Source organism: Lactuca sativa, chromosome 8, assembly GCF_002870075.4.
Source record: "Lactuca sativa cultivar Salinas chromosome 8, Lsat_Salinas_v11, whole genome shotgun sequence".
NCBI lineage: Eukaryota > Viridiplantae > Streptophyta > Magnoliopsida > Asterales > Asteraceae > Lactuca > Lactuca sativa.
This window is the reverse complement of record NC_056630.2, coordinates 85769908-85841996: the sequence shown is the minus strand read 5'-3', so window position 1 is coordinate 85841996 and position 72089 is coordinate 85769908. Positions and strand designations below refer to the sequence as shown.

The window sequence follows — 72089 nt, the reverse complement described above, 5'->3', positions numbered from 1 at the left end:
TAAACAACACACAACTCTCATTTCCCTTGAGATTCATGATCATACATGTATGAGTGGCAGCAGGTGTGAGGGTTCTCACGAGGTTTTGCTTTAAAGGGTTAGACAATATCATTTTTAATATGTGCATAGTTACAGCTCCAGAGCCTTTTTTTTCTATGACAAGTTGGATTTTCTTAAAATATGTATTTATCATTATCCATGTATATGCAAACCATTTTTAAGGAGAGGAGTGAAATAAAGTTGAAACAAAGGAGAAAAAAATAATGATTTTCCATTTTTTATTGGAAGGAAATGGAAAGAAGAGAAAATATTATTATTGGTATTTTTTTCTCCTGATTATCCTCCCAATGGACAGGTTTAGAGAGAAAGTAAGCATGTCCCAAATAGAATCTCAACTACAAATATGTATCGATGTCATTAAAACCACCAACATCCTCAACTCTTTGGACGAGAGACATATTTTTCAACTCTTGACATCATTGCACTATAGGTATTCAGACTTTGGTAAATAAGTTGGTAGATTTTGGGTCTAAGGATATTAATAGTAACTTGGATAGTGTTAGGATATTGTTTTGTATATATATTTTTCAAAATCTGTGATTTCGACCCTATTAGGGTATCACGAAATCTGATTTGGATAATCCAAGAATAATCAATTTGAAATTCATATTTCTTTCAAATATGAAACACAAAATGTCAGAATGTACATGTTGTATTGTGTTTTAAGATAGACACTTTGCATGCAAAGAGAAGAATATGAATTCTAATTATAAACTTGGTAACATTTGCATGCAAATACTGTAACGCTCTAAAAATCCAAGCCAATTTAAACTTTTCAAAAACCACCCAGTTTTATTAAGTTATTACAAAAAGGTTTTCAATACATTTATTATTAAAGTATTCCTAGAACAATATCATAAAACAAGAACATGAGGAGCGGTACGATCACGCCTTCGCCTTGCCACGGTCTCCTGAAGTACCTGAAAAACATCGAACCACAACTGTAAGCCCGGAAGCTTAGTGAGATACCCCCAAAATACTAACCACATATACCACGCATAACATATCATAACCGAACAGAACAGCCATGCACTTCGGGTCTACTGTGTGACTGGTCTGCCGCATCGGGCCTTCAGTCCACCTGGTCCACCCTCCGAGTCTAGCCATATCCATCGAGTCTGCAGTGTGGTTGGTCCGCCCGCACTGGGACTTCAACCCACCTGGTCCACTCTCTGAGTCTACAGTATGACTGGTCCGCCCGCACCGGGCCTTCAGTCGGCCTGGTCCACTCTCCGAGCCTCGGCACGTCTGGTCCGCCCTCGTGGGGCCTACAGCTTATCCGGACCGCTCGCTGGGACTTCGGGATAACCGATCCGCCCTGGGTATGTTGGCCTACAGCACAAAGCAGGACCCGCCTCAACCCAACCCCAGTCCAACAACCATGTACACATAAACATACAATCATATAACAATCAGCATCCAATCAAACCGATCTAGCAGATCACATAACATAACATCATCCTAACCAGGATACCAACCTAACCGGTCACTAGCATAGCATCATCCTATATACTAGGATACCGACCTTAACCAGGTCTCTAACATATACCATCCTAACTACCAGGATGCAAACATAGCAAAGCAATAACATAACAACGATACCCGGATTACAATCCGATAAAGGGTCGGCCTTGGTGCCTTAGACCCTGTTGATATAGTGAGGATAACTCACCTCGCCACAGATGACTGAAAATATAAAATCACGCTGCTCCAACCTCCGACACGAACTCCACCACTGATTAATACCAAAAGACCGAGCTCAATAAGTACCAATATTTACCAAAATACCCCCAGAGGTCAACTGGTCAACTCTTGGTCAAAGTCAACCTTCCAGACCGACTTTACTCGCCGAGTCAACCCGCTGACTCGTCGAGTCCCTGTACTCAGAACTCCCAGACCACGACTCAACTCGCCGAGTCCAACAAACTCTGAGTCCTTTCTCGCTCAGCTCACCGAGTCGTCCCTCGACTCACCGATTCACAGCTCAACCAAAAAAGTTAAGACTCCAAGACCAGAATCGCCGAGTCCAAGAACAGACTCGTCGAGTCCAAGGCAACATTCAACATACTCGCCGAGTTGTCTTTAAACTCGTCGAGTTCCTGTCTATCTTCATCCAACTCGCCGAGTTCATCCATGTGACTCACCGAGTACCTCTAGTTCTTAATCCATACAGTGGCTTTCCAAGCCATACAGGGGCTCCAAACCATAGATTCACTCCCCTACAACCCATCCATCACGTAAAGTGGTAAACTTTACGTGAATCCTAATTGATATAGACTTTATGGCTCCTTGGGTCATTACAAGCCTAGATCTGAGGTAGCAACCTCAGATCTTACACCAAACTCGATATGGACCTCATTTATGCCCCCAAAACCCCACAATTGATATATCTAGATGCACAAAAGCTCAAGAACAGATCTATTACCTCCAATGCAAGCTCCCACTGAAGTAGACCTCGAATCTATACCACTCCCTTGATGTAATCCCTTAGTCTTCAAGCTCCCTTTTCAAGATTTCCTTTCCTAAAGCTCCAAATTCACTATCAATGGAGTTCCACTCGATTTCTAGGGTTTTCAGGCTCTCAAGGGTGGTAAGGAGGCTGAAGAAGGAATGATATGTTCTTTATATAGGGCACAACCCCCGGGATTAGGGTTTTCTCCTTTTAGCATCAACTCGTCGAGTCCCAGCTACTGACTCGGCAAGTTGGTCACTTAACCAGTGACCAAATCCCGCTCCAACTCGGCGTGTCGGAATACCTACTCGTCGAGTCCCCTCCTTAATTTACACTTTAGCCCTTGAACAATACTTCTGAATTTTCGGGATGTTACAACTCTCCCCCACTTAAATTAGGCTTCGTCCTCGAAGCCTACTGCTGCATACACTTCAGAACAAACCCTAGCACTGCAGACTCCGATTTCTCAATCAACTCAGGTTCTTCCAAACACTACCATCAAACCCCTATAAAGACCAACTCTTTCTCACAGAGTCAAGACAACTGCTTCAAGCCGGCCACCGACTTCTTTCTCTGCTAACAACCCTTATTAGCCAATGATCACCCGATGGTACTTCCATCGTTCTAAATCACATAATCACTTGGTGAACCTACTCTAACATCCTCGGGCTGGAAAAACCCGACACGCTGACGATACCTCCAAACATCCCCAGGATGAATTACCGCTACATACATAACCTCCTGATCACAACCATACTGAAAATCCAAGGCTCCATCCTCGCTTCCATTCCGAACTCCTCAGGTTCTATACCACCGGAAATTCTTCCACAACCTCAACAGACACCCAATCCGGATGTGCTTCCATACCACTGGTATTATCACAATGCTTCCACAACCATAATTGAAATACTCTCAATCATCCATTCTCACTACTGCTTCCACTTCCGTGAACCAACACTCCCTCCCGGAGTTACATATCTTTCCCTTTCCTTATCCAAGGAAATCTACTTGCCAACCTTGCCACTTCAGACAAGTGCCACGGTGTACACACCCCACTCTACACTATCCCTTATAGAGTAACCGCTACTCCGTGCATCGCACATGACCTAAATCTGCTCGTAAGGACTCTCGAGTCCATGCACTGCTTTCGACTAACTTGATCAACACTTAGGGCCAGACCATATCAGTCATCATTCCCTGGCGACGTATTTCCTCATTCTCCTCATACCGATCCACTAACACGTACAGAGTCTTCAGCATGGCTGGACCGCCCCTCCAGGCCTTCAACTTATCTGGACCACTCTCAGAACCTTCAACATGTCTGGACCACCCTCTTGGGCCTTCAGCCTGTATGGACCGTCCTCCCAAGCCTTCGATCGGACTGGTACGCCTTTCGGCCTTCAGTCTTCCCGGTCTGCTCAACTATCATACATCATTCCAACTACCCCTTAGGGATTCCGAACTCTTGTTCCGATCCTGGAATCCTTTCCATGGCCTAAACCCAGGCCTAACATCAAACACTATCTACCCTAAATCCATGGTCTGCTCCCTTTCCCTACTAGTCTGCCACTTACTCATACCAACCCATATTCTTGGCTGACTGAAACACCGCTGACTTCCAAACAACTAATCAACCTCAAATACTTGTCAATCCTCCTGAGAATTTTCCAATTCTCCCCACTTAGAGCACTGACTACCAACCATTGGTGACCCAACCGACATCACTTAAACATTCTTACTCAACGAATTCTCTTTTACTTGAAATAAATCAAAACGAGCAACCTCCACAAAATCACTTCTCCGACATCGCACATCTCGAACTCTAAGGGAGTTCGACTCATCGCTGAACACTTCTCAAATCACAATTGCTATACCCAACAACAAGATCAATCAACCAAAATCTGACCATTAATCCCTTGGATGCTAACTGATTTCAACCCCTAACTACCGACCCCCATATAATACCATAAATTATGCGAACAAGACTAGCAGATATAATACTCTATAACAACCATAAGATAACAAGATATCAAGAAGGAAACGTACCCGCAGTTGCATCCGTCTCTGCCCTAACCTCCTCTGCTATAAGCTGAAAAGCACGCCCCTGAGCCCTCGGGGGCTCTGCTCCACCCTGACCTCCACCTTTAATCCTCAAAGTGGCCGGTGCTGGAGCCTGCACCGGTCCTGCAGCAAGCTGTGGACAGTTGACCCTCAAGTATCCAACCTGATAGCAGTGATAGCATATCCTCAAATCCTGAACCGGGGCTGTCTGCCGACAATCCGTCGCATAATGCCCCTCCTTTCCGCACTTGCGACATGCACCACCAGACCTACAAACTCCGGTGTGACCCTTCCTACACTTCCCACAAGTGCGTCTGCTATGATCTCCCAATCTAGAATCAACGGTCTTGGACAGTTTCGGTGCTGGCTGTGACTGCACCGGAGCCTGCCTCTGCTCTCGCAACTGCAACTCAATCTCCAACTCACGCCGCTCGGCGGCCTCCTGCAACTCTAACAAGGTCTCGCACCTCTGCGTAGACACAAACTGCTTGATATCCCACTTGAGCATACTCAAATATCGGGACATCTGAGCCTGCTCCGAAGCAAACTCAGGACAAAATATCGCCCTCTCAGTGAACATCCTTGTGATCTCCGTCACCGACTCTGAATCCTGCTTCAGCTCCAGGAACTCCTAAGCTAATCTCTCCCTCTCAACTCGCGGAACATATCGAGTACTGAACATCCCTCTGAACTGATCCCAAGAAACCACAGCTCGCTGCGCATCAGAATACGATCCCGTGGTCAACCTCCACCAATCCTTCGCCCCGAGCCTCAAAAGGTTCAGAGCACACCTCACCCTCTGATCACCAGGGCATGAACACGTGAAGAAACACCCCTCCACGTCTGACAACCATCTCATAGCAACAATCGGGTCCTGAAGTCCATCGAAGGTAGGGGCTTCGTATTATCGAATTCCCGATACTAGAAACCTCTACCGGCTCCTCCCTCTACCGCTGCTACAGCAGTTGTAGCTGCCGCGTTAGCTATCTCTGTAAGAGCTGCATAACGCACATCAAAATACTCAACCATAGCGGTCTTGATCGACCCAAACAGTTCCGGCAACTCAGCCCGGAACATCGCAGCAACCTCATCATGCAGGATCTCACGAATCCTAGCATCCAACTCGTCTATGCTCATCTGACCAATAACCTCGGGCGGCACTGACCCACCCTGACTGCCCTCTCCTACTCCCGATCCTGATCCGGATCTGCTCCCAGCATACCTCGTAACCACCATACTGAAAATACCGCAAAACATCAAATACCTCCCACTAACCCGGGAACCGACTCTCAACCCAGACCTAGGGGTTGTGACTTCCTTGATACGCTTATGGGTCCTGTTCTTTCAGTAGTACGGGCCCATACTACCTTCCACACCTGCCCATATTTATATCAAGTATCACCACAACACCCTAGTGAAGAACAGGCATAACAAGCACTCAACCCTCACTCCTAGAGGAACACTGAAAATCTCAAACAGAAAGAAACCCTAGGCTAGCAGGCATCATAAATCAAGCAACTCTATCATGCAATTCCTGAAGATCCCTAGCCTAGTACTAGCATGCTATTCTATCATATCTCAAAACAATGATCTTGTATGGTATTTTGGGGTTACTTACTGGCTCCGGCTGATCGTACCTCTGTGTCCTCCTTTACTCATTTTGAAAACCATTTTAAATTCTCTTTCTGAAAACTCTCCTTGATTTGAGACTGGATTCACACGAATGTTCCTCCAATTCACTCAAACCAAGGCTCTGATACCAACTTGTAACGCTTTAAAAATCCAAGCCAATTTAAACTTTTCAAAAACCACCCAGTTTCATTAAGTTATTACAAAAAGGTTTTCAATACATTTATTATCAGAGTATTCCCACAACCATATCATAAAACAAGAACATGAGGAGCGGTACGATCATGCCTTCGCCTTGCCACGGTCTCCTGAAGTACCTGAAAAACATTAAACCACAACTATAAGCCCGAAAGCTAGGGGTGTAAGTGAGCCGAGCTACTCGTGAGCTACTCGGGATCGACTCGTTAAAAACTCGACTCGAGATCGAATTAAACGAGCCTGAGCCGAGCTCGAGCCTAAATATGAGGCTCGTTTATTAAACGAGCTCGAGCCGAGCTTTAGTTAGTGGGCTCGCGAGCCTAAACGAGCCTATATATATATACACACACACATACATTCATACACACACAAACACACACACACACACACACACACACACACACATATATATATATATATATATATATATATATATATATATATATATGTATTTACATGGACGCTCGTTTAGGCTCGATTAGGCTCGCGAGCCCACTAAATTGTTCATGAGCCGAGCCCGAGCTTCATTTTAAGGCTCGAATCGAGCTCGAGCTTCCTTAAAATTAAACGAGCCGAGCTTGAGCTTGGTCAGGCTCGGGCTCGACTCAGATCGTTTACACCCCTACCGAAAGCTTAGTGAGATACCCCCAAAATACCAACCACATATACCACGCATAACATATCATAACCGAACAGAACAGCCATGCACTTCGGGTCTACTGTGTGACTGGTCTGCCGCATCGGGCCTTCAGTCCACTTGGTCCACCCTCCGAGTCTAGCCATATCCATCGAGTCTGCAGTGTGGTTGGTCCGCTCGCACTGGGACTTCAACCCACCTGGTCCACTCTCTGAGTCTACAGTATGACTAGTCCACCCGCACCGAGCCTTCAGTCGGCCTGGTCCACTCTCCGAGCCTCGGCACGTCTGGTCCGCCCTCGTGGGGCGTACAGCCTATCCGGACCGCTCGCTGGGAATTCGGGATAATCGGTCCGCCCTGGGTATGTTGGCCTACAGCAAAAAGTAGGACCCGCCTCAACCCAACCCCAGTCCAACAACCATGTGCACATAAACATACAATCATATAACAATACGTATCCAATCAAACCGATCTAGCAGATCACATAACATAACATCATCCTAACCAGGATACCAACCTAACCGGTCACTAGCATAGCATCATCCTATATACTAGGATACCGACCTTAACCAGGTCTCTAACATATACCATCCTAACTACCAGGATGCAAACATAGCAAAGCAATAACATAACAACGATACCCGGATTACAATCCGATAAAGGGCCGACCTTGGTGCCTTAGACCCTGTTGATATAGTGAGGATAACTCACCTCGCCACTAATGACTGAAAATATAAGATCACGCTGCTCCAACCTCCGATACGAACTCCACCACTGATTAATACCAAAAGACTGAGCTCAATAAGTACCAATATTTACCAAAATACCCCCAGAGGTCAACTGGTCAACTATTGATCAAAGTCAACCTTCCGGACTGACTCTACTCGTCGAGTCAACCCGCTGACTCGTCGAGTCCCTATACTCAGAACTCCCAGATCACGACTCAACTCGCCGAGTCGCCCCAAGACTCGTCGAGTCTAACAAACTCTGAGTCCTTTCTCGCTCAGCTCACCGAGTCGTCCCTCGACTCACCGATTCACAGTTCAACCAAAAAGGTTAAGACTCCAAGACCAGACTCGCCGAGTCCAAGAACAGACTCGTCGAGTCCAAGGCAACATTCAACATACTCGCCGAGTTGTTCTTCCAACTCGTCAAGTTCCTGTCTATCTTCATCCAACTCGCCGAGTTCACCCATGTGACTCGCCGAGTACCTCAAGTTCTTAATCCATACAGTGGCTTTCCAAGCCATGCAGGGGCTCCAAACCATAGATCCACTCCCCTACAACCCATCCATCACGTAAAGTGGCAAACTTTACGTGAATCCTAAGAGATCTAAGCATAATACACTCTTGGGCTAAATTTTGGGACAAAAGAACTTCACCTACATCTCTTGAACATAGACTTTATGGCTCCTTGGGTCATTACAAGCCTAGATCTGAGGTAGCAACCTCAGATCTTACACCAAACTCGAGATGGACCTCATTTATGCCCCCAAAACCCCACAATTGATATATCTAGATGCACAAAAGCTCAAGAACAGATCTATTACATCCAATGCAAGCTCCCACTGAAGTAGACCTCGAATCTATACCACTCCCTTGCTGCAATCCCTTAGTCTTCAAGTTCCCTTTTCAAGATTTCCTTTCCCAAAGCTCCAAATTCACTATCAATGGAGTTCCACTCGATTTCTAGGGTTTTCAGGCTCTCAAGGGTGGTAAGGAGGCTGAAGAAGGGATGATATGTTCTTTATATAGGGCACAACCCTTGGGATTAGGGTTTTCTCCTTTCAGCATCAACTCGTCGAGTCCCAGCTACTGACTCGGCGAGTTGGTTACTTAACCAGCAACCAAATCCCGCTCCGACTCGACGAGTCGGAATACCTACTCGTCGAGTCCCCTCCTTAATTTACACTTTAGCCCTTGAACAATACTTCTTATTTTTCGGGATGTTACAAATACCATCTTCTATTTTATACTTGGAAGTTGGTGTTTTTCATAAGTGATTATAGGGCAAAATGGTGGTTAATAGTAGGGATGAGTAGTTTGTCCCAAATTCCGATCTCGTACCGGTACCGGTACCGAACCGTACCGAATGTAAAAATGTGAGACGATACTCGGTACTCCAAATACATGAAATTCAGGAATCAGTACCGCTGGTACCGGTACCATTCCCGATACCGGTACCGATGATGTTAATTCGGTTCGATACTCAGGATTGACTTTTGACCAAATTTGGTTTTCGGAAAATCAGGAACGATACGGGTCGGTACCGATTCCGTCTCACGCTCATCCCTAGTTAATAGTAGTAAGTAAGAGAAAAACTATGGTTAGGGGATCTGCCTCTTGGAACCCTATACATAGAGGCGTTGTCATTGGACTCTCGTATTCCCGAATCTATATTTATCATTTTGAGTGTGTATCATGCACATTCAGTCTCAAATAATAAACCGAACTCAGTCTGTCTCTTTAGTAATAATAACTACACTAAAATATGTTAATAACATTAAAATCACCGACATAAAAATTAAATGATCAATTAACTATAAATATTACAAATATTATATATGTTCGTTGCAAACCTATTTTGTAATACAAAGATATGAATTTTATTTAAGTTTATGGTAAATCTTGAAACACGTTTAATTACACTTTTTAGAATTACATTATCACAAACAAGAAAAAAATAATAATAAAAAAAAAAAAAAAAAAAAGAGAAGAAGTAAGTTCCTTATCATAGTTTGATTCAATGATTACGTTGATATTTTAAAGTGGCACATTAGTGTTATTGGACACTCAAATCTAAAGTTTAGGTCTCGTTCCATAATCATCATTGGGAAGGACCCATACGGTTTAACAGTATCAATAATAAAAATTATATTGCCTTCTAATATTTGTTTTAATAAATTTATTTATTTATTTAAATGATAATATTTGTAATATTTAATGTTTATTTAATGAAATTTTAGTATATTAATATAAACATATTGTAAACTAAAATAAATCGATTAATGCAAGATAATTTTGCATTAGTTTTCAATAGTGTTTCTTATAAAATAATTATTATTATATTATTACATATAATAAAGTTGTACATGTCAATAATGAGATCTTGATTTTGTGAAATATTTACTCTTACATCCTTTTGATAATGAATAGTGAATACCCTTTCGCTAAATAGATGTTTTTTTTCATCCACCTTTTTTTTAAATATTTTTTTTATGATTGTTCACTTTATTCACTTAATAGAAAAGGTATTTTGAGTATCTATTTAAGGATCATTTTTATTATTATTTAGAGTTAAAGAGAATAATACTCTTTTGGAAAGTAATTGCTTATTATAGGGTCATATTATTATCAAGACAAAGATTCTCATCATTATTGTTGAAACTTCTATTAATAATTATATAATCTAAAACAATTAAAAACAATAAAAAGTTATTTCTATATGATAATTTTGTCAAAAAAATTGCATATATTTTGAAAGTTACGAAATTCTTATCGTTGGGAAGAATACAACAGAGTTATAAGGTGAAAATATATGTTTGTCAAGAAACTAGTTACATGGTCGAAATGCATTTTAATATATGTATTATTAGACTATATCCAACCATATTTTACAGCACTGAAATGATATAATAATCTTTTCAAATTAACTGTATACCCAGATTTGTGTTTTAAACTTTTAGTGCAAAAAAAAAAAAAAAACTAATTTATTACAATGGATTTTTTTTCTTAAGAAACCACTTTAACAAGAACTACTAAATTAATGTATGGTATGAGTTAGATAAGTTCTTAATTTCTTATCCATATTGTAGTATATTTCTCTAAAAAAAATTACAAAAAGATAAAGAATTTAGATTTTATTTTTATTTATCCGTTTAAAAAGGGTGACTAAAAAGCCCTACCCTCGGAGGCGGAGCGGCCGCTTTTGATTATATTTAATCACCCTCATCATTTTCTTAATCAACTTCTTGTACCCAAATCATCACCTTCTTACAATACTAGATTCCCTATAGAACTTGATGGATTCGATAATTTTGATCTTTTTATCAGCTGGATAAGGTGCTTTTATATTTAATTGATTACATTAGTACAAAAAAAAAACTGTCAAATGGCTTGTAGGAGTTGATGTTGGTCCAAAGTGTTCACAACATCTAAAATTGTGTTATGGAAATTTATATTATTATCTTAATAGTATACTGGAACAATAATTTTTAAAATATACTAATCGTCTATGAATTTTAAAACAGAAGTAAAATTATAATCGAATTGAGCAACGTGAATTAATTTCATATCCTTTTTTATTAGTGACGGAGCTTGAAGTTTTGATTTAGGGGCCGAAAATAGAATACGTATAAAAATTGAAGAACACGAGGGCCAAAGTCAAATTTTATAATTTTGGGCATAACATATAATCTTTTATATACTTATGGACTAATTATTAAAAAAATAATAATAAAAAAAATGAGGGGGCCACAGCCCCCCGGCCCTATATAAGCTTCGTCAATGTTTATTATGGAAGTCTGGCAATTAAGGCACGAAATTACACACAAGAGATTGAAAGTTCAAACTCCGATACACCCATAATATTGTTAGTGTTCTTAGAGATTTAATTCGGGTCGAAACCGACCTTGACCGTACCGTACCTGAATAACTCGAAACTCGAATTGGAAGAAAAGTTGGAACCGAAATCCGGACCGATCATACTAATGTGGGACCAGTTTGGTTCGAGTAATACGAGTTTTAGTTCGGTTATTAACTCGAAAGGACCGAAAAAATACGTACACTATGCTTTTGAACTTAAATGATCCGAATAACCCAAAGAAACCGAAAAACCCATATAATTACTCTCTTGAACCGAAATGACCTGAATAACCAAATTAAACCAAAAAACTCAATCATAAACTATAAGGAAATACTATATCTAGTTCAAGAAAAAAAATATTATATTGTTTGTTTAAAACATGAACGATTTCAAAAATGTCGAACATCATTTATTAAACATTGATAATTCATATTCCAAAAATTCATAATTTATATTTAAACATTAAACAGTAAATAGTAAACATCTAAATTAAAATATAAATCTTAAGTTTTTTCCAAAATAACAATGACCAAATATAAATTAACTCTTTTACGGCATCATCATCTTTCAAAACTTCATCAATGTTGTCTACAATTTGTTTTTTGATTTCCTTATCTAATCTTGGGTGCAAATCAAAGTCTCTACCACTTTTACGAACAAATTTCTTCTATATGGATCTAATATATGTTCGCTTGTACTAAAAGCCGTCTCGGACGTCATGGTAGAAATTTGTAGTCCAAAAATATCTATCAACACAAACAAACAAAGTGTTAAAATATAATTATAAAAAAAGTATAAAATAAATAAGGTTATAATTTCCATCATACGAGATAGAATAGGGTCAAGAGATGCATTTTTTTTCCACCAGAGTAGAAGATCAAAATCGTTATTGTATTTAGGCGACCACTCGTTTAGGTATCATGTTCACTCTATTTCAATTGATGTTGATGGGTAATCCGTTTGTACCTCTCATGAATTCATTCACGTCATCAAGCATAACTACATCTTCATGAGCACATATTTGACTTTGAGAAGACTCGGTATTGTCGAACTTTGCTTTGTAGAAAATAAAAAAAATTCTCAAATCTTTTTTCAATATCCTGTATTAAGGCTTTAGCCTTCAAAGTGACTTCCGAGTTGAAGATGAGAGTTTTTTCGGTATTCTTCAACTTAATCCACTTCTCAAAGGCTTGTTAAAGAAAAATAAACTTCAACTGTGGATCTAATACGACCGCAAAGTACAAAATTTCGTTTAATTTTTCAAGGTCACCCCAATACTTATCGTATTTCTCAATGATATCCTTCCCGGTCAAACAAAATTGGGGACTTGCCACCCTATTTGTTACGTGTTTGTACACATCGCATATTTTTGTAAAAAAACGATGTGTCATTGGTTTTGTTGACGTCGATATTATGTCGGTTTTCACCTTGAATTTCTCGAGAAATCCAACCATAACTCTACAAATTTTGAAATCTTCTTCTATGGGGGACACAACATCTCGAACATATGTAGGATCTATTACAATAAAGTAATGTTAGTTCAAAAAAACACAACTTCAATACCTCCTATTTAGGAGAATGTATCTCATCAAATATACAACCAAAAAAAACATATAAATAGTGTAAAAAGTAGGTTAAATTATGAACTGCATGCTAAGAAAAATTAGGCAAATCGTACAAATAATGAAAAAGCTATGATAGTTCAAAGTTGGCATAATCAGAAAGCACAACTTCAACATCCCCTGTTTAGAGGTTTGTATCTTATTGAATATAAAACAAAAAATAGCATATGAATAGTGTAAACAGTAGGCTAAAGTGTGAACTACATGCTGGAAAAAAAATCAGACAAATCGGACAAATAACGAATACGGTATGTCAGTTCAAAGTATGCATAATATATATATATATATATATATATATATATATATATATATATATATATATATATATATATATATATATATATATATAACAATAGAATGGAATATATAATTACCTTTAGCTTCAAAACATTTCAAAAACCTTTTCTAACTCTACCACAATCTTAAATAACTTGTATGTAGAGTTCCATCGAGTTGAGCTATCATTACACAAAAACTTCTTGGATTCAACATTTAGTTCTTTCATGCATTATTTGAACCTTTGTATCCGTTAAGTGGAGTTCCTAATATACCTAACGACCTTTTGCATGCACTTAATGATTGAGATTAGTGCTCAGAGCCATAACAAAGTCTATTGGTATTTATCTCTAGGGTTTCAAAGCATATCCTTATAAATAGAGGGCTCTAAATCCGGTTTTGACACTTTAGAAATATACATCTAAGCTACCAAAGTTCGGAATCCTCAAAACCCTAAAGAATCTTGAACCGTCGTTCTCACGTCATGACAGTCTGATCCTCACGTCGTGGTCGATGAACAGAATCAAGATTTCGATTTTGTTTGAGCCTGAAGTTCGAGGATTACTTGGATTTGCTTCTTGTTTGCATATTGGGTACGATCACAAAAGAGGAACTCTTTTTTGGGTTCTCTAGTTCAATCTATTGGCTCGACAAAAGAAGAAACTAACTAAGAAATAAAATATATGTTTTCTATAAGTTATACTAACTTGCATAGATTGGTGAGTTTAGATCCTTTAGATTTCAAGTTTAGATCATATTTGTTTATCGTTTCTACTGCTATTTGTTTGATCTAATGATGCTCAAAACTTATCAATGGTATTAGAGCGTGGTCAACTTAAGTTTATTGCACTTAGAATTTGTTCTTTGAGTAAGTTAGCATTTGTATGTGTAGCGTTTTTGTTTTAAATCGTTCGAGAAGTCTATAAATTTGCCTTGATTAAAATAGAATTTGTACATCGATGTTTTAGTCAACCAGCCTCTTCGCCAAAACATGGTTGATCTTCCACCACGTTGTGGTATCTACATGGATCACGACTGTCTTCGTCGCCATGTCGTGGTCACCTCTTGGCCACGTCGTTGTTTGCAGTTGAGAACTTAAAATAATAATTTTAATTAAATCGTACGTTTCCTATGTGCCACAATGTGACACACCTTTTTCCCACATCGTGTAACATGGATTTCTAGATTCTTCTAAAATCATTTTTATCTTTGGTTGATCATCCTTTTCAATTTAATCACATACAAACTAGCCTTTATACTAAAAGATAAAGTTACATTTGATTTGATTATAAGATTAATTAAAGGACAAAATATTAGAACTTTTATAATTTAATTGTTGACTTCGAATTAAAAGATACATAAACCTCATTTATGTTATATATATATATATATATATATATATATATATATATATATATATATATATATATATATATATATATATTGTAAAATAGTATTTATATGTATAACATTAAAATAAACATTGCGTTCTCATAGGTTTTTTTATCCTGATGTGCGTTTTTCAGTCTTATCACGATGAGGCTCATCCACTTTATTATTATAAGGGAGGTTTAAGGTAGGTCTTTTTGATTCCTAATAAGGCCGGCTTTTAAGAGACATTCATTGCTCGCCACCCTCACCGCCTTCTTGACGTTTGAAGTGAAGTTACCGAAAGGGTTTGATAGGAAAATTGTGTAAAAGTTAAAAGTATTAACTATATAAGTAATAAAACAAAATCCTATTTTATATATATATATATATATATATATATATATATATATATATATCTTGCTATTCTAATTAAAGAATAAGTTTATTCTTCTTGCGTCATGTGTCACTCTTTAGGTCAACTAATTAATATCATGCTACTTGTCAATCTATTGATTCTCCATTTCAAATTTTAAATTTTAAAATTTTCCACTCTAATTAAATTAAATTAATAACATTATAATAAAAATTAAAATAACATTAATACAGATTATAAGATCACGTGTTTATTTAAATAAACGATTATAGTTTTATATGACTAAAAAATTATCTCTAAATTAACAATTTATTTAAAATAATTGATTAATATTTTTGATTTTTTACTATGAAAATTTAAATAATTTTAGAAGCGTGATTTCCACGGGTTTATCGGCTCATCAAAAGAAGAACATAGTCAAAGAATGATATATGGTGATCGCGATTCTCAAACGTTACTTGAGTCGAACCTTATTGTAACTCCGCATGGTCGATTCACCATTTGGATTTATGATCCTCGGTTATTCTAGTCATGAATGATAAATGAGAATTAGAAGAGATTAAACATGCTATTGACAGAAGTCAATAAATCCCATATAGATTGAGATCGACAATAGTTTGTACACCTAAATAACTTTATTTCGTAATTTTCGGCTAACTCACTTTATTTTGTGAAGTCAAATATGAGTCCTAGCCTTTTGGTTAATATTTGTTATCGGGTAATTATAATAAAAGGATTCTTGATCAAACTAATTGTGTTTCTTTTCTTAATAGATAACCAACAGCTAAGGTGCTTCCCTTCCTCCTCCTCCTGAACCAACCACTTCATCAAATTTCTCTCTACTCCAACTCCTCTCGTGAGATAAGCTTACTGGTCCAAACTACCTAGATAAGATTCATAACCTAAGGATCACTTTGAGGTACGAAAAGAAGGAGTATGTCTTGGATGAATATCTTGAAGAGGATCTTCCTGGCGATGCTACTGAAGAAGAAGAAGCCAAACATGAGAAGCATCGCTATCACTCGATTGAAATCTCATGTGTAATGTTGGTAACCATGACTTCTGAACTCCAAAAGAGTTGTAAGAACCTTGGGGCATACGACATAAATGGGCAACTCAAATACATGTTTCAATAGCAAGCATGAACAAAGAGATTCAAGGTGATGCAATCTAGTCTAAGTTGCAAGCAACATTAGAATGGTTATGTAAGTGCCCATGTGTTAAAATTGAAAGGGTGCTTTGATAGACTCGAACATCTTTGCTTCCCATTTACTCAAGAATTGGCTATTGATTTCATTCTTAACTCTTTAACTAGTGCAAACAAGCAATTCACTATGAGCTACTATATGAATGGTTTGGAGAAGAGTATCATGGAGTTACATGGGATGCTCAAGACAGTTGAAGAAAGCATTGTTCCACCAAGGAACACAAGTTCAACCACTCATGTATTGGCTATTAGGTAAGGTGGTGTCAATAGAAATAGGTCCTATCATCCCAATTTTAAGGGAAAATGGAAAGGAAAGGTGGGTGCTCCCAATTCCAACCCTAAAAAGGACGTTTCTGACATACCACTAGTGAATGAACCTGAGGAAGCCCTTTTCTACTTCTGCCAATAGAATGGTCATTGGAAACGTAAATTCCCTAAGTATCTGGAGGATCTTAAGAAGAACAACTCCAAGGGTGTTGTTGTTTCATGTATGTTTACAATTGAATTACATTCGGCTTCTACTTCTAATGATTGGATGCTTAACACGGGATGTGGAACCCACATTTGTTCTGATGTGTAGGAATGAAGTCGAAGTAGGAAACTAAGAGATAGAGAGCTTGACTTGATCATGGGGAACAAGAGTAGAGTGGCTATTACCAAGCTTGGATATTAAAAGCTTTCATTACCTTCTAGTTTTTCAGTTGTTTTAAAAGATTGTTGTTATTCACCTTATATGGCAAGAAACATTATTTCATCCTATGCATTGTGGATGGATGATTTTACTTTTACTTTTGCATTTGCTAATAATGATGCCTATATTTTGGTTTACAAAAATAATGCTATTTATTTTAAAACAAGTCCTTGCAATGACATATATGAATCTATTATTGGTATAAGTAGAAACAATAACTTAATCTTAAATATTAATTAAACTTCTTTGGATAAATCATGTCTATGACATTGTCGCCTTGGCCATATATGATGGGTATTATGCCAAACATATAATTCTTATGTGTGCATGCAACCCTAATACTTGATTTACGTTTTCTCTAATTGAATATACAACTTTGAACGACAAAATAGAAAAACTAGAACACTAGCATATTTTCATAAAGATACAAATAAGGTTAGAAGAATCATACCTAGATTGTTATATAGTAATAAAAATGAAAATCCTTGTGTTGTTGAAGCCTTAAGAGCAAGTGTCACAAATCTCACACCTCTGATGGATCACACCCAACACTAGTAATGAAAGATGATTGAGAAGGAAGCGAGAGGCTCTAAAATTCAGTTATCCCTTCAAAAGAAAGAGAGTGGCCGAAAATCTTAGGGTTTAGTCTATATATATATATAGTGCAGTCAGGAAACCCTAAATAAGCTCTAATCCAAGATTATCTTAAACAAGGTAATCATCCACTTTCCTGTTTATCCACAAGGGATCATTCTAGAATCCCTTAGGCATGAAGAACCCGTCCATGTCTAATGAAGGGTTCTAGATTGCCTCTTGCTCAAATATTAAACAATTGCACTTCTACCCCTTCACTTTTAATTAATTCCTTTAATCCCAAAATTAATTCCAATTAATTTCTGATTAAATATTAATTAAATATTACTATTTCAAATTAATATATTATTCTCATAATATATTAACAAATTATTTTTTCAATTTATTAATCAAATAATAAATCAACCTCTCTCTACAAAATCTTCATGTCTAGTTGCTAGTCTTGAGAGCAACCCAAAAGAACTGTGCTACTATCAATTTAAGTGTATATCAATTATAGTTATGGGCTTAGACAACTAATTCAACGGTCTCCCACTTGGATAAGTCTAATAACTATAGTTTCCGGTGTAACTTCTAAAACTGATTAGCAAGTTGTAGCTCTCAAAAGTCACTGTCGAACTCTGACCTAGTCAGTTACGTGTCCTAAGTTAAGTGATCAAATATTCCTCCATTATACAAGATATCGTACAGACATGAGATATGAATTATAATCAATATCATTGTCCAAGTTTTGTTTCCCGATATCTGATTTATGATGATTGAAATCAGACTACCAATTAAACACATCAATTCAGTCCAGGCTTAGCCAAGCACTTTAGATGTCATCATCAAATCATCGAGGGACCCAAAGATATCGATTTTTCCCGTCAGGGCAAAAGGAACGAATAAACTTTGACATATATGCCTGCACTATTTACTCATCAAATCATGCATATAAGACGTTTTATAACATCAAGTTACTGATGCGTTTACACATTATCGATGCACAACCGACTTGTAAACAACAACTCATATATCTCCGTTTCAAGAATATAAGATATCATCGTCTCATAATTACTCGTGATAAAATCCATGAAGTAATTCTTTGAGCATGGGTTTATCCAGTACTCAAAATCCCCATTTTCTAAGTACTTATGAACATTACAACAAAAGTATTACTATGTCTAATCTCCATAGACAATCTACAATCCAATTCATGACAATCTTAATTCGCTACTTACTTCCAAAAGTACGATCGACTGTGGATGTTTGAATAATCAAAGTATTCAGGAAGTAAAACAGGCAAAGTGAAACACAATAATAACCTAATTAAATATGGTCTCAAAACTATTCAATATAAATAAAACTCATATTACTTAATCACCGTATTAATTTAGACTTTATTCATTGTATAATGTTTCAAGTAATCAATTAAATACTTGAATTAAACATCAATCATGCAATGTTATGAACATGCATGCTATGTCTCTCTATGGTCCTTCCTTTACGAACAAATCGAATGGACAATATTCCAATGATGATCAATTCATAATTCCAAATTCTTGTCACTACGTAAAATGTGTTAGAATCCCAACCTTTCATGCATTCTCCTTATGAGATTTCGAAGCTTCAAAGTCACAAAGACTTAGCCAACGATATTATAGAATGTTCCATTGGTACTTTATTACTAAAAGCAATTCCATGGTATGAAGTCTCAAATTCAAGATACACTCCTTGAACACCTTCCTAGCATTAAAGTTTCCAACTCACGTGTAGATTTTAATAATCAACTCTTACTATGGAAATATTTATGTATTCCCATATGACAATCAATTCGGATCAAGAACCATCTCAATCTAAAACATGTCAATATGGTCCTTCCAACGGATACTATATTTCTAACTGTCTACAAGAAACCAATCCTTTGGTATAACCTCAGAATGTTCTTGACAGTCATTTAACTCTAGTCACACAAACTGCTAGTCCTTTACCCTCTCAATGCCCAATGCATTTGGAAAAATCAGAACACGTGAATATTATAGCATATGTAATCAATCCTATATACAAAGCATATGGGAATCGATTCATAATGTCTTACATAAAGATCTGATATCTGATCAGTCTCTTGCTATGATATTTTCCGTATATCGAGTTTCCTATGTTGAATCATTTCAACATGATATTCATATATCCATGACTAAGTTCTATTAAACTATACAATCTAAACTTTTCGATTCGAAACGAAGTATGATTTCCCTCTTCCTTAAACCTTTTTATAGCGAAACAATTTTCAAACTTTGTAACTTGCAAATTTGCAAACTTTGTTTCCTACAAATAGTATTGTCAACTTGCAACACTTAGCATAACAATTATGCTCACACTAGCATAACACTTATGCTCTCACTCGCATAAAAATTATGCTCCCACTAGCTTTGACATGTATCTAGAAATCAACTGAACTTCTAGAAATCAATACTCTTGACTTTCTTACTAAAGTGCAGATTTCTGATACGTGATGTTTCGATAAGTCTTCAACTAGACTTCTCAAGCTTTTACACCTTTCATTACATGGTATATGTGTGAGTGTGTGTTTAAACCCTTTTAGAACATATGTCCTGAAAGTTCAAACAATTCCTTGTCATTTCTCGCAATTCGAACTATGAAAAGGGATACCGTAATCATATTGCAAATTTGAGAATGCAATTATCACAACTACTAACCATTATGATATTTATCAGATCTTTAAAAACCTACTAGCAAAAGTGTTTCCTCATAACTATTCTCATGAATTAGAGCGAAACCTTTTGCCACCTAGATTTTATTATGTATGCGTTCCCATCCATGTGAATTTATTATCATTTTTCAACCTACAATCATAAGACAAGGTTTATGGCAAACCAAATTCAAATTTAGCTCTCATGGAATGAACTTTTCTTATTCTTAATTTCTTACCATCTGGTAGCACAAGGGCCTACCAGTGCTTCCATGTTGTTAAGCATTTCACCCATATTAACCAATGCACTTTCACTGATCATGGTGCTCTGCCTTTTGTAGTCAAATGAGAACCATAGAACTCATAAGCACTGCTAACCCAATTGGAAGGTGCACAGAAACAAGAATGTATCAACATAACATGATGGGTTATCAACCTCAGGTCGTGTGCTAATAACTAAAAGGTTTATTCTTGATTGACTCCTGAAACTCTTGAAGATCATTAAGACTCCTACTGACTTCTTGACATATAAGTTTCTATCTCAAGGAACATTCCTTGACGAGCAAAACAAATATTCAAAAGTTAGTGTGGTTTCTCGACAAGAAACACTTTCTGGAATTTGCATTAGTTCATCCTTGTTTTAACAAAAACATCACAACTTCCAATTCCAAATGTGCTAGAGTAAGAAAACATTATTACTCCACATTTCATGAGGTGTTATAAACCTACTTAGTATGAAATAAGTTTCAAGAGACGATGTGTAGTAACTAGAGCATGGCTCTAAAACTTGATTGCAAAACGAAGTGTTACTCATCTTTTGATTTCAACCATTTCAACAATATCCGATTCCTTTTCGTAGTCAAACAATTTACAAACGGTAATATTTTGGACTGTTTAAAAACGGTCAAAAAAATTTATTTTTTTCAACTTTAACTCTAATTTTTACACCTATATATATACATCTAAATTTATTTTTTTACCTACAATCCAAATTATTTCTCTCGTCTTATTTCAAATCATCAAACAGTTTTTTTATTTCATCACTACGGATCAAACCCCCAACACTCCTCCTCCAAAGACAAATACATCTCCGCCTCTCGGTTTTGCTCAATACGAGTTGTACACGAACATCCTCAACACTCAAGGAAACTTTTTCAATCCCACCTCACCCCCTACCACAATTCCCTATAACCCTTCCACAAAACATTTTCAACACATTTGGTACAATGCAACAAAATACCACACAACCACCACCCACGCAAGAATAGTTTATCGGTTTTATATTTTTAAATTTATTATGTTTTCGGTCAATGTTTTTTTTTCTGTTGTAATGTGGTTTTTATTTTTTAAAATGTTTGTATAATTGAGTATTTAATTTAATTATGTTTTATTTAATTTATATGTTTTTTTTAAAAAAATTATGATAAATTAAAAAAATAACACAAATTAGAAAAATATAAATTAAAAACATCAAAAAAAATTTAAAAATAGAAAATGGTATGTGTTATCAGTTTATCACATGTTATTTGGTAATGTCGATCTCCAACTTGGGTGTTATAACACCAAACGTATGAGTATGATGATGAGGTGAATACTTTGGATGTGATAATATATAATAACATAATGCCTATACCCAACATCCTAAAGTGGGATAACTAATATCATCGTAAGACTTAGGTTAAAAGATAAAGAATCAAGGCAAAACTTCGATTGTAATACAATTCATGGCAAGGTAAGTTTCCTTTTTTTGACTCAAAACAAATAGAACAAATTAATAATAAAAAGTCAAAGAAAAATTACTAGGAATTTTTCTTTATATATTTTTTAATTGACATTTGCTTTTATATATTTTTACAATTATATAAAGGGTTAACTAATATCTTTATTTATAACTACTTTTTATTTAACAACTAATTTTTCAGCTATCACCTAATATGTCACACATAACACATAGCCTAAATACTTTTATAACAAACTAAGAGGATATCCCGCGCTTCACGAGGAGACAGAAGTAATCGTATATATAATCAAAATGCAAGAATGGCAACGTACTTTAATCACTTTTACTAAAAAATAGTTAAAATATAGTTTAGTTTTACAAACAATTTTCAAGTATACAATGAAGGGGTGAATTTTGATTTGACTAAGTCTGATCAGATGCAATTTACCTTTCTCATAGGTAGTTGTCTCATTTTCAATGTATGCCTTTGAACACTGAAAATCATGAAAGTTAGATCTGTCAAACACACAAAGCATTAAAAATATTGCTACCACTTGACCCCATTTTTGATGGTTTTTTCAAATGAATATGGTTCTAAGATAATTGGGTGAATTTTTGAAGTACAATAATAGGTTTTCCAAAGTTTAATTTTGTAATACAAGTTAAAGTAGCAGCCTGAAACCAGTCAACCAAAATAAACATAATGGAATATCAAGAAACCAATGCATACATACATACATAAACTTAGAATCTGATGTAAGGTACAACTTATATCAAACATGCATGTGTCAATGTAATAACATCAACAATAAGAAAAGGCACATTCACTAAGGGAGCTAACGTCTTTGCAAGTAATGTCTTCCCCATCCTTTTAGTCAAATTGATGATATGAAAATCAAAACATTTTTTTTTAATATAATAAACAAAAAAAGAATAAAAAAATAAGTGAAAACCTGAGCCAGTTGGACCTATTAACGGAACATTGCTCTTATCCAATCCAATATGATCAACATCTTCGTTTTTAGTTTTTTGATTTGTATGCATAGAGGCATGATAAATTCTCTTGTAATGATTATAAAGAGCAACTGAAATCACATGTAAGATTGTCTATATTGCATAAACGTTACAAATTGAAGCTACATAACGATAAAGAAATCAAAAAGATAAATCGTTTCTTTTTTATACAGCTCTACTGCAAACATTGGAAATTAATGCTCCATAATAATTAGTAAAACACACACCTTTTTCACATGTTCTTGCCCAATTACAAACTCATTAAGGCCTCCGCCTATCTCCTTTGGTGTGGGAAATTCTATCTGAAACTTTGATCCACCCGACCACCCCTTGAGATGCTAAATGGATTTGTACTGATTTTTTTCCAGAATATATCTAAGGACAAATTAGTCATTTACAATTATGAAACTTATAAAAATAAACATTAAGTTTTTAGTCAAGTAATAAACGTAAAGGTAAATAACATAAACATATCCTATAATCTTAAATCATCCTTTAAGGTGTGATAGTAAGAAATGAATTTGTAACGCTCGTGTTCATAGGCTAGGAATTAATATTGACATAATGGTCTAAGTTAACCTTTGTAACTCATTTAGAAGAAATGAAAAGGAATTATGTGAATTTTATGTGAATTATGTGTTTTATGCTTAATTATTAGGGTTTAATTAATTAAGAATAAACATAAGCGTCAAAATTAAATTGTGAGATAAGCCCGATATCTTTACATAAAGTTGTAGTGGTCGAAACAAGGATTTCGGGGATATAAATAATGCCGAAATCCGAGTTATAACAAAGAAGTTATGACCTGTCGAAGTTTTGCGACAAAACCGGCACTATGCTGAATGTCGTAAAAAGTGAGTTTTCGATAAACTACTTTTTAGCCTTAGTAATCTAAACGAAAGTCATAGTATTCGTTAAACCGAGAAGTTCGATAAAAAGAACGCCCAAATCTGACTTCGTATGAGGAAGTTATGATTTTTCGAAGTTTCAGCTTAGCAGTAGACAACTAAAAACTCGAATTTTAGATCGAACGATTTTTAGCCGACATAACCTAAATGAGAATTGAAGGTCTCGTCATTAGGAGCACAACGGCAAAAAGTCTGACGAAAACGGACGTCGGATGAAGAAGTTATGAATTTTTAACGGATTTCCTGTCCCGGTCTGTTAAAAATAATAATATAAAATTTAAAGTCAAGATTAGCCGACGAAGTCTAAACGGAAGTTGTAGAGCGTATTTTTAGCTACGCGTGCATATAAAGAACGTCAAAAACGGAGCTCGTATGCGAAAGTTATGAATTTTAGAAGATTTTTGCACAAAATTCGAGAAATTTCGCATAGATAAGCTTCACCCGGAAGTGCCACGTCACCCTCGCCTCGCATGTGGCACATATCCGAATTCTACTGAGTCACCGAAGCCACCTGGCGAGACGTGTCGCCTGCCCTCGCATCCGAAGTCCGGTCCACTAGAGGTCCGACGCGTGTTCCACTCCTCGTGTCCGAGCCTCGCAGAAGGAGCCACGTTTGAAGCCTCAGACTAGACCGCAGTCCAATCGGAAGGCGACAACGAGCCCCTCGCAGGTGCGAGCCATGTGCGAGCCATGCACAGCCCTCATGCGAGCCTTCCCTGCGAACCCTCGGATCTGCGAAGCGTGGCACCTTCTCAGTCGTCCGATCAGAAGCCCTTCCCTATAAATAGAAGGCTGCGAGCCTTCTCGGATATTTTTAAGAAATTGCCATATTTAACCCCTAAACCCATATTTTCTTCATCTTAACATCCCGCAAAGCCCCGGTATCGATTGTAAAGCCCGGAATACTCCACGAAGTGCCCGAGAAGCCCGGAAAAATTATCTTTTCGGTTTCGAAGCCCGACTTTTACAAAGCCCGATTTCTTAATAAAACTCTCGGTTTTATTAGAAACGATCGTTTTCGGAAACGAATTGTTGCCCGATTATCACCAAATCAAGTGATTGTATAGTCACTTTCATTTTACACATAGATATGAAGTATTTACCTTATAATACGTGCTATGTTTAAATATATTAATTGTTTATTTGAGGTGACTGTTGAGTTGACGTTTTATACAAGTTTTAAACTGTATAAGTATTTTTATCTACAAATATGTTGGGTAGAACATGGGTAGATAGTGATGTGTGATAAAATAAAATTGAGGAGAGGCCTCGATGAGTTTTGAGATCCAGTCATCTAGCGGAGTTTGGATGGCGACCATGGACTTTCTAGACAGTCCAGTGGGAAACATTAGCAGGTCCGCAACCTGTAGGTGTTAATGAACTGAGAGTGTTCATTCGCTGTACTCCATCCCCCTCATGGTTGCCTTTAGGACATGTATGGTTGAGGAAACCACTTAGCAGTAGTGTCCATCCCGATGATATTCTTTAGGCTAGGTCCCTTGTGAAAAGTGTTTAGGGACATAAAGTAAGGATAACGGGAACGGGTAATCAGGGTTATTGTTGATTGATGAACTTAGTAAGTTTATTATTATTGTGGGTTGAAAACCCTATATGCTCACCAGGCTCCCAAGCCTGACCCACTCAGTTTTTATGTTACAGGTAGTGGACCCCGAGCATAGTCGGAGGACGACGAGAGATTTTTGGATTATAGGCCAGTAGTTGTAAATAATTGTTGAAAGGCTTATAATGTCTTGTTTATGCTTTTGATCTGTATCGGAACATGACATCCCGAGGTTTTGATATATATGGAAAATATATACCTTCTTAATGAAGGATTTTGATAATCTTTTATCATATGTTGTTTGGGGACCAATTCCGCAACATCTCTTAAAAATATTTCTCTGATTTTATTTTAAAAAACATAAATTAAATCGGTCTTTTCTGGCCGAGAAATTAGGGGATGTCACAAAATCCAAAGTAGGTTACTATTTCTTGGTGCGTACCCATTATGTATTGCGATTAAATTGTTTTGGCCATGTTTGAAGGTCCTCGTTTACCTCTAATGGTAACACGTATCCTTTGCATGTTCTAAACTCCCACACGCCAAGTGTCTTTCCCTAAATGTCAAATAAAGCTTAGTACAATCAAAATTCAAAAGAATCATACTCTATGTATACATGCTACCATCTACAAATCACTCTATATCAAAATTTTAAGAAGAGAAAGAAGTGAAGAGAGATTGAGGGGTGCGAACGCTAGGTTTTGGTCAGCGGCTTTCCTCAGCCTCAGAGCCGACAAAAACCCCCCATGATGTGGTAAAGGGAGGATATTAGGGAAGCAGTGAGTGGAGATTCCCCTGCAGAGAGACGTGATGAAGGAAGGAATTTTGCGAACAAGCAATTGCACACTCCTGAGGGTACCTTTAGGAGTACCATGTCATTATAATTTGGTGAAAACAACATCAATACTTCTACTATCTTCCCCTTATCGCTATTTGCATCATCAGGAAGCTGCATAAGCAAATTTTCACTGATTTTTCATAAAAGAAATACATATGAAACATTAAAAAAAATAAATCCTTGAAAATATTCATGTAGACCGCACTCTCAACTCAGTCTGAATAAAACTTACTTTCATAATCAAAATTAAATAGAGAATCAACTACTATCAACTTAGTTTGAATAAATAACTAAGTTTAATCAAGCATTAAGTGGACAATCAATAAATCATGTAGTTCAAACACCTCCCAAACACACGAACGTCACAAAATAAAATATAATGAACCTCAAATATTAACGATACTAATTAAGCATGATCAGATATAGTGAACCTTATTTACTTTCATTCACCGACAATCACCAACTAACCCTTCAAACTGTGTTTTTAGAACTACTTCATCGAAGGGTTTTTAGAACTCCTTAATCGGAATAAAGAGAGAAATACAAAGAGAGAAAGGAGAGAACCAATAGTTCATTATACAAGAAAAAAACAGAAGCTGGTGGGAATGGAAAACAACATACCTGATTACTTGAAGCCGATGAGTTTGTTTTTTTAGCTTAAGTCAACCAAGAGTCCCTTGAACTTAGCCTTCGATGTTGCTGGTAAAAGCAATCCCTAAAATCCAAAAACATAGGTCATCAAACATTTCTATTTGCTTATTGAAACGAACTGAGTCATCAATTTCAAATATTGTATTGGAAGCGTCAATTTCAGTACCTATTTATGTGGTATCGGTTTCACGGTGGTATCATTTTTATTCTCATACCCTTTTCCGATTATAGATGATGGCGGTAGAGGGGTTAAGTTAGAGAAGAACTTCAATGTAACACGTCTCAGTTAGAGAAGTTGGATATGGGCATCCGCTTTATCTATGGTTGAAATCGATTGATGAAGTCGCATAGTGTACCAATGGTTGATTCCGGTGCAGTGGAGGTCAGATGAGGCGATTTCGTTTGCATAAAGAACAATGTAGGCCGAGATGATGTTGGAAATCATACATTGGCTTGATCTTTTATCTTTGGCTTAACCCAAAGATTGATTTCGATTGCTCGTATATGAGAATTAAATAAGTATGTAACATCCGGATTCCCAGGTATTTCATTTTAACCTTTTATTTTGAGTTAGAGAGAGGGACTCATCGATTTGATGCCTAGACTCGTCGAGTAGGATCGTGATTCGCTGACTGGATTAATGAATGGACTCGACGAGTCGGCTAGGTGACTAGACGAGTCTGTGCTGACGGCAGAAACCCAAAATCTTGGGGCATGTGCCCTATTTAAGGGCCTTTATGGCCTTCATTTGCGGCCACTACACCCCTGAGAAACCCAAGAGAGCAGAGAGCAAGCTTGTAGTGCTAGAGGAGGGCTAATTCATCATTCTTGGGTGTGTTTTAGCAAAGGGAAGGAAGGATTTCGTGCTAGGCTGACTTGTGGGACTCAAATCTTCCATCATTTCGTCCAGAGCTGTTGTGAGAGGTAAGGATTCATGTCTATCTTCATTTGAGAAATAGATTTCATGAATCTAGGGTTTCCTCTCTTCACTTTGGTAAGAGATCTAGTGTGTGATGTCCCCTTGTGAAAATGTTATCAGATCCGGACCTTGAGAGGTCTAGAGAGTCCTTATTCTTCAGCTTTATGCAATCCTTTATGAGTTTTGGGGCCTAGGTTATCATATTAAGGGTTATTTTGGCATATAGAGATGATAGTGTGATGCATAGGCCTAAAGTTCGAACCTTTACGTGACTTTTGAGTGCTAGAAGTTTAGATCTACTAGTTGGTGAAGCAGATCTGACCTCAGAAGGTCGTTTGAGTGTTGCCATGGAAGGAACTTGTCGAGTCCAGAAAGGGACTCGACGAGTCAAGTCGGGTTGCCCCGTGATTCATGACCGGTAGTGACCCGTCGAGTGAAAGGTTCGCTCGGCGAGTCGAGTGAGGTTTAGATAGACCCAGAGGACACGCTTGGACTCGCCGAGTCATCTATGTGCACTCGACGAGTCTGGTCAAAGTCGACCGTTGACTTTCGTTGACTTTTAGGGTCTAGTCAATGTTTGGACTATTGAGCCATTGGAAGGGTAAAATGGTCTTTTACCCTCCTGAGAGAACTTAGAGAGGGAATAGCCTAGCCTTTAAGAGTCGTATTGATTAGAGTAATTATTTTATGTGATTAGGCGGAGGCTAGACCCGTATTTCGAGTTCGAGATTTACCGAGTTACCCGAGGTGAGTCTTCTCACTATACTTTACTTAGAGTGGTAATTAGAGCTACGTGACATAGTATGTTGTATGCTATTATATGATGTGATATCTATGTGATTATGTGCTATATGTGAATTAGAGTTTACAGAGTTAGGGCCGAAAGGTCCACAGAGCTAGGACCAGAGGGTCCACAGAGTTATGGGACTGGAGGGTCCCATTGAGACACTTTGACCAGAGGGTCATACAGAGTTATAGCCTAGAGTGGCTAATATGTGTTGTATGTGGTATTTTGGGGAACTCACTAAGCATTTATGTTTATAGTGTTATGTGTTATGTGTTTCAGGTACTAGTGACGATCGCGGGAAGGCGCCGACATGATCCGTACACACAGACTGAGGGTTTTATTTGTGATCTTGGGACATGTTTTATTTGATGACAAATGTTGAACATGAGATTTGAGAATGTTTAAATGATAATTATGTTGTTTGAAAAATGAAAATTTGTTTTAAAAATTTACGTCGTTACAAAGTAAGAGGTGAAATTAGGGTTCCAATCAAGTTTGTCGTATGAAAGGCACATTCTAGCTTTGAAATCCTTCTTATGCTCTGAAAGAATCATCCGACACTTCCAAACTCGTCGACCTAGCTAACCCCCAATCCCTCCTTCAACAATCAGCACCGACGAAGCATCGAGTGAGTGGTGGTGAAATTGAGAAACAAAAATAACAAATGATGGAAATTTGGGACCTAGTCCATTGACAATCGGCATGAGAGAAGTCATAATGACGACATATGACAGAAAGAAAGAAATCGAAGGCAATACTGTGTGCATTTTGAGGCGTCCGAAGTCAGTGAAGAAGAACCGAGGTCCATGGGTGGAGAGCGTCTGGAGTAACCACATGACAAAAGAGATGAAAAATCGATACAAAGAAACGGTGAAGAGGTGGAGGAACAAATGGAAGATAGATATTGACCGATAGAGGCGGTGATGAACACATTGCATCTATAAACGATTATGAACGAAAAAAAGCCATTGGAGGGCAGAGGCGGTACGTGTCCAACAGACACATACACCCATACACCCACTTCCAAATAATCAAAACCAGCAACACTGAGGTTAGAAAATTAAACAAGTTATATTAAAAGAACCAATTACGCAGAAGAAATAAATAAAAGGGGCAAACATGACAAAACATATGAATTTTACTGTTCCTAACTCTTAACTTTATATATATATATATATATATATATATATATATATATATATATATATATATATAGGTAAAGTGAATATACCTAACAACCTTATATAAGCTTAGGTACCTAACTCTATAATAGTACATCGGTTTGTATCATATATTTACATTGTAATTGCCTAAGGTTCATAAACTTCAACCCCATAACTTGATTACTTCTAAAATCTTTGGACTTTCACTAATATCTTTTTTTACATCACGTCTTTCTATCGAATACCACCTGATGAGCTTCATATCCTACTGCTACAAATGAAAGAATGTAGGAGAAATATAATGATGAATTTTCAATTTTTTTTTGAAGTAAATCAAGTTTAGGGATGAAGTTTAAGAACCTTGGATGATTGCAATGAAAATTTAATACAAATTGACGTATTTTGATGAGGTTAGGCACCTAAGCTTATATAAGGTTGTTAGGTATATTCACTTTACCATATATATATATATATATATATATATATATATATATATATATATATATATATATATATATATATATATATATATATATATATTAGTTGGGTCATGAGCTTATCGAAATGTTACAGTCTAATTCAAATAGACTGTAAAATCTCGATAGACTCCTGACCCAACTAATTATAAATGAAGATATTAGTTAACCCTTTATATAATTGTAAAAATATATAAAAGCAAATGTCAATTAAAAATTACACATTTTCTCTATGTCTATGTCATTAAATCAATTACATCTTTCTAACCCTCGTCCATGCAATCCAATGGCTCGAGAAACTATTTTCAAATTTTGGATAACAAACTGGTGGACGTACATCTTGTCCTGGATTGAGGGGATACCAACACCTCTATCTCCATATATACAAATTTTTGGATCATGATCCTTTTTTGAATTTTACAAAACAAAACAAGAAACAAAAGCAATCAGACAAAAAGCATAATCAAACCATTGGATATATGTTCATAAAATCAAGCAATAAAACTAAACTAAAAGTGGATTTATATGGTTTAACTTTTTTGATGATCAAAGAACCAATGCTATAGGATCAAAATTAGAATATCATTATCAGTTCACACGCCACAACAAATCATCTTCAAAGCAAAGGACATCTTATTTTTCTTAGTAGTTTTTTGTGATTTTTTAGGGAACAACCAACCCCTCTTTATGGAGGCTAAAGCTTTCACAAATATAGGCAAACCTTTATGCCAAATTTGCACACCAAGCAATCGTCTTAAATAAGGTGAGCTTTGATGCTCAACATGCCAACCAATCAAACATTTTAACTAATGACATAATTATCTATAATTAGATCGATAATTATACAATCATAATTAAATATGTGTATTTGCAAATTAAGTTCTTATCTTTTATAAGTTTTAATTAAACCATTCAACTATTGATGAATAACAAAATAATCCATTTATTTATTATTCCTGTTTTTAAATTGTACTTTATGAGGAATCCAAAAGACTTATGCAACCGTTGGAATGTTAATAATCTGTTGTGCCAATGAACATATACATTACACAAACATTGTTATCATATCATTCACCATTATACAAGCAAATATAATATAATAAGTATGACATTCACTAGATCTATAGTAAAAACACCACCACCATAGAAACCCCCACATACAGAAGTACCAACACCTCCACCACATGATGAAATCATTAGAAAGCTGGTCGCTCATGTGGCCAAACTAAAGAAGCAATTGAGTTTCTTATACGGTTATGTGGAGTTGCAAGATGAACATACAACCCTCCTTGAGGGATGTATACGAGAACTTGTTAGGGTTGAGGTAAACATTTAAATTTCTATTTATTCGATTAACGTCGTCTAACCTATAATAGTGGGGTAGGTAGTCTAACATGCCGGAAATGTTAGATACGTTTTACAAATGTTTAAAATCTTTATACGATTAATTAACGTCGCCTAACTTATAATGAATATACAGTGGGATGAGTAGTCTAACATGTTGAAAATGCTAAATACATACTTCAAATATTTAAAATCTTCATTCGATTAATTAACGTCACCTCATCTATAATGAATGTATAGTGGGTTGGGTAGTCTAACATGTCGAAAATGCTAGGTACGTTTTTCAAATGATTAAAATCTTTATTCGATCAGCTATAATGAATGTCTAGTGGGGTGAGTAGTCCAACATACTGAAAATGCTAGATACATACTTCAAATGTTTAAAATCTTTATACGATTAATTAAAGTCGCCTAACTTATAATGAATATACAGTGGGATGAGTAGTCTAACATGTTGAAAATGCTAAATACATACTTCAAATATTTAAAATCTTCATTCGATTAATTAACATCACCTCATCTATAATGAATGTATAGTGGGTTGGGTAGTCTAACATGTTGAAAATGCTAGGTACGTTTTTCAAATGATTAAAATCTTTATTCGATCAGCTATAATGAATGTCCAGTGGGGTGAGTAGTCCAACATACTGAAAATGCTAGATACATACTTCAAATGTTTAAAATCTTTATTCGATTAATTAACGTCGCCTGACCTATAATAAATATACAGTGGGGTGGGTAGTCTAACGTGCCGAAAATGCTTGATACATTTTTCAAATGTTTATAAATCCTTATTCGATTAATTAACGTCGTCTAACCTATAACGAATGAATGTACAATGGGGTGGATAGTTTAATTAATTAAACTTTTTATAACCGTATTTTTTATACATTAATAATTGTTCTAAATGTTAACAAAACACATCAAAAGTATCGACTAATCAATCAAACCCCTTTTAAGTTTTAACTGATTAAAAGTCGTTACAGTCTCACTTTTACTCCGCCTATTTTACAACGTAACAGCAGTGCTTTCCAATTGTACAAGTAGCTTAATGCAGTGGGTACAAATTTCTGAAGCATGTATGGCAACAACATATCGTCTGCAAAACACTGTATCTCTTTTGTGGATGAAAACGATGCATCACCGATCGGGGACGACGACGGATAATGAGATTCTCGCGGTGGCAGAGGCAGCTACTCGTATTGGCAATATCACCGGCCGACCAATCATTCCGATCGCCCCGACATTCTTCACCTACTCTGATCCTGTCTCCCTCACTGCAAATACTTTTTTGTTCCATGAAAAATCCAAAAACGAACAAAATTCTGAGATCAGAAGAGGCGTGACACTGACATCATGATCGTCGTCTTCTTAACTGGAGCAGTTGGATCTGATGACTAAAAGGAACATATTTATCAGCTTTCACTCTTTTCCAAAAACAAAAAGAAGAAAAGCGAGCAAGGTGGACCATGACTTCCGACGATCTGAAGATAAAAAAAAAAGGGTACGTTACCTTTATTCTCTGTGTCCGCAACTCCCGATCGTTAATTTGGTCTGGATATAAATTATAAAGTGTTTGTCAATCTGAAAAAATAATTTTTTTCAGGGGGTAAACATGTTCGTTTGAAATAAGTTGGGGATGGTTTTTGTACTTTCACTTGTTCACGGGAAAATTCACTTGAAAACGACATGACATTATATGATGTTTTCTTTCATTTTATTTTTATGGATTAAATTGGAATAATGAATTCATTTATGAAGAATCTCTCATTCGTTGAATGTTCTCTCAATTGTCATGTTCATTCCTTCAACTTAAATTCAACTGAATATCATTATTTATCAAGAAGTAGAATACCATTTTCACTATTTTATGAAGAAAAAAAATCCTTATTTTTATTGCATAAACCCTTCTTACTTTACTTGCTTATTCAAAACTTAGAAAAAGTTTTACAATCGGTTGCGTAATAACATTTAAATAAGACAGATACAATCTAAGATTTTAATCACTAAAAAATGGTGACCTGATCATTTAAATGGTATATATGTATACATTTATGTAGGTAGGCATGCATCTATGTTAATATGTATGTAAATATGTTGAAAAACTTAAAGGTAAAGAGAAACAAGGGTTGTCATATTTCCTTGTTTCATAAAAATTGATTTCGAACAAATGATCAATTGGAAAAACTCATCAAAGAGGTGATTCCGTAACCCAAGAGCTTTCCAAATGGCTCCTAAAACTGGCATATGATCAGGAAAGGTTTGATCATTATGAATAACAACACAAATATGAATTCAAGTACCCTTAAGAAAATAGTTGTAACTGATAAAGACTTTACTTTTATAAAAAAAAAAATACAATTTGTGCTTGCTATAAAATGATTGCTTATAACTGATTTTAACATAATATTACAAGAAATATTTGTACATTTCTAGCTATTCGGACTGTATAAAAATACTATAAGATTTTGAGGTCTGTATGTATCTAGGAATTATATGAAACATAGTTTGATGAATGACATTGATGTTAATAATGGTGATTGTTTTGACATCGATGGCTGATGGATGAATAGTGGTGGTGGACCTGTTGATGACGGTGGAGGTGGTGGTGATATACGAGACATTTGATATTATGGGTTGGTGATGGTGATGCCCAATATTTAAGCAAATCATAGCAAATCGATATTTTGGAATATGTGGCCATTCGCTTGAAAACGTACAAAGGATAAGGGCAGTTGGTGGTTGAAATGTCAAAAACAAACAAATGGGAATTTAATGAGGATTAAAAATTATTTTGCTCAAATCGAACAACCATGCTTTTGTGTATATTCTTATTGAATTTGTTATATGTAAATCTGTGGTTTTTTGAAATAAGAAATCTTCAGAAAAATTTTAAAATTTTATCATAATTTACGAAAAAGTTCTAAACTAGAATTTGTTTACGAAAAAATATGAATTACCGGTAAAAATAACGATTTGACTATATTTTCCCGGTTTACCGGTTTTTTTACTTACACGTTTTATTAAAGTCTCATTATTTTATATTAATTTACGAATAAATTACAAACTAAAATTTAGTGATGATTTGACAATTTTCTCCATGTAACATACAATTTATCGGTTTAATTGATGACCAGAACGTCTAATCATTAAATGAGCTGATGACATGGATATGTTGAGTTATATAATTTTATGTTTACCATAAAACTTGATATTTTGATATCTTGTATATTTTTTTTGTAATATAAAATACATCCAACAAAAACTGTAATAATTACATAAACTAGCAACAACTATTTCATTTTTTACGTTTATAAGAAATTTCAAATTGTCTACTAATCTTATGTAACCCAATATATGCATCTCATCAGACATCAACTCATTTTCTGTCATTTTTCCCGGAAACTCATATTTTATTGATTTCATTGCTAACCTAGATACATAGTTATAAGTGAGCCGATTAGATGGATATATAAAATTTTACAGTGAATATAGTATTATATAATCTATCGTATCCATCTTATCAACTAATTTAATGACTATGTGTTTAAATCATCAATGAAACTGATAAAATGTAGGTTATATGGAGAAAATGGCTAAATCATTACTAAATTTTAGTTTGTGACTTATTTGTAAATTATGGTAAAATAATGAGACTTTAATGAAATATGTAAGTAGTGAAACCAGTAAACCGGGAAAAAGGGGGTCAAATCGCCATTTTTACCGGTAATTCATGCTTTTTCGTAAACAAATTTTAGTTTGGAACTTTTTCGTAAATTAGGGTAAAATTTTAGGACTTTTCTGAAGATTCCCTTTTGAATAAATTTAAATCCACATGTCATTTTGTGTAGGGATGGAAATGGGACGGGTATGTGGCAGGGTTGACCATCCCTGTCACCATCCGCAAGTACCTAACCTCGTCCCGATCCTCATCCATATCCCTGATGGATACGGAGAATTGAAACCTTTCCCCTTTAAATATTGGGTTTTTCCCCGGCCCATCCCTGATGTATCAAAAAATAAATAAACTAAACTTACGCAAAGAAATCAAGTTTATTAAAGTGATAAAAAAACAGAGGCCATAATAGATTATGTTACATAAATCATAAAATATAACAAACAATGAAAACAAGAAGTGACGATTTGGTAATTTCATAATCAATAAATTATCAATATAGTAATATATATATATATATATATATATATATATATATATATATATATATATATATATATATATATATATATATATATATATATATATATATATATATATATATATATATATATATATAGGGGTGATCGTGGTGCGGTTCGGTGTGGTTATTGGCAAAAACCTCACCACTAACTGTAAATGCGATTAATCCATTTTCAAAACCACTTGGTGCAGTTATTTTTGCGGTGCGGTTAGACGGTTATTTTTGCGGTGCGGTTTTGTTTTTATGTGTTTCGATTATTAACCGCATGAATTTGGTGTGGTTATTTTGTGTAGTTTTTAATCGCACTTTAGAGTTCAAACGGTTTTAAGAGTTTAAACATATTACTTGTAATAATAAAAAACAATAATATATAAAACAATTAACTTAAATTACAAACAACTAATATCTTAAAAACTTTAAACCGCTAGTAATTAACAATAAGTGTCTGAAAATTCTCAAATTTCACCATTTTCAAAAGTTAAACATACAAGAAAACCAACATTTTTGTCTTCTACAATTTTATCATTTTTTCATCCATGAAACTTGTCCTATTTTTAATATTTAATATATTAATAATTAATAAAAAAAATGTATACAATATATGTGGTGCGGTGCGGTTTTTGAAAACTAATAACCGTACTGCACGACAAATTTGCGATTTTTGAAAAACAGAGAACCTCACCATCGGTTTTTATTAAGGTTGCGGTTAATCGGTTTATGCGGTTGAGTTTAGTTGTGGTACGGTTTTTGCTCACCCCTAATATATATATATATATATATATATATATATATATATATATATATATATATATATATATATATATAGGGTTAAGTTCAAATGAGAACATTCTTTAATGTGAGAACGTGAGAACACTAATTTGTGTTACTATTCTACTATGAATTTAATATGTATAGTATTGTAGTAATTATAATATGAATATATTCAATTTTATATTGATATTCTACTATAAAATTTATATATACATGTAGTAATTTAGTAAATTCTAATGTGAATGTTAAATATGTGATTGTTCATATATTCGGTGATGAATAATATCATAAAGTTGTACATACAAAATTTTAATGTGAATATTAATGTGTGATTGTTCGTATATTTGTTGAATAATAATACCATATCGTTGTATATACAAAATTCATAGTAGAACAGTAACATAAAGTAGTGTTCTCACGTTCTCACATTAAATAATGTTCTCATTTAAACTTAACCCTATATATATATATATATATATATATATATATATATATATATATATATATATATATATATATAATGTCATCAATGCGGGGGCGGGGCGGGTTGGGGATTGGCGTACCCGACCCCGGCCCCGTCCCCAGTTTTATCATAATGGGGATCCCCAGCTCCATACCCGGTACCCGTTTTTGCAGAAAATACCCGTCTCCAATTGGAATGGATCAACCAAGTTACCTATCGGATCGGGTATAATTTTCATATCTAATTTTATGATTTTTTTGAATTAAATCTAATTAATGTTTTCATTCTATTTAATCAGAGAATGAATGCTCCATAGATGTTTGATTCACGAACACAATACCCAATACAGCTTTAATTGAGGAGATATTGGTTAATTTAAAATTGAAATTCCTTATTCTTCTAATTTTCCTTGTGGACATATCTAATCTACTGTAAAAATATTTATAATATTTAATATTCATACTTCAATTCCTCACCGTAATAAAAAAAAATATTTTTAGCTTCAAAAGATTTTTATTTTGTTTTATTAGATCATACTGTATACAATAAAAAAAGTATTTTTAGCTTCCAAAGGTTTATAATTTATTTTATTAGATCATAATGTATACAGTAAATATAAAATCTTGATGTTTCTCGTACTCATAATTTCATTGATATTTCCTGTAGTTTTATTTCTTGTATTATAAAATAAGTATTTTTAAACACTTTTATTTAATTACACACATACACAAAACCAGTAACTATTTAGTATTGTTAATAATTATAATTTTACTAAATTAAATTTAATGTTTAATATTGTTAATAATTATAATTTTACTAAATTAAATTCAATTATATCACTCGTAGATAAATAGACCACAAATAAGCAAAAGTCATTTTTGCAATTTTTTACTTTTCATTTTTTATATATATAAAATAAATTCAGTCAATACATATTCATATCATTCTAAATTCAATTTTCTTACCGAAAATTTGAATTACATGAAAATGTAAACTTGACTTTAACAAATCGTTCTAAATAATAACGCTTATAACCGTTTCTTATTTCAGTTTGATAAATAATAATTCTTATACCCATTTTTTATTTCGGTTTTAAAAGGATTGTTTTTATAATTATCTGTTTTGAAATCATTTGTTACAGATATCAAATACCAATATTTATAGATGCATGCAATAACTACTAAAACAAATATCACAACCAATTAATATCATTTTTACTTTTCACTTTTTTTAAATATATAAAATAAATTCAGTCAATACATATTCATATTATTCTAAATTCAATTTTTTCACCAAAAAACTGATACATGAAAATATGAACTTGACTTTAACATATCGTTCTAAATAATAACTTTTATACGTACCCATTTCTTATTTCAGTTTGAGAGATTTTAAAAGGATTGTGTTTATAGTTATCTGTTTTAAAATCATTTATAACATCCAGAATTAGAAGGTCAATTATGGAAATAAATTCCCTTTTTAGGGGCCAACTCGTTGAGTTTATGGCATAAACTCGACGTGTTTAAAGCTTTTGGGGTGCGTGTTTTTAAGGACCAACTCGTCGAGTTGGTATAGGAAAACACGACGAGTTGGTCGTTGTTTGACAAAACCCTAATTTTAAGGTTTTGCATCCTATTTAAAAACCTTAACTCCCTTTTGCAGGCCTCCTTACCAGCCTCCTTCTCCAAAAAACCCTAATTTCGTGTATTATCCTTCAAGGTTGAGTGTGTGAGCTTGTAGTGAGTTTGGAGAGTTGGTTTTTGGTGTTCTTTTTGGAAGGAGTTTGAAGAATGAAGGTACTTAGTTTGGAAGGAAGGCTTTGGATCCAGAAACTCTCCATTTGTTGCAGTCATTTTGAGGTATAAAGTCGAAACCTTGTGTTTTTATCTTCTAGATCTCTTTATGGGATGTTTTAGTTTGATTTTTGGGTGTTTGATTGGGTTGTCCAAAGGTTAAGAGTTTCAGGGATTATTATGCTAGATGTGACCCTTTTATGACCTCTCTTGGCATAAAGTTGCAAGCTTTGCTAAGTCCTAAGTCCTATCCATGCATTAAGCCCTTTATTAAGCCATTTTGGGCTCTAGATTTCCTTTCTTACATGCATGAACGTAAAGTTGGAAACTTTACGTGATAATCCAGCCTTGGGATGCTAGATCTGTGTTTTAGGACTATGTTTTGAGAGTTTAAGGGCTTAATGGGTTAAGCCTCACTCTATTAAGTCAAGGATTCGGGTCTGGGTTCATTGTAGTGGTTTTTAAGGGTAAAGTTGGAAACTCTACCCTTTTAGTCATCATTTGGGAGGAGATATGAGAATGAAAGCCTCTAGATTCGACGGAAACGACTTAATGCATTAAGCTATTTGATTCCTGGCCAACTCGACGAGTTCATGAGGAGAACTCTATGAGTTGATGTGAATGTTCCCGATCTGTGCATTTAATGGGAGAACTCTCAACTCGGACCGTTGACTTTGACATTTGACTTATAATTAAGGGAACTATGGGCTTAGTATACGGCTTGTATATGGTTGGGCCCAATTTGTAAAATTGGGCCATTAGTGGGCTTTGATGGATCTAGTTATTTGTGGTATTTTGGGGTTGAGTTGTTCATGGGCCATTGAGATACAAAGTGTGTGGACTAGAAAGAATGGTTGGGGTAGGGACATGAAAGGGGTTTGGGACCAATTTAGAAAAGTGGGCCATTGATTAGTGGGCCTTTGGGCCTTTCAGATTGTAGTTTGGATCATGGGCTTGGTCAAGGCTAGGTTGGGGGTAAAATGATCCTTTTACCCCAGGTATGGAGTTGTGGTTATGGATTGGAGCCCAATTATTAATTGGGTGTATTATTGATATTGCTAGTTAAGGAAGCCGTTAGGGCAGCAACTTGGGATTGTTTCGGTGAGCTTCTACAGTTCGAGGTAAGTCTCCTCATTATATCCATGGGTCGAAGGCACCAATGACGGCCCATTATATGTTATGTGGTATGATAGTTGTAATGTGATATGTGTTATGCTAGTTGTCTCTATGATACTTGCATGGAAGACCTCGGGGTAGCCTGATGCAGTTGGATATCAGACCATGGGAGGTGCCCATAGCATTCCAAGAAAAGACCATGGGGGGAGCCCATGACATTCCGGATAAAGACCATGTGAGGGAGCCAATGGAAATTATATGTATGTTTCATGATATTTTGTGGTTGTATGTTTATGGTATTTTGGGGAACTCGCTAAGCTTTGTGCTTACGATTTTCAGTTTATGTTTCAAGTACTCCAGTTTTCAAATGAAAGTGCTCAGGACGATTGCAGGGCACACACCACATATTTTCTGCATTCTGTGAATTACTCTGATTTGATAATGTCTATTGGTTACCTTGGTTTCATGAGAAAGAAATGTATTAACGATTTATTAATCAAAAAGAAAAAAAAATTATGTCATGATTTTGGGGGCGTTACAAGTTGGTATCAGAGCCTTGGTTTGAGGGATTCAAACATACTCTTGAGTGCGTTTGAACTCAAATTGAGGATTTGTTAAAGTTTTCAAAAGAAAAGTATTTTTAAGAAGAGATTTTTCTAAAATAAGAGAAGGGTGTGGTGCATGCAATTAGCTGAGCTCAAGTAAGTTTTCCCGAAATACCCATACATGTTATTTGTTATGATTTGATTTATGAATCGGTGAATCGCATGCTAGTTAGGGCCAAGGATCTGCACCGTTGTTGCATGATAGAATGTTAGGAAAGAGGCCGTTATATGTGTATTGTATGAGCTGGTAGACTTGCATGCTAGAGATGATTAATAAGTGATAGATTGGATTGATATGTGTGATGCTTAGTAGTCTTGAGAGTATTGAATGCTATGTTGTAATGGGAATATCTATAGGTATCAGTAACTGCTAAATGTATGCTTTCAAAATTGTATACAGTTAGGATCTTATAGCCCTAGAATAATTGATTTGGACTTATTTCCCGTTCCTTGTCTGATTGTGGTTCTGGGGTAGAGTCTATTATTCGATAGTCTATTTGATACTATTCTGTGTATAATTTGCATGCATAAGGTAGCCGGTAGTAAGGGTGGAATTTCTTGCATCAGTGGTAGTGTGTAAGGTGAATGAGCTATGATAGCTTTATAGATTGGAGTGTTACTGCACAAATGTTGTTTGCTTTGTGCTATGTGGAACTCTTGGATGATGGGAGTCAGCTACTAAGTGAATATGTCGGTATTCATGAAGTGGACGACTGGCATTATGAGGAGTTCTTGAGCAGCTGATGGCAGGGTGAGGTCGGGAACCTAGAGGGAAGCCTAGGAAGTGATTCGGCAGGTGTTGTGTTGCTGTTTAGCGAATATTAGTGCATCAGTGGAGTGGGTGACTTAGAGAATTCAAGATGGTCCTTGAGGAAAGTATGGGTAGACGTGGAAGGTAGTATTAGGCCCGTACTACTGAAATCACAGGATCCATACTCAAATCGAGGAAAGTCTTGGAGAATCTAAGAAGCTTTGGGAAGAGGATTCTTGACTATGTTATGATCTTCTGCATGATTGCATTTCGGTTTCATGATGGGCTTCCAGGAAGGAGGTTTAAGTTCTGATTCTGGCTCAGGTAAGGGTACTGAGCCGACTAGTGAGTTGACGCATGAATTTATTTCGTCATGAGATTAGCCGTGGTGTTTTGGAGAAGACTCCTGTAATCTTTGGTTCGGTCAAGGAGGGGTTTTTGGAGATCTTGGATGAGTGCTTGGGAGCGTTCTTTGCTGAGGTTATGGCGACCAATAGAGCTCGCATTCTTTTTTTCCAAGAGTTTCGTGCTTGTGGAGCTCCTGCATTCGATGGAGCTCCTGTAATCTTATGGATTACAGACGTTTTGATTGATTTTTCTTATCTAATTTAATATGAATTTTTATCATAGATTGATATACTACATATTAAATCTATTGATGTTTGCCACTTTTAGCAGTTAACGACCGATGACAATTTTCGCATGAGAGAGAGAGAGAGAGCAACCGCCTCTGCCTTTATACCAAAAAATCTCTTTCTAGTGTTACCGGAGACGATAAAGATATAGATGTGGGAGCGACATAATCATAAAGAGGCGAAGAGAGAGCTGCCAGAGGTGCAAGACACATGCCAAAGGCAAGAGTGAAAAATCTTCGTCGATGGGATGAAGCTTATTGCCATGTTTTCAATAATTTACAAAAATAGTCCATGAATTATCAACAACGTAGAAATAATTGAGAAAAAAATGGTATAATTGTCATTTCTCAAGCATTTAACGAATGATAATTCGCAGAGTTAGTCACAGAGACAATGCATGCAACTTAGAAAACTACAAGAACAAGCCATGTCAACAATTCAAAAGTTTGACTAAAACTATAGAAACCGAACAACGACCAAACCATCTTATACCAAAAATAGGGTCGTGGTGCTATGCCCCATGAGCCAAATCAAGGGCTGAGTCAGGTTATGACACACTTAAACCCAAAGCAACGTCACAATGCCAAAAGCGTCATGTCCAATTCCAACAAGGGAACCTGAGCCACCCACAAACTACAGAAATAGTATAATGTTGCAAATATTGTCTTTCTCGCTAACACTACAAATACCTACTGCACAAGAGGTATCAACAAATAGCAGTTCACTTCCAAACTTTCTATATCATTCTCATACATTCTCTTAAGTACACATCCCTAATTTTGGCATCATAGCGTAATCCTCAGACACCTCCAAATTACGGATGGCTCGTTATCTTCTTTGTGATCAACATGTCTTGGAGCATCCAATTGAAACAAGAAGATTATAAGCGTTTTCTATTCATCCATCCTTAATATCTTCCGTCGAGGACTTGATTGCATCAATATATTAGTTATTTTTAGATTTTTAGATATAGTTGTCATTTCAAAATTTTCTTATCTTATAGAAATGTTGGTTTTTTCATGTTTGAGCACAATGAATAAAAACAAAAGGACCCACTTCAAGCATTAAAAATTGAATGAAACAAACATGAACACTTAACAATATTTAAAGTCATAAAGTATTAAATAGTGAATTTTTATTTCAACGTAGCTCCATAGGTTGGCCAAAAATACTATTATGCAAAATCATGAATCTAAAGAACACCTGAGCACCCAATAATTTTTCAATTTCATTTGAATAAGACTGCAAACAAGTCGAACTTTCAATGAATTATTCTTGAGCTATAATTATTTTTTAGAACCGCATATAGGCCTGACATAGAACCTATATTAGACCTCCTTAATTGACTCGATTCGATTAGTCAAACCATTTTTAATATAAATCTAGTGTAATTTATCAGGTTTTTTGAATTATCCTTATCAAAAATTCACTGAAATTAAATGTTAAACATGCATTCCCATCTCCTAATCAATTTGATTTTTGATTTTGGGCAACAAAACTTGGGTGGATTTCCATTAGATCAGATTACCTCGACAATCACGAGTGTTGAATTGATGTTCCAATTCCCATATGTCAATTTATGAAGTCTCAGTCTCAATGGGGGGTCACGAGCAATAACTTTGGTCCCCTACAAAATTAAGTTTCATCAACATCATTCTCAAGAGTCAAATAATGCCATGGTGAAATGTGAATATGCTAAGAAGCACTTATGTCGTATCATGGAATCAATTTAATTAGTACTCACATTGGATTGGTTGATGATGTTAAAGCATATGATACATCAAATCAACTGCATTTCATGAGACTCAACACACGACTGTCCATTTACAGTAAATAAAAATGTTGGACTAACTGAATGATATTGTATTTTTGATGGTTGTAAACAATCCCACTATGTTTACACTTTTTTTCATACAGCACTAGAAGATGGGATGGGACCCCATAGAAGGCTTAAAATGGCACAGCACAGCACGACTATTTTCATAAAAGATGTGATCTCTTAGAAGATATTTCAGAAAACGATAGCCTACTCGAGGAAATGGAAATAAAAAGATAAAATAAGGAAAATTTTGTAAAAGAATTAGATATTATCATAGCATAAGGTGACAAATCGGACAATCATGATGTGTTTTTTAGCTAATACGAAATGACACGACAATTTTTATATGACACGAACACAACATTATGCCGTGTTTTGTTTTACTAACACCAAAACGACTCAATCAAAACACGATAAAAACAACCGACACAACAAACATAAAAAAGATAAAATTAATAAAAACCATTAGTTTATTTTGTTCAAAATTAATCTTACAAAACACAACAAACACATAAACACAAATACACGACAAACACAAGTTAATATTGTGTCAATTTCATGTCGAATCTTGAATACGAACACGACACGACACTACGTCATGTTTTTTACACTGGACACAAAAACGAATTCAAATTTCAATTTTGTCCTAATTTCGTTTCGTGTTATGTATTTTCGTCATATCGTGTCATGAATTGTCACCCTATCATCAGAGTATGTAATATCTTGGATTCTTAACTTCAAAATTTCCACATATCACTTATTTGTATGTGTATCATAGTGTATCTCGAGCCCAACATCAAAACTCTTTTTATATGAAATTTGATGTTAAATCTCTCCAATCCAATACCATTTGTCACATCATTTTGGATTTTGGTGTTTACAATTTATTTGCTCCATATTTGGTGTTAAAACTTTTTTTTTTTTCTAGTTGAATCCGTAGTTTAAATGTTATGTATTTTTAGTTTATTTACTTACATAATGATTATTTGTTTCTTTGTAATATACTATTTATATGCCCCATATTTGGTGTTCAACTTTGGTTTTTTGTTGAAGATAAATTAAATATCCTCCTTCCTTTGTTGAATCTTTATGTTTAAATGTTATGCATTTTATGTTTATTTAATAACATATTGGTTATCTGTTCCTTTCTGATATTGTAGTGCTGAATTAAGCGGGCATTAATTTAGTATGTATACCAAATTTAATTTTTTTATATTTCAAACTTATTTGAAAATTCAATACTTCTCTTTATATTAAACGTAATACTTTAATTTCTATGCTTTGAAACTAATTATATACGAATAATTTATTTTTATTATATCTGTCTAATAATATAACTTACAGAGTTGCTATAACAATAAAAAAAATTGGATCCAATTTGTAAATATACTAATAAATATAAGGATTATTGTATATCTATATTTAGGTGTTAAAATTGGTGTAATTAGTTTGGATTTATACAAAAAAATCACACCATTTTGTGTAAAAATGTTGTAATGGATTGAACTAAATAGCTTTCAGAGTTACATTAACAAAACTAATTGTGTCAATCATCTTCCACCATTATAGATGATTTCCAATGATTACGAGAATCAAATCAAACCACTTTCATTAATTTTAGTGATTCAATAAATTGTTATCAACATGTTAATTAGGCAAAAGCCAATCATCTTTCCACCATTCTATCTATTCTTCGACTGCACTCCACTGCTTCCATAATATTGCTTTGTTGTTTCTTTTGAGAACTCTGCAAATGTCATTCCATCTTTCAATCGATCACAAAGTGGTGGAACTAATTTTCCAACATCCAAACTTGGATTTTGAAACTGATTATCCTCATTACATATTCTTGAATACCCATCATTCAAACTCAAATGTTCCACTGAAAAATCATAAACAGAAAGTTTCTTGTTCCATGAAGGCTGCAAGAACACAACAAATGTCTCCCTGCTAATGTTTTCCAAATTTTTAGGTCTACAAACAGAGTGAAGAGTTGCATGAAGCTTCCCCTTTGACAATATATCACCTGATTCCCCTACTTGAACAATAAAACTCCCAACAGGTGCCTTCACCATTACAACACTGTTCTTATTCGGATCAAATATTTGCAAATACGTATGTCCACTAGGGGAAGGGCATTCTTGTCCATCACATGATTGGGAAGATTCATTAAATATAAACATTGGAGCTGTCAAAACAGTGAACACACCATAATCATAATGCCACTGCTGCCATAAATCAGAGTGATTACTAATGGTTTTTTTGAATGTCTTGTTTTGGGGTTGTTTGGTATTTGAAGCTTGTAGAATAAGGTTATCTTGAAATGAATGGTAGTGAATAAGACGCCCTTTAGCACAGCATGATTCTAGTAAGCTTTGCTCTAGCTCATGTCCACCAATGAACTTGTCACACACCCTTGCTACTTGAATGCCTAGATCCATCATGCAATTTCCTAGCTCTTTGAATATGTTCCCAAGATTTTTGAATTCGTTCAGATTCTCAATATCTGAACTGTGACATGCAGTCTCTGAATGAATTAAGTTACAGACACTGGTCATGTCTAGGGTTTGGTTGTATTTTAATTGCATAGCGAAAGGGGAAACTGTTCTATCTATGTTCTTCAGTGGAACATCACTCCCTAACCCATGATCCTGCAGATATGCCTCCAATAACTCAGCTTTTTGAAAGAAATTGTATCATTCTGTTACAATTTAGGGGGTGTTTGGATGTGCAATCTCAGAAGTGATATATTGAATGATATAATTTAGAAGTGAAAGTGATTTATTGCAAACTTCAAGAATTTGAATGATATAGCTTAGATCTGACTGAGAGTCAGGTAGTTTATATTTAATTGTCAAAATCAGAATCAGAATCAGAATCCAAACAGATAAACATTAGATAACTGATCGCTGGCAGCACATCCAAACACCCCTTTGTGAACATATGTAAGCAATAACTCTCTTTCTATATTCAAAACTAGCTGATCAATCCAACTAAAAAAGATCAAAACTCAGAAGCTAATTCACTTGGTTCAGGCATTTCATCAAACAGGTAAGCAACATCTCTCGAATCAACAACTTATTTTTGCGTTATCAAACGCATTACCTTGAGTACGCGTTTGCGATCTTCATTGTTAAGAAGAGCAAGCTTTCGAGCCATTGGAAGCAGTGTTTGGCGGAGAGCGGAAGCATTGGGGACTCCGGTGACGGCAAGAAGACCAGAACCGGACGGACCTAGGTTTTTCATGACCGTGTTCATCACTGATTCCAAATATGAGGTGTTTTCGGAAGTTGTTGGTAACCGGTGATCTGAAGAAGACAATGCCATAAGATCAGAGTAGTGGAGATCATAGAGTTCCAGGGTTTGACCATCTTCCATTATGGTTAAGGTTTTGGCGGGCAAGAGATTAATGTCAACGCTCAACTGAACGCTTCGTTTGGGGCACGAGATTAATGTCCATCGCCACTTGCTATCCCTCATCTTTTTAAAATAATATTTTCCACTCTTCTATTTCTTTTTTAAATATTATTTTGACTCTTTCTTTTTGAATTCTGTGAAATATTATTTTTAATGTCTTTATTTTCTAAATTTTCATATTTATCCACGTAATATTTATAATTTGATATTTTTTAGTAACTATCATTTATTAACTTCATAAAAAAAATAATTTTTATATGTTTATTTTTATGCATGTGGATGAGCCGAGAATAGCATTCTAATATGATTTCTTAAGAAAACCTCAATCTGATTTTCCTACACTTTGCACCATTTTACTTTGACTCCTTAGTATTTAAATTTTCCGTATAATTAAAATTTTCGTATATATTTTACACACGCAACCCCTCATTTGTCAAATACATTTTCACAACCGGCAAACAACACGTTATTTCTAATTTTGATCATATCCTTCTTAATCTTTTATGGTTCCTGGTCCGGTATTCAGATTTCTGAACCACAGATTTAACAACTAATTTTTCAAAAGAAAAAGAAAAGTATTATGTGATTCGTAAATTAAATCATCTTAGAAGATAGAACTCACAGATCATCTCAAACTTGAAACAACCCCCTTCTATCTCTCACGTATTTACAAATTACAATTCACAAATCATCAAATCATGAGCAAGCAGTTCACGGATACTTACAAAGGCAATTGCACTCTTGAAATCAAATTCCAAATACCCTAAAAATTCCCAGCAACAACACCACCACCACCACTTTCCTTGAAACTTTTAGACAACCAAATAGCAGTTTCTCTCGGAGACACCTTCTCCGGTCCAAACGGCTTCAACAAAACCGCTAGTTCTTCGATACGTTTTTGCTGCATCAACTGCGCACTAAACTCCAACAACCCTTCTAACGCCTCTGCTCGTTGCTGATACGACGACGTGTCAAACCTACGCGGACCATCCCCCGTTGTTACGGTTTTTGTGTGGGTTTGGTCAATGGTTTTGACCGAGCAATGGTCGGTTGTAACGGATTCCTTCCTGCTGTTGATGTAAGTACCGGAAGAACATACCGATGAGGTTAGGATCAGGCGTTCTTCCGTTGAGCCTAACGGCATCTCCGTCATCTTGTTGATCAGTGGATCGTTGACCGATACATCTGGAGACTCGATACTAGAAAGACATGTGTTGGATTTTGGGTCAGATATCTTCCTTCGCGGTGGTTTTCTGGCTGGAGTTCTTGATTCCGGGAGCTGATAATCAAACAACCACAGAGTTCAAATATTAGGGGTTAAATGTAAGAAATCAGTAACCTACTCTGCTTTTGTTTATTTGTTTATTATAGCATCTGTTATTTCTTTTCTAATAAGTAGTTTAATATTATGGACATACCAATTGATGATCCGAACCACCTCTGGTTATATTTGGCAAGGAAGAATGTCTTCTAGGAGTAGCATTAGCTTTTACAGGTGTGGATCTTAGGGTTTTGGTAACACTTGGTGTCTTAACAACTGGTTTCTTTTCATGGATACCACGAGTTGATAGGTTTCTAGTAAATGATGTTGACAAATCATGTTCAGATACACTAGGATTTAAGGCACGATCACTGCTGAAAGATTGGGTTTGTGTTGTATGACTATGAGAGTGAACCATTTTAGGTTGAGGTTGAGGTTCAATGAATGTTGTTTTCTTTTCGTATGTATAATCAGTCCAATGGACTGGATATGTATGGTGGTGTCTTGGGGGGTTCAAGTTTAGATTAAGATTATGTACGTATGGTTGTAGATGTGAATGTCTGAGCAAATCTGCAGCCTGGAAATGTGTAAAAAAATAATTTCAATTTCCAAAGTATACACTGTTTTTAATGTTTTTTCACACAACCAAATGAATTTAAATATTGCAAGACTAAGGTTTTTTCTTTCCCTTTTTTTTTTTTTCTGTTAAGTTTTATATGAGTAAACTGACTGAATATGCAATGATGTTTGTTCGGATAAATTATTGCATACATAAAGTCTGTTTTTTTTGTATAGACTGAATAAGATTAGATGATCATTTTATGATTTTATTCTTACATTCCAAAAAACAAATTTCACAATATTCATGTGAGATGTGTTGAGACTTAGGAGGAAAAAAAGCAAATAGGTAAATGGTTAGCATCTTAATACATTAAGCCAGGTTTTCCATGAAGTCAATTTGTCCAAATTAACTCAAAAAGAAACAGTCGTGTATAGTTAGCTGTCCAGATTAAGTGTTTAACCCATTAAACATATTAAATCAAAAAGAAACAACCCCTAAGTTTAATATCTTTAAAATTATTTTATAGCAGTGTAAAATGAATTAAGCTCTAAAAAAACTAATAAAAGGGTAAAAAGAGGAACAAGTTTGCATACACTTGGTCTCGTTTCTGGATTTTTCCGCAGCATGCTCTTAACAAGCCCACGACTAGAAACAAAAAAAATAAATAAAAAGTCAGAAAAATAAATCCTTTAAAGTTAAAGTTTTTAGAGGCTCATAAATATATTTAAAAAAAGAAAAAAAAAAAAAAACTCACAATGCACCGGAGTACATGGTTGGAAGTGGGGCGACTATAGATTTGTTTATTTTGTTGATTAAAGCTTGCATATCCTGCTCAGAAATTAGATTTCAAACCAAACAATTAGTTATAATCCAGGGTATTTAAGACATTTGGTTACTAGTCAAACTTATGTTTAAAACTAAGTGCTAAGTCAAAGTCAAACACTGCAATTTCATGGAATGAAGGGAGAAAGGACTTAGGAGTAAAAGTTCATTAAAACAAAAGATAGACTTACAAAAGCTTTGAAGGCAGGCTTGAAAGCCATCATTTCATATATACAACATCCTGCATGTAACGAGTGCATTATCTAGTTAGGATGGAATCAAGGAAGGAATGGAATGGTTCATTCCATAGGAATGTAATGACTCATTCCATTATCTTGCTTATTCCAATACCTCGTCAATTCCATTCCTTTGTCATTTCATTCCATCCAACCAAACAGACCCTAACAACTAAAATGAATCTGAATAAAAAAAATATGGAAATTACCTAAAGACCAGATATCTGACTTAGAACCATAAGGTATATCTGCAAGAAGCTCAGGACACATGTAGCTAGGAGTACCCACAACCTTAAATTAAAACACATGTGAGCAAAAGTTGGCCTTTAGTAAAACAAGACCATTATAGCAATATACTTACAGAGGATGCAAGATCATCAGAAGTCAACATTTTAGCAAGACCAAAATCACCTGAACATGACAAAACAAACTAATGCTAATTAAAACCATGAAGTGCAACATTTTTAGGATTTCATAGTTTTAAAGTACAAAACAGTCAACCATTACCAAGTCGGATTTCTTGATCTCTAGTTAAGAATATATTTGAACACTGAAATATAAATGGAATTATCAAGTTACATCATATTCTGGTTTTCAAATAAATCCAGCTGAATATGTAGAAACAATTCAGAAAAATGTATTAACCTTAACATCTCTATGGAGGATATGATTAACGTGCAAGTAATCAAGGGCCACTAAGAGTTGAACAAGCCATTTGCAGAGTTTCTGCATATTTAAAAAAATATAAACATGAAGAAAAAGTTTAATATATTATTAAACCATGTGTTTGATTTCCCTTTTCATGCAACTCTAACTGTGTACAAACATTGAGTTCACCTCTTCAGGGAAATGAGTTCCATTGGCTCTTTTGATTGCTTCAGTCCTAAATGAACAAATAATTGTGAACATCAACAACAATCTTATAATAAAGTAATAAATTGATAAACAACATAGCTTACATGTCGCCTCCTTCGCAATGAGCTATAATAATACACACATAACAACCCTGAAACACAGAAAGCTTCAGAATTCTAGATGGGGGTGAGGGCATAATGGCCAGAAAAAATAATTTATAAGACTTCCCTTTCCATTATGTCTCATGGAAATTGCAAAATCTGTGTTTTGGCCTTTTTTTTTTATGTTACGATTACCTATTTATCCTCATGATCATTACATGGGAAATGATGATATTTATTTAGGTTCACAAGATTCTTCTATTTATATATATATTTGAGAAATAGTTGCATAGTTTCCTTAAACCATGTGTAGTAAGATGCTGCAATTTTCATGAGACTGAGAAGTTTCATACTCCAATTGATAATACAAGAACCTATACCTTTTCTACCCATGAATCTTTGTATTCTACTATAAAAGGATTTTGTACTTTGGAAATAAGCTCCATCTGCACAAAACAGAACCAGATAAGTTCCCATAATTTGGATTAAATTTAAAATGATGCTGTTTTCCAAAAGGTTAACCTCACATGCACCATTAGGACAACATACTATTATATGAATAATGTTTGTATTACTTATTCAATATATGAAAGGAATAGAAACCTCCAGAAGGGCAGATTTACGGGTTCTATCAGACTGTCTGGCAAGTCGGATTTTCTTCAAAACATACCTGAAAGTGTAGAGTTTTCATCAATCGAATTGACCTAGATCAATACCATATATCTGAAAGATTTAAACAATAGACATAGAAGCCTCACATTTTCTTTTCACGTTTATGCCTCACAAGTAGAGCAGAAGCAAAGGAACCCTTCCCAATCTGCTCTAGTATTTCGTAGTTCTCCATCTGATGAACCCCAACACTCTCTTATATTCCACTCTGCTTTATTTGCATGAATTTCAGTACTTGTTTGCAACCATTATAACATGCCTCAAAAGTGTCAAAATCAATTGTAAATGAGACCAATTTAGAGCATGTACGTACGTATCATGTCTAAATAACACATGTTTTCAAAAATGTTACAAGCAAAAGTACTTTCAAAGCTGTTCTTATACAAATACAAATTCAGATTACAACAAGTGACATGGGAACGTAGATTGGTTTGGTGACATTTTACTTGCAATAAATGAACATTACAACTAGAATATGACTATTGTTGTTATAGGTTCTCTATCAACACCAACCTTATATCCAATCAAATAGGTAAGTAAGTAAGCTGGCCTTCGCATTCATCCTTCCTAATTAGTCCTTTTCAACAATATGCAAAAGCATCGGAATATCATGACAGGGACTTGCCTTTAGAGTGATAATGATTTTTTTAATAAAGTTGATGTACCAAAACTGAATATCGAAATGTAAGATTACCTATGGTTTTACTCAAGTTATCTTCGGATTCTTCAATCGCATAATCACTTTAAAACATTTCAAATGCAATCACCCCCTAAATACGCCAATTTAATTAGGCAACCTCCTATGGAATGGCCTGTTTTCTTAATAAATTGTATGATTATCAATTTAAAACATAGTAATATGATAAAAAAAAATCGACCGTTTCTCCTAACTCTTGATCTTACAATTGAAACATCAAATCAAAATATAACACTAATTCAATGAATTATCAGTAAAGTGATCGATGAACAACAAATTGAGAATCAATTAGAGAAAACCTAAAGCGCAATTACTAAAATTCACAAAATAAACCAGGATGATCGATCAATGTATGTAGCTTAGAAACCAAAATCAGGCGAAATGTAGAAAGAGAGATGCAAGGAGATAATGTAGTACCTGGTATCGAAGATGAAGCAAAGTCATGAAAACCGGATTTCCATTAAAAAGAAGCAAACAGAGAAACGGTTTAAATTAACAAACAATTGTTTTCCAGAAATGTACAGAGAAATGAAGAAACTGTTGTATATTGATTTGACTGAGCATTTGAATTAAAATAAGGATAACGGGTTGAAGGTGTCATAGACGGAGGGAACAAGAAGAAGAGAAGGGGGCGGCAAAAGAATTGAAAAGAAAGCAAAGCAAAAGCAAAAATAACGTGAATTTAAATACTAGAAATGGAATACGTGCTCTCAATGTTTCTTTTTGTGAAAGAGGTGATCAACTTTCATCACGGATTGTTAGAAAAACACTATTGGTTGGATACTCATTTTTGTCATTTATTAAATTTGTTAAATTATCTTTAAATGTCACAGATAATATATATATTTTTTATGTAAACTTATTGGTAATATATATATATATATATATATATATATATATATATATATATATATATATATATATATATATATATATATATATATATATATATATATATATATATATATATATATAGGTTCAGGTTCATTTGAGATCATTTTAATTTTGTGAGACCGTTAGACAAAATCTAAAAATAATTTTAAAATGCAAAATAAATGGAAAAATCCAAAAATTCTTTTTTTAAATATTATTTTCAGAACTTGAATTAACTAAAAAAAATAAAAATAAATAAAAAAATCCGTTTTTTTTGAAAAATACGTGAAATATTCTAAATAGAATATTACACTGACATATTCTAAAAAATAATTTTAAAATGCAAAATAAATGGAAAAATCTAAAAATTCTTTTTTTAAATATTATTTTCGAAACTTGAATTAAATAAAAAAAATAAAAAAAAATCCAATTTTTTTTGAAAAATACGTGAAATATTCTAAATAGAATATTACACCGTACATATTCTAAAAATAATTTTAAAATGTAAAATAAATGGAAAAATCAAAAAATTCTTTTTTTTTAAATATTATTTTCGGAACTTGAATTAACTAAAAAAATTAAAAAAAAAATAATAAATAAATAAAAAAATGTGTTTCACGGTCTCACAAAATTAGGCCGTCTCACATGAACATAACCCTATATATATATATATATATATATATATATATATATATATATATATATATATATATATATATATATATATATATATATATATATATATATATGTGTGTGTGTGTGTGTGTGTAGAATCCAAAACTCAAATTATCTTTACAAGTCATTATCTAATTTAGATTTGCAAATATGAACATCTGATTTTCATAAAAGAAACAATATCATCTGTTATAATAACATCATCAACATACAAAATAATTTTCATTACTATAGAAAAACAAAAATATATAAAGATTATAATTAGATAGACTTTTTAAGCTAATAAAAAATAAATAAAATAAAAATACAATGTTATATAGAAAAAAATAAAGTAGTGCTATAAGAAATAAGTAAATATATGATATTTGATTTTTCCAAAAAAAAACTACAACAACAAAGTTGACTTCATGTTGACCTTGGTTTTCCAATTAAGGCACGTTGGGGTGGGGGTGGGAACAATCTAGCCGCGAATAGGTATAGAATGGAGGTTGATGGATGAGTTTGGCGAACTAGGTAGTGATTTCAGAGGAACGAAGACAAAGTCGATCAAAATGGGGGTTATAAGAGAGAAACGAGTAGACCAATTCAAAATACCTAGATGTGTGATGTTGATAGCCTCACTTCGTCTTTCTAATAAAAAAAATTTCACTATCACATGGATTCTACAACTTTGTGGAAGTGGTGTATGTTGCATGGAAAAGTCGTTAACATGTATATAGCACAAAAACAATCCAAGGCAAGGCGACATTGGGCTTTATTCTGTTCATTGGATTGGTGAATGTAATTGATTTTGTTAAAAAAAACTTTATGAAGAATGGATTGATCAGTTTCGTTTGTTTGTATCGTTGGCAAGATTTAAACATGATAACCCTAACTCGACAAGGAAAGTAGAGGGTGCAAAGAATAATTATAATTATAATTATAATCATGGGGTTGGTCCTTCATTTTATTCAAATGTAGTAAAAGGGGAGATGTTAAAGACCATCAAGTTATCCCTCTTACACATATGAAAAAGATAGTTCTTGAAGATAAAGAGTTGTTGCTGGTGAAGGATTCAGTAGACGTGGTGTTGGCTTAGGTTAAGGAGGTAAGTTGTATGGAGAACATGTATGGTATTCTTATAAATAAGGTTTTTCGGAGTTGGTGGTTAATCATGTAAGGGTCTTTGGATGTGGATCGTATTTAATTCTAAATCTGCATGTATGGCTTTTAAGAAAAAACAAAGTATGAAACAAATTTTCTCAGAAATTAAACATGTAACGAAAAACTATATGATTGAAGAATGGATGGTTTGGATTGAAGTAGAAAATATCTCATTGCTTGCATGGAGGAATGGAGTGTTTAAGAAGGTGGTGGGATTGTAGGGTAAGTTAAATATGGAGGGGAACATGAACTGTGGGAGAATGTATATATGTACTATGCAACAAAAAGTAATTTATTGAAAACAATTATGTTGTGCTGGAGAGGTTGAGTACTTGATTCATGTAAGAGAGGTAGTTAATTGATCGATGAAAATAACTAATGGGATTGATGAGAATGTCTCCATCTATAAGACTAACAATAACGATGATCAAGAAGGGGGCGAGGACTATAAAAAATAGTCTTTAGAAGATTAGAGGAAAGAACAAGAAGTAAAAGCTCAAAAGGTGGATGAGGTTATTACATTGTGTATGCGACCAGTGAAACCTATGAAGGATAATAGGATCGATTGTTAGTTAACATATGTGGAAAATATCATGGAACCGTTTGAAAACCTGTTGCCAAAGTTGGCTCGACTTATAATGTAAAAATATGGGTGAAATCTGAGTAGGTGTAAGGGTTATGGAGGTAATTAATGATATTCCAGTCTCGAAATCAAAGGAAGAAAACTGTCCTCCAAGATTTGAACCATAACTTCCCAGAAATTACTATGTAAAATTTTATTTTAAAACTAACATAAACATCATTCATTTGTTCCAAAATCCATCAAAATGTGATAATGTATAAAATAGCTATCAGAGTAAAAATCATGTCATAAAATGCGAAATGTTGATAGATGCGGTGCGATCATGTCAGGCCTTCCCTTTCAAACCAGAAGTACCTGAAACCATAAACATAAAACTGTAAGCACAAAGCTTAGTGAGTTTCCCCAAAATACCACACACCAAACATACATAACAGCTCGAAGCTAAATTGGGTCTATTTCACCCCCTTCAGTATCTTTCAACAGCTCGAAGCTAAACTGGGTCTATTTCACCCCCTTCGTGTAACATCCGGATTTCCAGGTCTGTATTTTCTATTATTTATTTTAAGTAAAGGTGAGGAACTCGACGAGTTGATGCCTAGACTCGTCGAGTTGGATCGCGTCTGATGACTCGGATTAATGAAGGGACTCGACGAGTCCGCGCTGAGGTCAGAAACCCTAAATCTTCGGGCCTGTTCCCTATTTAAGGGACCTTATAGCCCTCATTTGCGACTACCAGTCCAGAGAGAGAGAAACCCTAGAGAGCTTGAGCGAGTTGTGTGAGAAAGAGAGCTATTTTGATCCTTTTTGGTGTGGATTTGCAAAGTAGAAGGTGTTTCCAGCAAGAGAAGGTCAAGGGGGTTGTTATTCTGTGGTTTTCAAGCTTGGGTCTTCATTGTTGAGGTAATAAAACGACCCCTTCTTCTGTTTTGTATGAGATCATTAAATCTAGGGTTTTCTCTACCCCTTTATTGGCTTGAATTGATGCATATGTTGTTCCTTTGAGTGTTAGACTCTGGATCTGGACCTTTAGGGGTCCAGAGGGCATTATCTATCCTGCTTTATGTTGTTCCATGGAGGAATGAACCTAGTTTGCCATTTTAGAAGCCATTTCACCAAAAGAAGCCTTGTGTGCGTTGCATGAGTGTCAAGATTTGACCTTTACATGATTATTGGGCATGGGGTGGTCAAATCTATAGGTTAGAGAAATAGATCTGACCTCAGAAGGTCAATTGAGCGTTGCTATGAAGGAAAATCTCCGAGTCCATAAGGGAACTCGACGAGTCGAGTTGGGTTGCCCCGCGATTCGTTTCCTGTGGTAACCCGTCGAGTGGAAGGTTCACGCGACGAGTCGAGTGAGGCATTACGAGGAGTTAGAGGACACGCATGGACTCGCCGATTTGAACTAAAAAATGGGTAAGTCCCCTTCAGGTACTTATCTAGACGTGCTCATTGCTCCAAGCTTCGATTTGACAGGTCGTAGGCCCAAAACAGAGCCCCATAGCCAAATTTATGGCCATTTCTGTGAAACCCCTTTTGCCACACGATCGTAGGCCTCTAGGAACACAAGGGCCTGATCCTCCACACTAGGGCCCGCATCACAAAATCAAAACGGTCAAAGTTGACTCGCCATGTCGTGGCCATCCTTGACCACATCGTGGCCCTCAAACGAAAAAACATACACGTTTTTCCCAGTTGCCACTATGGCCATGTTATGGTTATTGGGCTCAAAGTGTCTTAACAGGTTAAGCCAATTACTATGATCCGAAAGGTTTTAAAGTCCATATCTGATCATTTTTATTGTATAAATGGATAAAGTTTTGAACTTTATCCCTTGAGACTCACCAAGGGGGTCTAGATCTCAACTTTTATGTCCATAAGACACAACCATGGCATGAGCTTAATCAAGAAGCACTTAATCCCTTAAGTTTCTAACCCATTTTCTCCAAAAGAGCTTATAATACTATAACCAACTTAAAGATCGGTGCTTTTTAGACATGCATGTCTTGAAATCAATATAGGTCAAAATGGGGTTTATGAACAAAATCTTATGCATGGCTCAAACAACCTAACAAACTTCAGATCCAAACCGTGAACTACTGCAAATGATCCAGAGATTCGTAAAGTTGCAACCTTTATGAAATCTCACCATCCCATCTAACAAGATCAAGAAGAAAACGAGACAAAATAAAAGATCTAGCACCCTATAATAAAAAAAGGTGGAGCCTTGAACACTTATAAGGTTCCAGAATCAAGATAAGAAGGGAGATGGGGACTTTCGTGCTGATCCTTGGCTTACTCCTTCTTGCTTCTTCCTCCAAAACTCTCAAAAGCACTAAAAAAAGCTTTAACAATGGAGGGAAAAGGAATTAGATTTTCTTCTGAGTTAAAGATGGTGGTGGAGGCTGAGGGTGAGAAAACCCTAGCCTCCTCATTCTTATAAATAGAGTGAGAAACTTGGATAATTAGAGTTTAAGACGTCAAAGGTGGCCATGTCGTGGCGAGTCAAAAAAGACCCGCAACGAGAAAATGCCTCACCACGCCGTGGCAACTCCCAAAGTTAAATTTTAAATTAAAAATAAACTTACATGAAAATCGGATGTTACATGTGTTGGATAAGGTGTCTAAGTCCGTAACTATATTTGGTCTGTACTTGACCCGACCCGACATGCTCCATTTCAGTTGCACTTCACCGAAACAATTTGTATGGATAATATTTTGAGAATGGTATAGTTATGACTTATTAATATATTATAAGTTATAATATATTAATATGGAATCATATTATTTAATTAAGTATTGATCAAGAATTAATTTGAAATTAATTTAGTGGTCAAAAGAGACTAATTAGATATGGACTCTTATATATATATATATATATATATATATATATATATATATATATATATATATATATATATATATATATATATATATATAATTGGCCAAAGTTCATTTAAAATGGGTTAAGCTTGCATGGATAGTCCATGGAGTTTTTAACCCATGGATCCTTTGGAAATGAATGGTCATGGGTATTAGGGTTTACATGGATGTAACCCTAATCCGCCATACTATATAAAGAGGTCTTTGGCACATGAAATGACACTAGTGTGTGAGTGAACAAGGGTGGGCCGATTTCTACAAGTGCATACTATTCTCTCAAGTTTTCCAAGTTGTTTGGTGATCTGTGATTCCACTTGAGGCATCCATATTATTGGTGCTAGACTCTTATAACTCCAAGCAATCGACCACAAGGAAATTATCTTTCCTAATTTTAACCTCTTACCTTAAAAACATTGGTTGATAGGTGAATAAATAATTATCTTTCCTAATTTTAACCTCTTACCTTAAAAACATTGGTTGATTAACAATTTTTATTTCTTTTTTCTGTTTTAGGTACCTGAGACAATGTTGAGGCACTTAGGAAAATGAGTGCACCTCCTAATAGTGTGATACCAATAATCACACGAAAAGATCTCCCTAAAGCATATGGATTTATATTCAGATATCCAACAAGATGTGTGATGGTTGCTCAATTTAAATTATTTCTTAATTCCAACAGTTGTCGTTAGAGAACATAAAAGCTTGATGTGAAGCCTGATGGTATCTTTTATAGCAGTGGGTGTATCCGTGTGAAGGTGGAGGCCAAGAAACTACTTCGTAAGTTCCTATTCTATTTGTCCTTTGAAAAATTTAATTTAAATGACATTTTTAGTCCCTCTGTATTGTTAATTTTTGCACGTTTTGTCCTAAAAAGTTTCTCTTGCAACTTTTGGTTCTTATTCGAGGTTCTCATAATGTTTTGGTCCTAAATCCAAATAAAATAACTTTTTTTGGTCCTAAAATGTAGTTAATATAATGCAATCTTGGCCCCAAAAAAAATTCTCCTACAGTTTTAGTCCTTTTTTGAGGTTTTTGTAATGTATTTCATCCTAAGTCCAAGTAAAATGACTATTATTGCTTCCCAACTAGAGTTGATATTTTTAATTTTGGTCCCAAAAAGTTTCCCTTTTCCATTTTGGTCCTTGTTCCATGAATATAGATGATTTTTATAGCTTTGGTGAACTGAAAGAAAACCGTTTCGTAGGTAAATCCCTTTGCTTACAAAAGACTTTTATAATGATGTCTTGATGCATTTTGATGCACTGAAAGCGCTTCAATATAGATCTAGGAATGCTTTTATTATTGTGATGGATAAGTCAATTAGAACTAGACGACTTTAGATGATTATGGAAAGGGTGAAAGTTGGGAATGAAAAATTAGAGGAGATTGATATGCTTCAGGAAGTGAATAAGCATATTGAAGCACATATAATTTGGGTAGTTGAAGCGCTTATTATGCATTTTTTTAGGCCTGAGATGAAGACAAGGATCATGGAGTGTGCTGATAGAGAGTTGCTCCAAGCATCTGATTGAAATCAGGTTTGCAAATTGTATAAAATAATAATATACTTTACTTTTATTAATTTTTACTAATTTAAATTGTAAGTACATTGTTAGATTGCCCATGTCGGTGGAGAGAATAAAGTATGTGTTATTATACTTATACGCAGTTCACCCTTAACAATATAAAAAAGGACTAAATGGAAGAAATAGCATTGTGTTTCATTCATTTCTAAGAACAAGAAGATCCAATCACAGAAAACATGAAAATTTTAATCAAATATATCATTTATCAGCATGAAACCACCACAAACAAACTAGGAATCGCTTATGAAAACCTACTTAAACAGCTCCAGATGAAAGAAAAAACAACAAACAACCTTGCACACCAACTTTCGTTTACCTTTCGTTCACTACGCACCAAATTATTCAAGACGACACATAAGCAGAGGAACTCACTTCCACTTTTTTAACGTTATCCATTTATTTCACATCTTTTGCTTATTTACCAACGTTATTAACGTTTATTTTGAAATGCAATCTATATTCACATATGTTCATAAAATCCAATAAAGAAAACCCATATGAACCATGCAAAGCATGGACCACATTACTAGTTAAAATTAATTAAAGGTGCAAGGGTTGAGCTATAGTTGTTTAATAGTCGAATAAAAGAGAGGATCAATAACCTCCCTATATGGTGGACGGTTTTATGCCCTTGGATAGGGTTTTTGGAAGCCTCCAACTGATAAAAGGAAACTAGATAATTATTGGATTAAAATATTATTATTTTGAATTCAAATCCTAGGTTTATGAGATTATCAAACATCTATATAAATGGGCATACCCTTTGTATTTTCGGCCACCCCATCTCCACATAGAGAAGTCTAAATTTCTCCATCATCTCCCCTCTCTCCTTCAATCTTAGGGTTGCTTGATTTTTGGGTGTGATGTATTAGAGGATATCATATTTTGGAGCTAGTATTCCAAGGAGACTTCAAGTGTCTGATTAGCTTGATTGGAACTAAGAAAAGGTATGTGGTCTCATGATTTCAATTATCATATGGTTTCTAGTTTTTGTTTTGTAAGTATGTTGCTATTAATTGAGAAAAGACATAGATTTATTTATGTTGCATGTACCCTTAATAGTTAAGTGAAATTTTGCATGTACAATGTAATTGTAACCTAAAAACCTCAATAGTGGTATTAGAGTCATGCTTTACTATTACTAGTGCATAAAATGAAACCTAAAAAACAAATAAATAAATAAATAACTATAGGGCCTGGCACGTCTTTTGAAAAATTCAATTTTCCAGATTTTGCTTGACTAATTGGATTAATATGTTAATTATTAGTCATCTTCTATTAGAGTAAATTACATGAATGGTCCCTATGGTTTAGGGTAATTTGCACGTTTGGTCCAAAACTTATTTTTTTAACTCGAAAGGTCCCTACTGTTTGTTTTTGTTACGCACTTGGTCTCTATCTTACCTAAAAAAACTATTTTGCCATTGATTTTTTAATTTATTTAAATAAACACACCTCAACCTAACCCTCAGCTTACCTTACCTATCCCATTATTTTCCATATTTAAATAATAGTCTTTTTAGGTAAGAAAGGGACATAGCGCATAACAAAAACAAACAACAAGGATCAAGCGCGTAACAAAAACAAGCAGTAGGGACTTTCCGAGTTAAAAAAATAAGTTAGGGACCAAACACGCAAATTAACCCAAACCATAGGGACCATTCATGTAATTTACTCTATCTGTTATTTATATGATAAAATCTAAACCAATTAATGCTATATAATTTTGAAACTCTAATTCAAATTTCGAGGAAGTAAATAAGGAAACTAAATATTTAGTTATAAGATAATTAAATGGAATTATCCGTAATGGATTTTAATATAATATTTAATTATAGTCTAATTAAAAGGTAAATATTAAATCCATAATTGGTTTAAAAGATTATTTAATTAATTGTTAATTAAGATAATTAAATTTAAACCTTGTATTTTCAAAAGGTTTTAAAATACACCCTATACATATGTATGAAATTATTAATACTATATGTATTATTAAAAGTCAGTCAGATCAATAGTATGCTTTATTCATGAATCCACACTATAAGAGAGGTATAAGGAAATGACCTATAAAATGACCGTTGCATGAGTGTCCTTTTCACCCACCACCTCTTTGTGTAGTGGAGGGTCGTTAGCCGAACGAGTTTGATAGAACATAATCATATTATGTGACATCCCCAAAATCACGGCCAGAAAAGACCGGTTTGTTTATGCTTTGTTTAAAAATCAGAGTAACATTTTAAATAAAAGTGTTGCGGAATTTGTCCCAAAACAATAATATGATAAAGATTTATCAAAAGCATTTCCATAGAAATGTATTTCATTAAAAGACTCGGGATGTCATGTTCGTACAGATCAAAAGCATAAACAGTACAATACAAGCCTTACTACATTATTTCATATCTACAGGCCTATATCCGTAATCCCTCGTCCAAACATCATATATATGCTCAAGCGCCACTACCTGTAATACATAAAACTGAGTGGGTCAGGCTTGGGAGCCTGGTGAGCACATAGGGTTTTCAACCCACAATAAATAGTTTATTAATTTCATCAATCAACAATAACCCGATTACCCGTTCCCGTTATCCTCACTTTACGTCCCTAAACACCTATCATAAGGGGCCTAGCCTAAGGATCATCATCGGGACGGACACTACTGCTAAGGGGATTCCTCAACAATAAATGTCCTAATAGGCAACCATGTGGGGGATGGAGTACATCTGGTGAGCACACAGTTCAAATAAACACACAGTTCAAATAAACACCTACAGGTTGCGAGCCTGCTAGTGTTCCACTGGACTGTCTAGAATAGTCCGTGGTCGTCATCTATACTCCGCTAGATGACTGGATCATCAATAACATCTATAACGAGGCCTCTCATTATTTTATTTTGTCACACAGCAACTATTACATCTACCCATGTTTTACCCAACACATATTGTAGATATAAAATACATATACAGTTTAAATCTTTGAAAACATGTATAAAACGTTCATCCAGCATAGATAGCAAGTATTCAGATAATATGCACAAATAGCACGTAATTTATATTAAATACTTCATATCTATGTGTAAGTTGAAAGTAAATATGCACTCACCTGAAAAGGTGGTGATTCCGAACTCAGACAGCGCTTCGCTTCTTAAAAAGAATTTTCTTCGACGAAACCTAGTATTATTACCACTAGAGTTTAGTTTATTATTCGTCGAGACTAATTAATAGTCTAGCTATTATTATTATTATTATATAAGCGTCAAAAAAATACTTATATAACCCATAATAATAGCCCAAGTATTTATTATAAGTTCCTAATAACGTTACTATAATTAAATAAAAGCTATATTAAAAATAGCGTAGGCGTAGCTCACTTACAGCGGGTTTTATAGAAAACCGGGCTTTGCTTGGAGCAGCGTTCCCGAGCCGAAAAGCTCTTCTTCTCGGAGCCTTCGAGCACTCCGGGGCTTCCGCCTCGTGCTAGGGAGGTTCCCTAGGCTTTTCGGGGGATTTCGGGGCTAGAGAGAGGTTCTAGAGAGAGAGAGAGAGTAAAGAGAAGAAAGAATGGGAAATGTGTGAAGAAAATGAGGGTGGGAGAGGTGGTATTTATAGGGTGAAATGTGGCTGAACTTGGTGCCACATGTCACCATCTGGTGGCAAGCCTTGGGGAGAAAGCAATGGCCAAGATTGTGCCACATCACCCATTTTCGCACAGCACACTTCCGACTTCTAAAATCCGTAACTTTCACATACGACCTCCGTTTTTGACGTTCTTTATATCCACGCGTAGGTAATAATAAGATCTACAACTTTCATTTTGACACCGTCAGCCAATTCTCGATCGATCTTAAATTTAACAGTACAAGGAGATTATACTGTTAAACGTCTGCGTAAAATTAATAACTTCTACATACGGACTCTGTTTTTGTCTGTCTTTTTACCATTGATTTCCTATTAATGAGATCTTCAACTCTCATTTACGTTGCGTAAGCCAAAAACCGCTCGAACTAAAATTCGAGTTTCAGGCCGTGCACTGCTAAGCCGAATCTTAGAAAAATCATAACTTCTTCATACGAAGTCAGATTTGGGCGTTCTTTTTATCGATGTTCTTAGTTTAACATATTCTACGACTTTTGTTTAGATTGATAAGGCTAAAAAGTCTTCTATCGTAAATTCACTATTTACGTCTCCCGGTGTCGTGCCGGTTTTGCCGTAAAACTTCGGCGGGCCATAACTTCTTCGTTATAGCTCGGATTTCGGCATTGTTTATATGTACGGAAACCTTGAGACGTATTCTACAACTTTATGTAGAGATATCAGGATTATCTCACACTTTAATTTTGACGCTCATTTTTATTCTTTATTAATTATACATTTATAATTAAATAATAAACACATAAACACACATAATTCACATAATACTCAAATATTTTATATTTATTACTTCAAAAAGAGTTACAATAGTTGACCTAGACTATTACATTGACAAAAATGCTTAGCCCTGAAAACCCGGGCGTTACATATTAAAAGTATTATATATAAAGTACTAGAAACTTCCAAAATCTCACTCTAATTACTTACGATAAAAGTGATGGATTTTGATATAAAACATAAGTTAGTTTTTCATAAAAAAGATCAACAGAAGCGCTAAAAATAACAAGTTTATTTTTAGTTTATAACAAAACCATACCATGAAGGATCCATTTATAGAGGTTAGAATGAAATAAAAAAAAAACCAAAGAGTTTTTAGAATGATAACCTTTGAGGTCTTTGAACCCACTTGGTTTTGGGATGTTGATGAAGATAGCAAAAAATCAAAGAGTATGATTTTCTCTATGTGTATCCACCATCAAGAGTAAGGCACATGGAATGCTAGTTCCTTCTTGTATTTTTGAGTGTCTTAAGCCTTTAAGTACTTAAATAAAATAAGCACTAAAGGAGACAACCCAAGGAAGCTTTAAATCACTAAACGAACTTCAAAAGAGAGAGAAGTGAAGAAGAGAAGAGAGTTTTAGCCATAATGAAGTAAGAAGCAAAAAACTAGTAAAAGCTAGCCCAAATTCATGCAAGACACACCTTTTTATAGTCTCATGCAAGGTAAGGGCTTTATATTAAAATACTATAAAGTATTATAGCCTTTAGAAGCATGAGAGACATGGTGTGGAGGTCGACAAAAAACCTCCATTCTTTAAAAAAAATCAGCCATGCCTCTTGAAAAAAGGAGAATCCTTTATTATTATAAATTCAAAGTTTATAAAATATAAAATTTGTCTTTAGGTAAAAGACAAAAAGATTCAACTAGTCCAAAAGGTTATGCATGACTTATTAATTCATACCATATCAAAAGATAACTAGTTATACTATCTTATAATTATTATTGTCATAAGAAAATAATTATTTCCTAATTAAATACTAGAATTGATATTATTTATTAATAATCACATTAATAATAAATATACAAAATGTGTCAACTTGATAAAGGTGTGACCCTATAAGATCATATATTATTAGCAATGTCACTCAATAATGCTTCTTTGGCATACATATTCAACAATCTCCCATTTTCATAAGATTCATTACATACTGACATAGACAGTAGTTGACGTCTAGCAACCGGCAACTGCCCCTAACAACATATGAAGGGTGAGATCTCATCAACAGCCAATTCTAGGAGCTCTAAGCTACAATTGGTAATAAAGGTGTGATATCAATTATTCCTTTGTCTCGTACATCATGTTGAACATGAGATATACATTGTGATCAATCTCATTTAGTGTTCAACTTTGAGTAAGGCCTTAGATGTCTAACTCTCAATGAATAAGAGGGACAAATCCCATCTTGAATATGTACGCACATCAATGTAGTTCATGTTATACGCAACGGTGGCCGTTATGATTGCCTTTACGAAACAACGTTAAACCATGTCAAGTCACAACAATCGCTACACTTCAAGTCCCAAATATGTATCTAAAGTCTAAGAATACAAAGATACAAGCTTGATCAAAACATAGCTCATGACTATGATCAATAAAGTGATTTTGATGTGGGTCAGGTCCAATACCTATTCTCCTAATCAAGTACCTATGAATTTGGTAGCAACTCTTTCTATTTTCATCTCCATGAAAATCAACCAATCCACTCATATTAGTCTTACCTCATAGATGCTCCCATAACTATGAACGACTATGGACATTTAGAATAACCTAGTTATTCAAGAATTTAAACATGCTAATATAGAATAGAACAATTATTTAATGAAAGACTCATATCCAATATCTCAACTCATTACAATAAATGTTGCTTTTATTGTTCCAATATCCAAATACTAAATTTCAATCAAATACATTTACTTATATCAACAAGGCCCTATAGCACCAGCTTGACTTTCATGCTTTAGCTAATAAAGGAACTTAGTTAAGTAGATTCGACAAACTTGAGTTGTATAAACTTTGCGAATGCAAACATTTTTATATTTATATATATAACTCATTATAAATGAAACTATTGAGAATGCACTTAGATGCTTAAATATGACTTAAATACCAATACTTGCGCAATGGGATTATTTATAGTCATAATGAACTATAAGCATCTTAGTATATGATTCTACAAATCACAATGTAATATAACTCTCATGTGTAACTGTAATTAAAATCTACATGGAACTACTATCCATGTAACTTATCTTCATTCATAATGAGAACACGACCGATTGAGAAACATCTCAATTTATTTTCAAGTTTAGCATATGTGAAACAACTTAAACATAGTTTCCTTTCAAATACTCTGCAGATTAGGAATATTCCTCTAGTTCTCATAAGCAGTTTAGAATGTTCCTTTAAGTCACACCATGAATTTTTCTTAGATTATAATGGTATCATTCGACATGCTCTAAGCATACAAATTATTTGGCCTTTATGCCTAATTCTGACATATATGATTAATCCAATTGCAGCAGCATATGGAATACAATCATATTATCTATTTCAAAACATTTGCACTAGGATTTGCTCAAAATCATGTTATGTGGTATTTGACAAGATAACTCTCTCAGAGTCCTTTATCTTAAGCTCTTTAAGTGTAACACCCTGGATTTTGAAAGCCAAGAAAGTAAAGGAAACCCTAAATTTAAGAGGGACTCGACGAGTCAAAGGAAGGACTCGGCGAGTCGGAGCGGGATCCGGGTCGATAAGAAAGTGACCAACTCGACGAGTCGGCCAAGTGGACTCGGCGAGTCTGGTCTGTGCGAGGAAAACCCTAAATCCGAGGCTTGGAGCCTATTTAAGCATCTTAATCTTCTTCCTAGGGCTCCTTTACAGCCTCTTGCACCCAAAACGCCGCACCTTAAGCCCCCATTGTGTTCATTCAAGCTTCTAGCCATTTTTTTGAGTGGGTTTAAGGAAGAAGAAGGAGTGGGAATCCTTGAAGCATCAGGGAGTGGCCTTAGATCTGAAGTTTGGGAAGCATTTCAGAGCATTAGAAGGTATCAATTCGTTTATCTCCTCCAGATTTTCCCTTGGTTATGAGTTTTGGGGCTTTTAAGCCATGTTTAAGACCAATCTTGAGCTTGAGGTCCAGATCTGAGGTTGCTACCTCAGATCCATGTTTATTTTGGTTTGTAATCCCAGAAAGTATCAGCCATTGAGTGGAAACTGGAGTCTCTTGGTCCTAAACCCTAGCTATGGGTGTATTTTGCCTAGATCTCACTCTCTACACGTAAAGTTTGCAACTTTACGTGGGAAATAGGCTTGGGGAGGGAAGATCTATAGTTTGGAGCTCATGCATGACTCGGAAGTCCTCTGCATGTAAGTGGATCTTAGTGGACTCGACGAGTCCTTCGAGTGGACTCGGCGAGTAGCTTGAAGATGAGGAGGAACTCGACGAGTGGGATGAACAGCTCGTCGAGTCGGATGAAGATGGGCATGAACTCGGCGAGTTGGATGAACAGCTCGTCGAGTTGGATGAAGTTTGTCGTGTGCTCGGCGAGTCTGTTCTTAGACTCGGCGAGTCAGGTCGAGTGGTCCCAAACCCTTTCGAGTTAAGACTCGAGTCAGCGAGTCGAGCCAGGACTCAGTGAGTTGGTCAGGACAGGAATCGAGAATCAGTAAACTCGGCGAGTCAGGGGCTGACTCGGCGAGTAGAGTCGCGAGTGGAAGGACTCTGGATTTATGGACTCGGCGAGTCAGTAGGGTGACTCGACGAGTAGGGTTGACCTGGAAGGTTGACTTTGACCAGAGTTGACTTGGTTGACCTTTGAAGGTCAGTTAGACTAAGTGTTGGGTTGTTGTTGGTAGCTCGGGGAGCTAGCGGAGCAGCAATTCGGAGTTAGCGGTCAGGTAGCGGTCAAAGGGGTTAGCAGCAGCAGTTCAGCAATATCAGGTGAGTTTCCCTTTGTATGAATGGGTCTACGGCCACAATGCCGGCCCATGTAGTTATGAGTAGAAGACCCGGGGGTTAGCCCTAGGCACAGTATGCTAGTATGATTTTTGGACGAGGTCCAATGGCAGAGGGCGGGTGCCCAAGGAGCGGTTTATGTGATAGTCTATACTTGTTGTCTGTGTGATACTTGTGTGTGCCTGGTAGGGAGGTGAGAGAGGGAGAGGTCCCGTATCTCACCAATAGCAGAGTGTGGATGGTGTTCCACATCTCAGTAGCAGCAGAGCAGGGGCGAGGCCCAAGTTAGGAAAGGAGTGAGGGTGGGCTGGGCCCGAACCTCACCATCAGCAGGAGTATGGACGAGGTTCCATGACTCATCAGTAGCAGAACTCGGGCGGGGCCCAGAAATAGGCGAGGCCTTAGAGCAAGAGTTGTTAGTATATGTTTAGTTTATGTAATGTTATGTGATATGTTTATGTGCTATTATATGTTAGAGGGCGAGGCCCTGTGACAGGCGAGGCCTAAGTGAAACAGATCTGTATCCGAGCGAGGCTCGAAGCCAGGCGGGGCCTGGAGCGGCGAGGCCGTTGTAGCGGGCGAGGCCCGAAGTAGGGGGCGAGGCCCCGGATAGCGGGCGTGGCCCAGTATGTGTAGTATGTGGTTTTGCATGGTATGTGGTATGGTGGGGAACTCACTAAGCTTCGTGCTTACGGTTTTCAGTTTTGTTTTCAGGTACTTCCGGTAGCGGAGGGAGGAGCTCGGGGTGATCGCATGGCACACACCATAGATTAGTCAACCTGGGAATGTTTACTCTGATAATAAACATGTGTTTTGAAAACCTATACTCAGATTATGTTATGGAATGATGTCCTTGGTTAAAGTAATGTTTTATTAAAAAGAAATTTTTGGTCTTAAATTTTGGGATGTTACAAGTTGGTATCAGAGCCTTGGTTTGAGGGATTCGGGCATACTCTCGGGTGTGCCTGAACTCAAACTGAGGGGTCGGATGAAAAGTTTTCAAAAGTGAAAGGACAGTTTTGTAAAAAGAATTTTGAGAACGAAAAACAGTTTTAGAAAAACAAAAAGAATTCCAAAGAAAAGAACTTTGAAAGAGAAAAGAGGTGTGGTGCATGCAATCAACCGAGCTCAAGTAAGTACCCCAAAATACCCATACAAGTTTATGTTATAATTATCAGTTGATAAAACAGCATGCTAGAATAGGACTAAGGATCTAGGAATGATGCCTTATGTGCCTGTTATTTGTGCTTTTGAGTTGCATGATAGTGCTGATTAGACAGTAGTAGGATAGCCTGTTTAGGTTATGCCTGAGTCTATGAGTTTGTGTTGCATGCTAGTTCAGATTCTTGCTATGTGGATATGATTGTTGAGTATATTGTGGTTAGATTTTCCCCTTGTCCGAATGCTGCTTGCTTTGTGCATTATGGGATTTTAAGTGATGGGAGTTAGCCATTAGGTGGATACGTCACGTCACATGTGATCAGGGTTGAATAATCTCAGAGTGCTGGATTTGGCCCTATTGCGCAGCTCTCGTTTGAGTCCAACCGTTGTAGGGACGAGTCTTTTACTTGAAGGATTATCTAAGCCTCGTCGCATGTGATGGTATCCAGGTGATGGCTGATTGGCATCACGAGGAGACCTTCAGCAGCTGAGGACTGGTTTGAGTTGAGTCAGAGATTTCCCTAGGGTAAGCCTAGGATGAGATAGAGTTGGGAGCAGTATGAGTGGTTAAGGGACCTGGTGGAGTCAAAGCAATTCCTGAGGAAAGTACGGATAGATGTGGAAGGTAGTATGGGCCCGTACTACTGAAAGCAGAGGATCCGTACTCGATTCAGGAAGGGCAGAGGCAAGACCGGGACCCTGGTAGAGCATGTTTGATCTTGTATCAATGATGGGTATTCTGATTATGGTTGTGGTATGTTTTCAGCATGGTGACATTGCGAGAGAGACCAGCGGGCGGATCAGGCGCCGGAGAGGGATCAGCCTCGGGTTCAGGGACCGAGCAGCTCGAGGAGCGGATGAGGGAGTTGATATCAACTGAGGTTACGCGCAGTATTCTAGCTCAGACTCCTGTGATCTTTGGCACGGTCAAGGAGGGCATACTGGAGATCTTGGAGGAGAGGCTGGGAGCCTTCCGTACTGAGATGATGGCATTGATGGGGGCGCGTACCTTGACATTTCGAGAGTTCAGAGCCTGCGGGGCACCAGACTATCATGGGGCTAGGGACCCCATTGCTAGCAGCAGATGGTTGGCTGATGTTGCCAACGCTTTTCGTACAAGCAAGTGTCCCGAGGGGGACAAGGTTAGACTCGCCTCCTGTCTTCTGAAGGACAGAGCGAGGGATTGGTGGGAGGAGATTGGTCATGCTTTGGGGGATGATGCCGCGTTGGACGCGATGACTTGGAGTGATTTCTCGGCCAGGTTCAGGGCGGAGTTTTCGCCGATTATTGAGGTGCAGCAGCTGGCACGAGAGTTTCAGGATTTGACGCAGACTACTGAGACTGTGGCGGAGATCACCGCCAAGTTCAGGGAAAGGGCTCTTCTTGTTCCGCAGTATGTAGCGGATGAGGAGATGAAGAAGGCTCGGTACCATGAGATGTTGAGGGACGACATCAGGGAGTTCGTGAGCAGGTCCAGCTGTAAGACGCTGGAGGATATGATTTCTCGGGCTAGGGAAAGGGAAATTGATTTGGAGCAGATCCGGAAGAGGAAGCCGGATGAGGTTCCGGTATCAGCGGGTTCGGGCAAAAGGCCCAAGGGATCGGATTCGAGATCGAGGGATCGTCAGGACCGCAGTCGATGCGGAAAGTGTGGCAGGGCGCACGGGGGCGCGTGCAGGAGTGGTAGCGGTGGTGAGTCTGGCTGCTTCAAGTGCGGTCGGACTGGTCATTTTAGCAGGGATTGTACTGTTACCGCCGCCCAGGGATCAGACATGATATGTTTTCATTGCAACCAGCGGGGCCACAAGAAGGCCCAGTGCCCCAGTTTGTCTTCAGCAGGACGGGTGATGGCACCCGCCCCTGCAACCTTGAGGATCGCAGATGGCCGTCAGGGCCGGGTGGAGGCACCTGCAGCAGGGAGCAGGGCTTTTCAGATGACGACCTTGGAGGCGCGAGCATCGCCGGACGTTGCAGGTATGCAATTTCCATTCTCAGTTCTCTTATTTTGTGCATGATTTCATTGTTATGGTTCTGCATCATTATCGGTATGAGTGTTTTATTTTGATTGGTTGATTGTGATCGAGTTATATGCCATTTGCATACCTTGGATATTTGTATGGGAGTTAGGGGGGAATGTGCTCTATTGAAGAAGGTTTCGAAGGATGCAGTAACTGTAGCATGCTTGGGAGGGATTTGGGTTG

At 35.7% G+C, this 72089-nt stretch overlaps 2 protein-coding genes and 4 long non-coding RNA genes across 8 annotated transcripts; 2 read left to right on the top strand and 4 right to left on the bottom strand.

The window, feature by feature from the left end:
• Nucleotides 1-32758: 32758 nt before the first annotated feature.
• LOC111921894 (uncharacterized) lies at nucleotides 32759-33532 on the bottom strand. Its single transcript, XR_002860309.3, has 2 exons — nucleotides 33342-33532; nucleotides 32759-33225 (listed from the first exon to the last, which is right to left on the bottom strand). It is a non-coding gene; the product is annotated as an uncharacterized LOC111921894 (long non-coding RNA).
• LOC122195728 (uncharacterized) lies at nucleotides 33206-33612 on the top strand. The gene is made up of 2 exons (XR_006186335.2): nucleotides 33206-33332; nucleotides 33435-33612. It is a non-coding gene; the product is annotated as an uncharacterized LOC122195728 (long non-coding RNA).
• Nucleotides 33613-45563: 11951 nt separating this feature from the next.
• On the bottom strand, nucleotides 45564-47493 carry LOC111921890 (uncharacterized). The gene is made up of 2 exons (XM_023917462.3): nucleotides 47086-47493; nucleotides 45564-46631 (listed from the first exon to the last, which is right to left on the bottom strand). Exons 1-2 carry the CDS (start codon nucleotides 47458-47460, stop codon nucleotides 45663-45665), a joined length of 1344 nt encoding a protein of 447 aa, XP_023773230.1. The 5' UTR covers nucleotides 47461-47493; the 3' UTR covers nucleotides 45564-45662.
• A 532-nt stretch (nucleotides 47494-48025) lies between these two features.
• LOC111921888 (serine/threonine-protein kinase Nek2) lies at nucleotides 48026-53246 on the bottom strand. 3 transcript variants are annotated; one of them, XM_023917458.3, is made up of 15 exons: nucleotides 53018-53246; nucleotides 51993-52114; nucleotides 51838-51904; nucleotides 51615-51680; nucleotides 51238-51284; nucleotides 51116-51161; nucleotides 50924-51004; nucleotides 50786-50828; nucleotides 50640-50689; nucleotides 50488-50569; nucleotides 50234-50283; nucleotides 49975-50048; nucleotides 49814-49865; nucleotides 48816-49235; nucleotides 48026-48676 (listed from the first exon to the last, which is right to left on the bottom strand). In XM_023917458.3, the coding sequence occupies exons 2-15, from the start codon at nucleotides 52076-52078 to the stop codon at nucleotides 48161-48163; spliced, it is 1680 nt and encodes a 559-aa protein (XP_023773226.1). In that variant the 5' UTR covers nucleotides 52079-52114; nucleotides 53018-53246; the 3' UTR covers nucleotides 48026-48160. The 3 variants fall into 3 exon arrangements, with proteins under 3 accessions (XP_023773226.1, XP_023773227.1, XP_042753771.1); XM_023917459.3 differs by having other exon boundaries at nucleotides 51993-52111; XM_042897837.2 differs by lacking the exon at nucleotides 53018-53246 and having other exon boundaries at nucleotides 51993-52256.
• Nucleotides 48581-49332, top strand: LOC122195754 (uncharacterized). Its single transcript, XR_006186453.2, has 2 exons — nucleotides 48581-48720; nucleotides 48860-49332. It is a non-coding gene; the product is annotated as an uncharacterized LOC122195754 (long non-coding RNA).
• A 9393-nt stretch (nucleotides 53247-62639) lies between the features above and the next one.
• Nucleotides 62640-63893, bottom strand: LOC128128070 (uncharacterized). The gene is made up of 3 exons (XR_008225677.1): nucleotides 63712-63893; nucleotides 63440-63507; nucleotides 62640-62801 (listed from the first exon to the last, which is right to left on the bottom strand). It is a non-coding gene; the product is annotated as an uncharacterized LOC128128070 (long non-coding RNA).
• Between the last annotated feature and the right edge of the window lie 8196 nt (nucleotides 63894-72089).

Bases quoted from the DNA above. Each gene is read 5' to 3' on its own strand.
- LOC111921890 (XM_023917462.3), bottom strand. From the start codon at position 47,460: ATGAGGGATAGCAAGTGGCGATGGACATTAATCTCGTGCCCCAAACGA. The intron at 46,632-47,085 runs GTAATGCGTTTG...GCATATCTGCAG, and splicing joins ATCGCAAACGCGTACTCAAG to GATCATGGGTTAGGGAGTGA.
- LOC111921888 (XM_023917458.3), bottom strand. From the start codon at position 52,078: ATGGAGAACTACGAAATACTAGAGCAGATTGGGAAGGGTTCCTTTGCT. The intron at 49,866-49,974 runs GTGAGTTTTTTT...TTTTGTTTCTAG, and splicing joins ACCATGTACTCCGGTGCATT to TCGTGGGCTTGTTAAGAGCA. The intron at 49,236-49,813 runs GTATGCAAACTT...ACACATTTCCAG, and splicing joins ATCCAGAAACGAGACCAAGT to GCTGCAGATTTGCTCAGACA.